This window comes from Vitis riparia, unplaced genomic scaffold (assembly GCF_004353265.1).
Source record: "Vitis riparia cultivar Riparia Gloire de Montpellier isolate 1030 unplaced genomic scaffold, EGFV_Vit.rip_1.0 scaffold701_pilon_pilon, whole genome shotgun sequence".
Lineage (NCBI taxonomy): Eukaryota > Viridiplantae > Streptophyta > Magnoliopsida > Vitales > Vitaceae > Vitis > Vitis riparia.
In genome coordinates, this window is record NW_023269739.1 from 1 (window position 1) to 72,089 (window position 72,089).

At 36.3% G+C, this 72,089-nt stretch overlaps 2 protein-coding genes and 1 long non-coding RNA gene across 10 annotated transcripts; 2 read left to right on the top strand and 1 right to left on the bottom strand.

Moving 5' to 3' along the window:
* Positions 1-1,803: 1,803 nt before the first annotated feature.
* On the top strand, positions 1,804-6,269 carry LOC117910300. The gene is made up of 2 exons (XR_004650611.1): positions 1,804-1,891; positions 5,624-6,269. It is a non-coding gene; the product is annotated as an uncharacterized LOC117910300 (long non-coding RNA).
* Positions 6,270-7,462: 1,193 nt separating this feature from the next.
* Positions 7,463-13,805, top strand: LOC117910299 (cinnamoyl-CoA reductase 1-like). The gene is made up of 10 exons (XM_034824388.1): positions 7,463-7,591; positions 8,200-8,362; positions 9,707-9,890; positions 11,090-11,177; positions 12,098-12,215; positions 12,304-12,473; positions 12,550-12,739; positions 12,778-12,942; positions 13,209-13,395; positions 13,589-13,805. The coding sequence occupies exons 1-10, from the start codon at positions 7,562-7,564 to the stop codon at positions 13,731-13,733; spliced, it is 1,440 nt and encodes a 479-aa protein (XP_034680279.1). The 5' UTR covers positions 7,463-7,561; the 3' UTR covers positions 13,734-13,805.
* LOC117910298 (putative disease resistance RPP13-like protein 1) lies at positions 13,787-20,460 on the bottom strand. 8 transcript variants are annotated; one of them, XM_034824387.1, is made up of 7 exons: positions 20,085-20,176; positions 16,082-19,969; positions 15,593-15,731; positions 14,733-14,818; positions 14,546-14,607; positions 14,249-14,449; positions 13,787-14,080 (listed from the first exon to the last, which is right to left on the bottom strand). In XM_034824387.1, exon 2 carries the CDS (start codon positions 19,821-19,823, stop codon positions 16,179-16,181), a length of 3,645 nt encoding a protein of 1,214 aa, XP_034680278.1. In that variant the 5' UTR covers positions 19,824-19,969; positions 20,085-20,176; the 3' UTR covers positions 13,787-14,080; positions 14,249-14,449; positions 14,546-14,607; positions 14,733-14,818; positions 15,593-15,731; positions 16,082-16,178. The 8 variants fall into 8 exon arrangements, with proteins under 8 accessions (XP_034680278.1, XP_034680277.1, XP_034680271.1 ...); XM_034824386.1 differs by having other exon boundaries at positions 14,249-14,445; positions 14,546-14,604; positions 16,082-20,460; XM_034824380.1 differs by having other exon boundaries at positions 14,546-14,604; positions 16,082-20,460.
* Positions 20,461-72,089: the final 51,629 nt, after the last annotated feature.

The following is a 72,089-nucleotide window of genomic DNA, read 5'->3' on the forward strand; positions in this document are numbered from 1 at the left end:
TATCTTATATATAGTACTTTATTTTAATCGTTCTCTATTTAAAATAACTTTATAAAAACAAACGGAAATAATTAAAACATTTATTTTAAAACACTTTATTTTTTTATTTTATGAATAGAAAACTAATTTTTTTTGTCAAATATGTCTTCTTGTTTTTGTTTTTGTTTTGTTTTTCTAAAAAACAAAAAACTGCTTTAAAAAATAACTACCAACCATGCTTGAACCCAAAGCCCGAAGCTCCCGTGGGGCTGGTTTTGGGCCTTTTAGGTTTGGGAAAAACAGTCGGGCCTGGCTGAGCACAAATTCTTCTCTTTTAAGTCCAAAAAGACCGTCTGAAGCCCAAACTTTCGGGTTGGGCCGGGAAGCACCTGGATTAACACAAATTCTTCTCTTTTAAGTCCAAAAATCCAGTCTGAAGCCCAAAATTTTGGGTTGGTCCGGGAGGGCGGGCGGATAGGAAATATAAGAAAATAGAATATAATTATTATTACGACAGTGGAATCTGAGAAAGGGTTAGTGTACTACAATTTTGATTTTTGCAGCAGACTGAATGTAGACTACAAGAGAGTGAGAAATGGACGGGCAGGCAAGGTGGTGTGCGTGACCGGAGCTTCTGGGTACATAGCCTCATGGCTTGTGAAGCTCCTGCTCCAACGCGGCTACACCGTCAAAGCCACAGTTCGAGACCCAAGTCAGATCTCTTCCCAATTACAAACTTCCTCCAATCCACTTGCTATATCATTTCTTCTTTCTTTATTGTTTCAGTACTTTTCAAGCATAATGTTAGTTTTATGCATGTGGGTGGGCGTTATTTAGCAGTGTGAAGCTTAGATGAGTGGTATTTTGATGGGTCTTTATCCTTTTTCCTTTTTCAGAAGTTTAATCTATGATTGAAAGTCAATATTCAGTACTCGGGTCTTTGTGTTGTCCTAATTTCTTGGAATTATACTCTCTACATGGTTCTACAGGGCAAATTGATCGAGTTTATGCTATTAAAAATGATTTCAGATACTTTCAGAATCAATCCATCTCAGATTCTGCATGTGTTCCTTCTTAATTACTACTATCTTGTACAAATTTTTGCATTTAATTTACAAGACACTGGGGAGATCTAAAAAAGAAAAGCAAAGGGAAAGAAAGATTTTCCTTCAGCCATACCAAATTGTTTGGAACCAAAACTCTAAATATGGGCCTGTGTTCTTTTTGGAAACCTATTCTTGAAAATAATTTCAGAGAAACGAAGAAAATCAACAAATTTTTGTACAATTATTTGGCTTTATTGCAAGCTTTTGTTGTTCTACAAACAAGACAAGAGGACAGTTTAGGGCTTCATTTTGTTTCTTTACTGTTCTTCGGTTTCCTCTTGAATGCCTTTAGCTCTATTCTATTTTTAGTATTTCAACAAATTGTACATCACAACTGAAGTTCTTGCACTTTGAAAATCCAATCATCTTGCATAAATGATCCAAAAGCTTGCAATTGCAGTTGAGAAAATGACTACTCTACATGCCCCATCCATTTTAGTTCAATCCCCATTCTTCTAAGAAGAGCATAGTTGAACTTCTTAATATTCTAGTCATGCTTCCACTGTATACTCCTTATGTACTAGGGTTGTTTTTTTTCTATCACATAATATATGTTCTTACCAAAATAAAGTTTTTGTAAGCTTTCATTCTTCTTATTTCCATTTAACATGCAAGTTGTGCTTATATATGCCACAGATGATCCAAAGAAGACAGAACACTTGCTTGCACTTGAAGGTGCTAAAGAAAGGCTTCATTTGTTTGAAGCAAACTTACTTGAAGAAGGATCCTTTGATTCTGTGGTTGATGGATGTGATGGAGTATTTCATACAGCATCCCCAGTTGTGATGATAGTTGACGATCCCCAGGTTTATCCTATATTGGTTCCATTGGCATACTGTAAAATTTAGTATTGTCTATATTCTTTTCCAATCAGTTACTGATCTTGAAATTATAACGAATCATGAATTGTTAATTTGCATGATTCTTCTTTCTGTATGTGGTTTCTTCAACTGATCCAATGGTAGTGAATGCTGATTTCATTAAACCAATACAATGGTGGAAAAGAGAGAAATTGATATTGGATTTTTATATTCTGCTTATGTGCAAAAATATTGAAGATGTTGGATCTCGAGTTTGCTCTTATTTCTTTTTTTTTTCTTTCTTTCTTTCATTCTTCCCCCTAATCCTTCTTTTCTCCACTTGTTATGTTTGTTCAAAAGAAGATAAAGGCCCTTTGTCTTGCATCAATAAGAACCAAAAACCCTGTGAATATTTATTTAGGAATGTATAACTTCCTTGACAGCAGCATGGGAATGCTTACACCGTAACAAGGCTATTCCAATGGAAATTTATGGTGGCTGATCCAAACACTCCTTGTGCTTTTTTTTTTTTTTTTTGAATAGGCAAAAGAGCAAAAGACATGTTAAAAAGCGAAAAAAAGTCTACACCAAGTACATAGGAAGTACGCATGTGCACACCAAAGAAAAAACACAAAAACCCTCTTCTTAATGGCAACCTAACCAATCGATAAAATCAATCATACAAAAGGACTCTTGCCCTAGACCCCCTTTGGTCCATTCTAAAAAGTTACAAAGAAAAGAGAATTTTAGCTCATGATACGAAAGCTCACATTATCAAAAGCCCTTCTATTCCTCTCTTTTCAAATAGTCAAAACAAACAAAGAAGTGCAACATTCCACACCTTTTTTTTCCTCCTCCCAACGGATCGGCTATGCCAACTAAGAAGTGTTGCTTGGACTGAGGTATGCAACACCCAAACCACTGCAAACAAGGAGAAAACTAATTGCCATAACAAACTAGCCTTAGAACAATGAAGAAGGATGTGAATGCAAGATTCCTTCTCATCTTTACATAAAAAGCGTTTGTTTACCAAAGTCCAACCTCTCTTCAAATTGTCCATAGTTAGAATCCCCTTCCAAGTTGCTTCCCAAAACAAAAAAAAAAAAACTCACTTTTATTGGAGCCTAAGAATTCCAAATAAGTGTTGTCGGAAAAGAATTTGAACCCCTTTGAACCATCCCATCATAGAAAGATTTAACTAAAAATTGGCCTCCCTTTGTAGCCATCCACACCACCTTGTCATCCATCTCCCTTCTCATTGATTTGCCATGCAAACACAAAAGGAGTGCTTCAACATAACCTAACTCTTAATCTTGAAATTCCTTACAAAACAAGGGTTCCAACACCCCTCAAAATCAATATGCTTCCAAACATCACATACCCAAGCCTCATTTGAAGCGGCTATAGCAAACAAAGAGGGGAAAGAGGTACTCAAAGGGGTGCCCCCACACCAAATGTCCTTCCAAAACCTTACCCTTCTTCCATTGCCCAAATAAAAAATCTTGTTTCTGAAAGAATCCCATCATTTACTTATAGCCTTCCACAATCCTACGCCATGACCCTTCCTTGTCTTCAAAGAGCACCAACCTGCTTCTTTTACCCCATTCTTACCAATGATTTCTTTCTTCCACAAGGTCTCCCCTTTGACATGAACCTTCAACTCCATTTTCCTAAGAGAGCTTGTTCAAAATAGAAAGATTTTGAATGCCTCGCCCTCCTCCTTTCGCTTTTGGCTTACAAACTTTGTCAACTCACTAAGTGAGGCTTATTTGCAAGAGAACCCCCTCCCCAAAGAAAGTCCTTTTGAAGTTTTTCCAATTTACAACAACCCTTCTTGAAATAACAAAATGGACATGAAATAAATGGGTAGGCTAGACAAGGTACTTTTGATGAGAGTTAAACACCCCACCCCTTGGACAAGCTTTGTTTCTTCCACCTTTTGAGCTTTCTTTCCATCCGCTCTGCCAAAGTCCCTCATTGTTGTCAATTTAAAGGTAGCACCCAAAGGAAGCCCAAGATACTTCGAAGGTAATGACCCCACTTTACACCCCAAAATATCCACCAACTCCTCCATTATTGGAACCCTTCCAACTAAGATTAGCTCACTTTTTTCAAGGTTGATCTTAAGCCAGAAATTGCTTCAAACCACATCAAGACCCAATGAAGATGCAATAGTTGGTCCTTAGAAGCCTCACAAAAAAATCAATGTGTCATCGCAAATAAAAGATGAGACACCACTCCTCACCTCTACTTCCCACCTTAAATCCTGAAATAAACAAACCCACCCCCCCCCAAACAAACAAAAACTCCTTGTGATTATCTTCAAGAGTGGAGAGTTATAGCATTTTAACTGACAACCACTGCCTCAAGGTGACTGAAGATGCATTCCACAAAATGTTAGACAAGTTGTTATGATTTTCTCCGGACCCTGAATGCTATAGGTATAAGAAATAGGTAAATGTGCTTACTAATAGTGGATGCATTCCACAAAATGCTAGAGAAGTGGTTGTTTCCTTCTCTCTGATCTCTTTCCTTACCTCTTCCTCACCTCCCTCACTTCCCAAATTCCCTTTTCCTTTATTTTCTCAAACAGCTCAGTTGCTCCACATGATTATTTTTTTAAAATAGGAATGCTTCACAAGATTCATATATTACCTCCTTGCTAATTTTAGTTAGTTAGGCACTGCCCCTTAAAAACTCAATTAAGTCTACATGATTATACCTTTGATGTAGTTATGAATACAAGGATCATCCATAACTCTCCAATTGCATGACATATTTGTTATTATTGATTCTAAACTGGCACTGTCATAACATGATCAGCAAAAAAATAAAAATGAAAATAAAAGTTACTTCTACAATTTGATGGATGAACCTTATGGCTATGTTTGGTTCCTAGAAAATTTGAGGCAAAATGCAAGGGAAAGAAAATAGAAAGGAAAAGTAGAAAGAAAGAAAAATTGAAGGAAAATTAAAAATAGATTTAAAGTCAAAAATTATTTTTATATGTTACTTCAAACTTATTTCACTTATTTTAACTATTGAATACAAAGATTAAATAATTTGAAAATTCATAAGTTTCTAATTAGTTTTAATTATATTGTCTTTCTTTGGTATTTTCTATAGAACATCAAACATGAAAAAATCATTTTCCTTAGTGTTTTTTTTTTAGTACTTTCCAAGAACCAAACATAATCTATTGAGTTTGTCTATGATGATTGGCATGGGTTATTTTGTTTAGGCTCATTCACCAACCAACTGGTTTGTGGTGTACGCTATACTTCTTTTCCAATTTTATTTTATTTTATTGGTTCATTTTAGGTTTAAAGAGATTTTATTTTATTTTATTTATTTATTTATTTTTATCATAATTCATGTGTAACCGCATTTCCTTTGTCACCATCACCATGTGACTCCATATAGTGGTTGGGAGAGTTAGATCTGGAACAGTTATGGAATAACTCCATCAATGTTGTGCATCTTTCTTTGAAATGTAGGAACGTGGATTTTTTATTTTTTATTTTTTAATATCTCCTTCTCATAAATAGGTATGGTATGCCCAACAACATTTTATTTTATCAAAATTCTTTGATAACATAGCTTATCAATATGATGAAATGATCATAATGTATCTCATCAACCTGATTTCATATTGCACAATGGAGCCTAGATTTTGAAGTCTCTCAGTTACGAATGGAAATCTTGTGTTGATGTAATGGCAGATATTGTTTTTTGTAGTTGGGATTCTTCAAGAGTTTGGGAGGTGGGAGGAGTCCTAGAGGGAGAGCACTGTGCAGAGAGACCAACTTAGCTGGCTAATGGATTATTCGGCTTCAGAGAAATGCTTGGATACATCAGAACATGAGAAAATCTTTCATTGACTTGTGTGCTAATGTCTATTATCCCACAACTCTTTGAATGCTTGTCACTGTAGAGTTCTTTAGGTTCCCTTAAATGTATATACATTCTTTTTTGGATCAGAGATCAATATGCCTTCCCGTCGAAGAGTGGTTTTGTGCTGGAGGAGGCACTGCCTGTGCTATTTCTAGACTCCTGACTGTGGCCAGTCCACTCTGCACTTTTTTCAGTTTCCGGACACAACATGTTATACAATTAACATACCAGCTTCTATGTGATCGAATTCAGCTCCACCTCAATCATTGGAATTAGCAGCATGCCAACAATCACAGTGTGGGCACCAGTTTTAGTTATTCACCTGCCTTGCTTTTCTGGTGAAGTCAGGCAGCATCTTTTCATTTCAGAATGTGGCATGCTGTTGTTTGTGACTTTTTGGCCATCAGAGCAATTGTGGATGGCCCTTCAATAGACAAAACTTTATAGGTGTGTGTTTGTGCCAAATCAAGGGTCAAGTTATGAATGAAAATATGAAAATGAAAAGAGAAACAGAGCAAAACTCATTTTACCATGTCTCTGTTCTTTCCATGAGGGATTAGGCTTGTACCTCTTTGAAGACTCAGAATCTCCTTTCGGTTTTTCAGTGGCTCCTTTCTCCTATGACCCGTTAAGAATGCTACTTTATTGTGGACCTTCTATGCCTTTATTGAAAAAGAAAAAGTGATAAGATATTTCAACTAGTTGAAAATAGAGGACCCTAAGGCCTGAGATAGACTGATGCTAGATAGAAAATGCATATGTACGGATATTCAAACTTATCTAGAAGAAATAGAAGCAAATGATACATGATAAGTTAGTGTCAAAAGGTGAACTAAGTCTTCCACTAGATAGTCTACTTAGATGTCAAAAATGTAGTGGGCTCTTTAGCCTCATGGTAGCCTAAAGCTCAAGTTTGGTTGATGTTACCTAGCAAACTCGAGACAGATGGAAATTTCCAGCCTTTTACAGTTCCATAGATGTGTGATTATTAGGGCTTTTTAATGTCATTTGTGATGGGGTTTGCTATTGATGTGATGCAGTGGTCCTGAAACTATTAGAAGGGATGTAAATCTGGTGAAAGAGTTGGGTGTTTATGATCTTACGGGGAAGGAGAATTGAGCAATGGTTCTCTCTTGCATGTCACTGGGTCAAAGAGGGTCAGGGAGATAAAACTACTACTTGTGGAGGATAGTGGATATTTTTAGAGACATTGGCTGATCATTTCTTGAAAGTCTAGATCAGGAAATCAAGAAGATGAGAGGCTGATTTAGAGAGAAGTCATGTCCTATGCCAACTTTGTTTGAGTGAGCCATATCATATACTTCTACCTGGGGTTAATCTTTAAGGCTGGAGGGTTCATTGTCTCTTCATTTTTTTCCCTTTATTTTTTCCCCCTATTGAATCATGTTCTTGTACATCTACTTGTTTGAAGGATTTCTCATCCTTCCTTGTAAATAACTGTTTGCATAATATTATCACACAAAAACATAGATCATAGACAAGCTAAGAATTTCTTTAGGATCCATAATGTGATCTTATGTTTGCTTCTATACATAATTATTAGCTTTTAATCAGCTTATCTTCATTGGACTACTTATGTGGAGATTTGTTTTATCTGTTTCTCCGTGTTTCAGGCACAGCTAATTGACCCAGCACTAAAAGGAACAATGAACATTCTAAGATCTTGTGCAAAAGTTCCATCTGTCAAAAGAGTAGTTGTAACATCATCTATGGCTTCAGTTGTATTCAATGGGAAACCTCTAGCTCCTGATGTGCTAGTTGATGAGAGTTGGTTTTCAGATCCAGTTTTCTGTGAGAAATCAAAGCTAGGTTGCTTAAATGAGATGATTTCCCATCACATGCTATCTCTTTTGCATGTTCTTGTTTGTGGCTTTACAAAATGTTTTCTTTTCATGGCTCTTCACTTCTTTTACCCTGCAGAAGTAGCTGCCAATTTGTCATGCCCTCTTGTTTTTACACTTCTGCTAGCCAGCTTAGGGTTAAATAACACGATGGGAATGAGAGGATTATCCCTTTATTTTGCTAAGCCTGCCATTAGATTAAATAATCCTTCCATGTATGTCTAATATTTCACTAATACGGTGTTGGTAGCTGTCTGATCCATAAAGTCGCATTCCTCAAACAAGAAATTAAATGAGAACTCTAATTTGGATATTATATGAATGAAATGGATGTTAATCTCTGATTGTCTTACTGTCCATTAAACATGATGGGCTCAGAAACATGGGTTGACAAAACAGTTGTGACATATCTAATTAGTTTTAATGTGAGTGTGTATGCCTGCACAGCCTCCTATTGATTTTGCTTGGGTTCATAAGTTCATTGCTTGTTCTCTATGTTCCATTATCTACTAGAAATGCTTCTCACTATATATTTTCAAACATGTTGGTTTGTACTAGCTATGGTATATGCTTTCAAAGACATTAGCTGAGGAGGCTGCTTGGAAGTTTGCAAAAGAGAATGGGATTGACATGGTTACAATAAATCCAGGGTGGGTGATTGGCCCTCTCTTACAGCCTACTCTTAATCTAAGTGTGGAGGAAGTTCTGAAGCTACTAAAAGGTACTCTTCTACAATTGATGAGAATCTCTTTTTTATGTTTATCTTTCTACTCCAGTAGCAATACATGCTTCACTTCAATATTGAGTCAACTCTATCCAACAGCCCTGCAAATGGAAACTCAGAAGTTTAAATCAAAACTTATCAATAAACCGTCACAAGACTTCCACAGTTCCACATAAAAGGACTACATATGCATTTTGATATATGCTGACTAATCTTCTAACATTAAAAAATTGTTCTTTCCTCTGGTCATTATAGTTGTATCACCAAGATACTCATTTGGGAGATTTGCATATGAGATTAGATGAAGATATGTTTCGTTTTGGCCTCCTAAGTCAGACTGGTTTGGAAGGACCCCTGGACTGTGAAAGGACTGAAAGCATGCGTGTGCAATTACTATCCTGAACTTGAGGTATATTTGCATGCAAGTTCAAGCCAAGGGCAAGAACTTCTTAAATAACCCATTAATCCTTTTGATCTACCCCATCTAAATATTACTGCAGCTCAACATAATTAGCATAAAGTGGGGGTTCCCGCATCCAACTCCATTGCAAATGAGTTGTTCATGTGCGACTCACTTGATCAGTATTTTTAAAAACTTCTACTAACTTTTTTGGACTATTTTACAGATCTTAACATTCTTTATAAACATTTAGAATCATTTCTAGTGGCTTTATAGGGCAATATCATGTTACTTTATTGACAACTCTTACAATAATCAATACTACCTTAACTGTATAGCCAATATGGTTTGTTTCCTTACTAGCCAACCTCTTCTGCCTCCAACTAACCTCCCCTGTATCTTGCTTCAATTATGAGGCGTTGCCATAGGTTGAGCATTGGACATATGATAAACCTGTGCCTTGATGGTTGTACTCTGATTCATGGATCCAGGCCGTAGTAATTGGGATTAGACTTGTTGGTAGTTGCTTTAGTTCAATGCTTGCAATAACCAAAGTAATTTGTCGTGCTGCTTTAGAACCATTCGATCTTTCGTATGAAATAAGAAAGGTATTTTGTACAAAATAATGTTTTCACTTGTAATTTCCAACATTACATAAAGTGATAAATATAAGTGTATTTGCTAAGTGTGATTGCATCATTTTCTAAGCATTTCCGTTTGAGAGTAAGACGAAAATGTGTGCTTCAAAAATTTCTAGCTGTAATACTTTTGAGATTGTGCCAAAAGATCAGTTGACAATGACTATAAATAAATAAATGGAAAAACATCATATTATCATTGAGCAGATTGCATGCTAAACTTAAATAGGCAAAAGAAACTGATACTTTCAGTACACTTACGTAATACTTGTGATGTAAGCTTCTGAGATTTGTTTGCGGCAGGAGATACATTTCCCAATAAAACACATCGATGGGTTGATGTTAGAGATGTTGCCATGGCACATATTCAAGCATATGAGCTTCCAACGGCTAGAGGCAGATACTGTTTAGTAGGGAGCATTTTACACTGTTCTGAGACAATGAAGATTTTACGCAAGCTCTACCCTGCTTTAAACCTACCTGAGAAGTAAGGTTTTATTATTTGCAGGGCGTTATTTCTAGTTTGCATTAGTGCCCTTTGAAATCAATATTGCAGCTTAGGCAATGCTACTTCTTTTTGTTTATTTTGGGTTTTTTCTTTTATTTCTTGATAGGCTAATATATACATATTCTGTAAAGAAGTACCTAGAAAAAGGGGCACAACTCTGGTGCAAGTAGTAGTATGAAAGTAGCACTAAAATGTAGAAATTAAAAACAAAAGGAAACAACTACATCAGGAAGGCAACAGACACAATAAAACAAGTAACCTGCAAGTAACCTGCATTGGATGAATATGTGATACATTGATTCCATCATTTGGTTGCACAGACAACACCAATTGACAATAGACTAAACTAAGAAACAGTTGTTCTAATAAGACTGAAACAACACCATCAACAAATTATTGAGATTTTCACGAAAGGCATTGCCTTGAGAATCAAACTTTGGAGAGGTGAATCCTCTCCATCTGAATGAGCTGGGAAGCTGCAAATTAGCCTACCTTGTCGGTCTGTGTTATCCTCTATGATGTGCCTTTGAATCCAGTAGGTTGTAGCTTGCATTTACTTGGGCCATGGCTGGACCACTGTGTCTTACTTTAAATACTATTGTATGTTTGAAATATTCACATGTATGCGTAGCCTTTCTCCATTCACGGTGGTCATAATGGCATGTCTACGCTATTTCAACATATCGCCTTCTTATGAATTGCATCCAATTCTTAATATGTTATCGAAGTGCTAAAGGTCTAAAAGTGCTTCAGTGATCGGGCTCAGGAATTTTCTGATTTATATTATTTATTCTGTTTTGGCTGATCATATCCACAAATGTGTTTTCCTGTTGAATGAAGTTGTTAGTGAGCTATAAGAACCTTTCCTTGTTTCAAACTTTTCCTTGTTTCAAACTTCTATCATCAATATTGACCTTGGTGGAGTTTCTTCAGATTCACTGAATACTTTTTGCCATTTAGGTCTAGTTAAACCCATATTTCATTCTTCTAGTACAAAAGAACTAATCCCCATTGCTTGGGATCTTCTCAATTACCCAAAGAGATGTGTTTTATGCTCTTTAACTTTTCATTGCATATAGGATTAAGCTTCAGGTCCATGTCCTGAGAGTTTCTTTTCTTCAGTACCAGTCGTTTCACTGATTGATAAAGAAAATGTGTTTCTGTTTCATTTGTGGCAGATGTGCAGACGACAAGCCTTATGAACCAACCTATATGGTGTCCCAGGAGAAAACTAAAAGTTTGGGCATCGACTTCACTCCTCTGGAGGTGACCCTAAAGGACACTGTGGAAAGCTTGAGGGAGAAGAACTTTGTCAGTTTCTGACACGTGGTATAGCCATGCAAATGAATCATAAACAAAAAATGGTGTCTTCTTGGTAACTTCATTGTTAAGTGTGTTGGAGTCATGTATCTTCTAATATGTTCATGGTAAGCAATTCCCAAGACATGCTACAAGTTCTCCAAAAGAAAGCCAACAGCATATAAAAAGCAGCAACTTCTATTTCTGCTTTTGCTCAACAACAAAAGCTATCAACTATCCTAAATAGGCACCAAGGAGATTCGAAGACCTTAGGCCCCTGCCAAACTAGATTTTTTGTTTGGGAAGTAACTGAGGAAGATTTTCACTTGTCATTAACTTATGCAGAGGTTGGTAGGTAACAAACTATGTAAGGGCAATGTTCTTGATTATACCATATGAAAGGACACAGTGAGCTCTGCCTTTGGAAATGTAGGCAGTGAGGTGGCATGGTCCATTAACTTCATTCTGTGATTGGCTGCTCAACCATTCCAAAGCAAGGGAAAATTAAGCTTACTGAAGTTTCACTATCTCTGCTCATTTTGTTTCTTAAGAGTACTGAAATGATTGGAGACAATAAGATTGAAACCCCAAATTTTTATTAATTACTGTTGAATATAAATATGTTTTATAAAAAATAATTCTCACTAATAAACCCCGGTAGAAAATTATGCAGAAATGCGTAAGTTTCAAATTTTATGCCTTAAGCTTGAATAATGCTGATATAAGACTCGATGGTAGTGAAGTAGTTTTCAAACCACAAATGTAGAAACAAAATTATCAACAAAATTATCAATCAAACCAAAATTATCAAGCAAAATTATCTCTATATACACGAAGTGTACAAGTGGGTAACATAGATTTAAAGGTTTCGTAAGACGTCAAGGGAGATGAGTGGAGAAGGAAAGGTGGTTTCCGTGACCGGAGCTTCTGGGTTTATAGCTTCATGGCTGGTGAAGCTCCTGCTCCAACACCGTTACACTGTCAAAGCAACCGTTCAAGACCCAAGTCAGTTCTCTATCTCAACCTCCGTACTTATATATGCTTCCATTTAACTCACTGGTTGTGCTTACATTTATATGTATATATGCCACAGATGATCCAAAGAAGACACAGCACTTGCTTTCACTCGATGGAGCTCAGGAAAGGCTTCATTTATTCAAAGCAGACTTATTGGAAGAAGGGTCTTTTGATTCTGTAGTTGATGGATGTGATGGTGTTTTTCATACTGCATCCCCTGTTGCATTGGAAGCCATTAACCCCCAGGTTCAACCTACACCACTTCCATTTCTATACTTACATTGAGCTAACTTCTATTTCTCTTTTCTTTTTTCGTGTTCAGGCAGAATTGATTGACCCTGCATTGAAGGGAACCATCAATGTCCTAAGGTCCTGTTCAAAAGTTCCGTCTGTCAAAAGAGTGGTTGTAACATCGTCTTTGGCTTCAGTTTTATTCACTGGAGAACCTCTGACTCCTGAGGTGCTAATTGATGAGAGTTGGTTTTCAGATCCAGTTTTATGCAAGGAATCAAACCATTTCTAATCAAATGTCATTATTTGAGTTTTTGATAGCAATGGTATGTGCTTTCAAAGACCTTAGCTGAGGAGGCTGCTTGGAACTTTTCAAAGGAGAATGGGATTGACATGGTCACGTTAAATCCAGGATGGGTGATTGGTCCTCTCTTACAGCCCACTCTTAATCTAAGTGCAGAGCAAGTTTTGAACCTCATAAATGGTACTCTTCAGCAAAATGTGTTCTAAGTTTTGTTTCTTGTTTCTCTACTTGAATATAAGTACATGTTCTGTTTCTTCTTGCGCTGACTAACAGTACTCCTTGTTTGGACGAGTTTAAACTGCATAACCAATGTGATTAGTTTAATCACTTGACAATATCCAAGAAAATGAATGACAAAACATCAAAATATCCACAAGCACATTGCGGACTTTATATCAAGATACTGAATTCTTCAAATGCAAGCATTTGAAATTTGTTTGTTGCAGGAGCTCAAACATTTCCCAATATATCATCCTGGTGGGTTGATGTTAGAGATGTTGCCAATGCACACATTCAAGCATATGAGATCCCAGAAGCTAGTGGAAGATACTGCTTAGTAGAGAGGGATTTACACAATTCTGAGATACTGAAGATTTTGCGCAAGCTCTACCCTGGATTACCTCTACCTGAAAAGTAAGTTTCTATTTTTTATTGCTAGTGCTCGTTAGTGCCATCATTAGAAGAGAGTGAGATCAACACGATATTACTTCTTACTGTTCCATTGGATGCATTGAAGAGTACTTGCCATCTTGTTTCCCCTTAAATATTTATGCCTTGGTATCATGCAAAAAATTCTTAGATGGGATCCACATGTGTTTGGTTGCAGATGCGCAGATGACAAACCTTATGCACCATCCTCCCGGGTATCCCAAGAGAAAGCAAAGAGTTTAGGCATTCACTTCACTCCTCTAGAGGTGAGCCTGAAGGATACAGTTGAAAGCTTGAAGGAGAAGAACTTTGTCAGTTTCTGACTCATGGTGCTTTCCTGCTAATTTTATTGTTATGAACCTCATTGAACATCAGATTAATGAGATGAACAAGGTTTTGAAACATTAAAATTTTACAAATTTGTTGAAGTGTGCCCAAACTACCTCTCATAGGAACAACAGTAGAATGGCATAAAGAAAACTAGGACTGTTTCACAAAATCGAAGGAATATCTTTGTGGGAAGAGAATAAAGAGAACAAAGAGGATGCACATATTCAAAATTTGTGGCTGTGCTATTTAAACCTTTCATTGATACTGGTTGAGCTTCTCTCTGTATTCGTAGGGTGCGCCCCCTCCTCTTTTGGCACTCTTTACTGCATGTTCTTGTTGTCTATCAAAGAAAAAAATACTGGTTGAGCTTCTTGAGATTGACATAACAGTTTTTCTCCATTCTTAATTTATAATCAAAAGATTGGCTGAGCTATTTCTTTGTTCTTATTGAGTTTTGAGATGAACCCACATGTGTTTGTCACTCATGGCAGGTGTGCAGATGACAAACCTTATGTGCCAGCCTTCCAGGTGTCCTAGGAGAAATCCAAAAGCTTGGGTATTCACTTCACTGTGCTGGAGGTGCCTTGTACCTCTGAGTTTCTTATTCTTCTTGAACAGAGCAATGAGCATCAAGTGTTGAGCACCCAGGAATCTCCCTTCCTCCACAGGCAAAGTCTGAACAATCTATCCTTTCTTCATATTCCACTTCCTTGCAAAAGTCAAAACATGAAGAAAATATCATCAAAATTGAGACAAAAATAAGTGCATCCACTATCTCAAGAAGAGACTTATGCCTACTGCTTACCTTTTGAAGAAGTCCACTTGGTTAGAGCACATTTTACTTGGACGCCCAATCACTGCAAGCTGCTGAACCAAAGGAGAGTTCAATCATCTAAAAAATTTGACGAACTCAAGTATCATAAAATACTTCATATGAATTCTAAATGATCTCATATCTAAAAAAACATTGGCATAAAATTATTGTTGTTTACCTTACATGTTTCTTCCATGGTCATAATCGAAACTTTGTTTATCATAAGAAATCTTTTATACTCATCTTGATTACTTACAATGAACACTGAAATGAAAAGAAAAAAAACACAAAAAAATGATGATTAGTTTGGTTTGATAAATTTAGCACACATAATTTCCTTTTTCTTGCATGAGAAAGGAAAGAGTAAAATATATATATATATATGAATTTAATAATTTTTTAAAATTAGCAATTATAAAACTATTTTGGTTCTCAAAAAATTTATGGGAAAGCAGGGAAAAAAAATTATAAACTTTTTCTCTTGTTTGATTATTTATCGGAAAATTGAGGGAAAAACAAAAATCTATGAGAAATTTATTTAACACTTCTGAGGAACCAAAAATGTTTTAAATGTTGTCAAATCGATAATTTAAACGTGTTTAATTCCAATTAAATGAGTTTAATCAAACACATGAAATTGTGAATAAAATTATTTAAAAGCATTGAAATTCAAGTCATTAAAGTTGTCCATAAAATTTGGTATATTGAAGCAAGAAAAAAACAAAGCAATTTGAATGACTTGCTAATAAAGCAGCTAACTAGAATATGCCCTAGAGTTGTTCAGTGCCCTCTATATAAGAAATGAACAGAGAACACAAAAAGAAAAAAAAACCCAGAACAAAAAACAGAGAACACTTCTTACATTATCTTTTCTTAATTTTTCAACAGTTATAAATGGTTCATTTAATTTTTGCAAATTGCCAAATCAAAATAGAGCATGAAAATGTGTTCAATATTTGTTTCAGGCTCGAAGCTTCAAGAAAAAGAAAATCTTAAATCAAATAAACAGAAAGAAAAGTTTAAACGCAAAAGAATTACCTGACTGTGTATTGGCGGAGTGGCCCTTTGATTAAAATAGCACTTCATTGATCACTATTTTAGGAATGAGATCTATATAACACCATTCTTCCCCTTTCTCAAATTGACACCGTTTTTCCAGTAAATGACCTCATTATAACTACAAGAAGTGAAGTGATAATGTCATCTAATTAGTAAACCAAACCAAGTCAATAAACTAGAACTTCCTCTAGTATAAAGGTCTTGATACATTAGATATTGAATTTGTTGGATTAAAATCTCATTTATTGCACCTGGAAAGGTAGAAGTAGTAATGCTCATTTTTTATTGTGACAGATTATAGAGAAAATTAGACACTGGGAAAATACCAAGCCAGGAGCCATGCCAAGAGCTGCTTTCTTGTTAAAAATTAAGTCCAATTAGAAAATTACAGTAGCGCGTAAGAGAAATTGAAAGTGGTGTTGAGAAGAGAAAGAGGAAGAATGATGTGTTGGGAATGAGATGTAATACCTTCTTTATTACTCAGATGGATTAGTCTTTATCTCCACACAGGGGATGTGGGCAATCTTGGGCCAATCATCTCCTTCCTCCTTCGAGTACCTTTGTGTTAGATGTGGGCAACGCCACACATACAGTTGTGAAAGGGTGTCAGGCAATAGTCCTTCCCTTGGCAAAATCGACCGGAGCTTAGGGCAACTTTCGATTCTAGCCGTTCAAGAGAGGTGAGGGTTTGGAGAGACAGGGAGGCTAGGGATTCCAGATTCTGGAATTCTGAAAGGGTAAGGAAGGTGAGAGTTGTAGGAAAAAGAATCGAGTGGGGGTCATCCGAAAAGGAAGTTGCATCTGGAAAAATGCCACTAATCCGGAGGTCTTTAAGAGAGGTGAGTCTGGAAAGGCCCCATTGGGATAGGGGGGTCTTGATATTCTTGCAGTTAGAGATCTCGAGCCGTGTAAGACGGGTGAGCTCTTTTATCTGAGGAAGCAACAATTCCAGATTTTCAAAATCTTCAATCCTTAGATTTGTGAGGGTGTTGAGGCAATCTGGTAGGGTTTTGAGATTAGGATACCTCCTGAGGATTAAAGATTGAAGTGAACTATTAGTAGAGTGAAACATCTCCTCTGAAATTGACTCGAGGTGTTCACAATCCTCAATGTGAAGTCGCTCAAGGGTGGATGGAAACTTGCCTCTTGGGAAGGATGTGAGAGATGGACATTCACGGATTACCAAGGCTTGGAGAGCAGCAGCATTGGTGGAATGTTGGTGCATTATTCCCTCTGGTAGAGACTCTAGCCTTTCACAATTCCTTATGTAGAGTTTCTTGAGAGTGGCGGGTAACCCACCTTTCGGTAATCCAATAAGAGACGGACACTCCCCTATATAAAAGTCTTCAAGGGCACACATGCCCATCATTTCTTCTGGAAGAGACTTGAGATTTTTACACCCCCCTATGCATAGACTCTTAAGGGTGGTGGGTAATTGCCCTTTTGGAAAGCAAATGAGAGATGGACAGTCAACTATAACCAAGTATTCAAGGAGACACAAGTTGTTGCTGTCAGTACTGTCGTTCCTCATCTTCAACATCATGCCATCAGGTAGACTCTTTAGACCTTCACAATCATCAAGAGTAAGATTTCTCAGCATTGGTGGGAAACCTACATCTGGAAATGACACCAGCTTTGGACAATTCCTGATTGTCAATTCTTCAAGGCATGCTAGACTCTGCCATCCATTTGGAAGCCTCTCTAGTTTTTCACATTTAATTACTTTCAAAGACTGAAGATTGCATCCCAAGGATACAAGTTGGTCACAATCTCTAATCTCAAGAGAAAGAGAGTTTTCCGATCCAAAACCATCCTCCCACAAATATACGAGTTCTTCACATTCCGATACTTTCAAAACCCGAAGCCCTTGCAAAAATTGCACAAATCCTTCATGCAATTTGATAAGCCCTGAAATCCCAGAAATTGTTAACTTGATGAGTGAGGTGAGGTCATTTCCAGTGCTCAAGACCGCCTCATTACATTGTCTTACTTGTAATTCCTTCAGCAGTGGAAGTCTTGAAAGTGGAGACTCCAATTTTCGACAGAAGTGTACAGAGAGCTTTGTAAGAGAAGGTAGGTAAGTGGGTAGTTTCATAATCAATTTGGGGCAATCCTCAATTGTAAGCTTATGGAGACAAGGGAATAATGACTCTGTTGAGGAAGACCAGTCCTCCCAGTGCTCCCATTCTGACATGCTATTAAAATGTAGAGACTCTAGTGATGGGAAAAACTTACCTGCAGAAACACGAGTCTCTCCATAAAACTCTGCACCCACTTTTTTTACTCCATCCATTCCTTGGATCCTCAACTGTTTGAGCGATGGCAACTGCCCCAAGCATGGTAAAGACGTGCACTTTCTGCAATCTATGAGACTTAGATCCACCATCTTAGAGAACAAGGCATCCCCTATCCAACGTGGGAATTCTGGACCACCATACAACTGAATGCAGAGTTTGTTCAGATTCAAACAAGGTTGTAGAGAGTCAAGGACATCCATTTGATTCCTTTCATTCCCTGAACCATCCAGCTCAGAACTCCACTGCATTATCAAGCTTTCAAGGTTACGCTTCAATTTTAAATCGGCATCCCTTGCATCTTGAATATTCACCACATTTTCCAACTTCGAAATGCAAAGTTCTCTTCGCAGATGTGACATGTCCTTCAACGCCTTGATTGTCAAACCGTTGTTTTTGTCCACAATGAAATTAGACAATATTCGCAAATCTTTTAGTTTGCCAATTTGTATAGGTATTTCTTGTAATCTTATTGCACCAGCAACATCAAGATGTCGAAGATTGATTAGGTTTCCGATGCTAATAGGCAACCTGATAAGCTTTTCACAGCATGATAATTTCAATGTCTGAAGATAAAAAAGATTACCAATTGAATCGGGTAACCATTTTATACTGGTGTAGGACAAATTAAGGTATCTCAAATGTTTCAACTTACCAAATGAATCTGGTATCTCACTTATCATGTAATCAGTCAATGAGAGCACCCTTAAGTGCCCTAACCTTGGTATCAATTCTTCAATCACCTTATTACTTATGAAGGAAGGAAGTCCGCTAGTTGATTCATCAATCGGCAAAGCTATGAATGTGCGCAAGCGCTCTTTCTTATGAAACCTTTCAAAATTTTTAAAGATATCATAAGAATGACGGATGAATGATGAATGACGAGTATTTTCAGAAATGGGGCATTGCAAATCATTCCACAACTCATCATCCAAATGCAAGCATGTGTCTCCAGCAATAGAATTAGCTAAATCGTTAATAAGATCATGCATAACGAATCGTGATTTATTGCTGCTCGACGATTGGAAAAATGACCTTGACAACAGTTCACAAAAATAATCATCACCAAGATCTTCCATTTTCTCATCCTCATTTGATTGTTGAATTAACCCCTCCGCCATCCACAAGAGGATTAGCTCTTCCTTCTTAAACTCATAATCTTGGGGAAATATTGCGCAATAAGTGAAACACCTTTTTAAATGTGAAGGGAGATGATTGTAGCTCAGTCTCAACGCAGGAAGAATACCACATTTATCACTAGGCAAATTCCATACTTTGCTAGTTAGTATACTCTTCCACTTATCTTCTCTTTGTTCAGGGCGCAAAAGACCACCGAGCGCTTTTGCTGCCAAGGGTAGGCCTCCACATTTCTGTACAATTTCCCTTCCAATCAATGCCAAGTTCGGATGCTCATTGATATTTATGTTTTCAAAAGCATGTTTTTGAAACACCAACCAACAATCATCATCAGACAAATGTTTTAGCTCATAAAAGTTTTTATCTCCTCCCATCATAGTTGCAACATTTTTATTACGAGTGGTGACGAGGATCTTGCTTCCCGGTGCTCCCTCCAAGAGAGGGGAGCGTAGGCTGTCCCATTGATCATATTTCTCATTCCACAAATCGTCAAGAACAATCAAAAATCTTTTTCCCTTGGTTTCGTCCCTCAGTTTGCGTTGAATTTGATGAAAGTCCGACGAATCATTGTTGCCTGAAGCAATGCCCCGTAAAACTGCCCTGGTTATGGTCTCCACATGAAATTGATCAGACACACAAACCCAAGCTTTTAAAGCAAAATGTTTGGATGTCTCCTCATCATCGTACACTAGACCTGCCAGCGTAGTTTTTCCCATCCCACCCATGGCCACGATCGAGACTACAGACAGATTGCCCCCGAGGGATTCATCATCAAGCATGGCTTGTATCTTGGTTTTATCTTCATCCCTGCCGTATACCCCAGGTTTGAATACCAAAGGTGTTGAAGGGGTTGGGCTTTGAGTAGCTGCTCTGGCGCCTTCGATCTGCACTTTGAGCTTTTCCAAACCAAGCTCCGCCTTCTGAGCTGAAATTTCTTCTAATCGGTGAGTGATGTCCTCTATCTTGGACCCCAGCTTAACATTCCGCATAGCCTGAATTGGAGTGAAAGTAGTACAACAAGTAGGGATGAATTTGCGTACCTTGCTTGTGCTGGCGGCATCACCCTCCGCCACCAACTTTCTTCTCATCACTTGGTAGCCAAACTCGTCCAAGACGTCCTCCACATCATAAGCCAAATCCCTGAGATCTGCAAGCCATGCTTTCACTGACTGCACGGTGATCTGCTTGTCCTCGGCATCCTCGAGCACTTCACGAATCTCCAACAGTTTTTTCTTCCATTTCTTGAGCTCAGTGTGGACTTGCTCTTGGTGTGCGTACTTCCACAAATCAGAGGAGGCCAGTTTGCTGAACAAGAGTTCAAGGGACACAGAAAGAACAACCTCTCCAACAACTTCCATGGTGATCAGTTTGCAGAGAGAGTGACTAGTGAGAGAGAAAAAGGGAAGAGGAAGATGAAAATGGAAGCCTGAGGGCAGGCTTAGTAAGCCATGTGCACCACACAAAATAAACAAATCAAAATCTCCACTATATTATTTTGCAGACAGCTGTCACATATTTTAATAGATTTATTAAATTATTGGAAGGTGCATGCACGTGAAACGTGAGTCATGACCATTGTTATAATTATATTTTTTTAAAAGAAAAAACAAATCATTAGAAATTTTCAATAATTTTAATAATTTTTATTATAAATTTTGACATTTTTGAAATAGAAAAAGTATACGCCTTTAAAATTAATTCGATTGTTTTATAACTTAATTTCATTTATTTATGCCTTAATCTCATTTTCTTTTTAATATATAATTTTGTTATAAAAATGAAAATTTTACTGAAAAAACAAAAGTTGTGAAGAAAGAAAAAAAAAATTAGTCTTTGAAGAAATATTTTTAAAATTTTTTAGGGTGAAAACTTTATATATCATTAATATTTTTAGTAGTATAAAACCATGACACAAATAAATGATATTTAAGTATAAATAAATACATATAAATTAAATTTAGATTAATATTATGTGGTTTTTAGTGGACCACCAATTATTTTAATATTCCATAGAAAAATTATTTTCAACACCATAGAATCACCCTAATTTCAAATTGAGATATACTATCTTAAATTTTAAATTTTTTTAAAAATAATTTTTAAAATTGATATTAAATCTCATTAGGTGATCATAGGAATTCCTTTACATAAAGATAAGTATTAAATATATCTTACTTTTTCAAAAAGTTTATGGTCCTTAGTGAATACAATCTTTAGAGTGGGATGAATGCATTTTCAATTGAGTGATATTGTACACATATTATTAGAATTTTCTAATACGATGCCAAGGACACTTATGATAAGTGTTTTTTTTATTTGATTTAGGCAAATACATCTTGATATGACTTGAATTCAACTTTTCTTTTTAGGGATTTGAATTAATTATAATCATTTTTAAATCAAATTTGCATCAATCTACTACATATCTAGTTTTAAGTCAATGTATATAACACACATTTAATTTGAACCGACTTGTTTAATAATGGTACTGATAAACCTAATGATAATTTTAACTTATTTAACTCATATTTTATATATTTAATTTTTTTAATAAGTATGTCATAATTGAGTCATAAGCATATTCGGTTAGGACAAGAACCACATATTATGTTATTCAACATTTAACCCGATTTGATTATTAAACAACATCTAATTATTAAATAGGTTATAATATATTATCCGATTGATAATTACATTGTGTTTGAGTTTATGTTTTTAACCTTGATTGTTATTCACGTTATATTTAGATTGAGATATTTAGTTGAGCATTTAAACTTTAATGTGACATAAGTACAATCCACCTATTGAGATATTAGAAGAGTAATTTTGATAAAAGTTAATATTTAATGACTTAAATTAATTTTAAATTAAATTATATCAAGTTATTAACTTGATTTATTAAAATTATTGTTGATTTTATATTATAATATTAAATTATTTTATCAAAGATACTGAATATTCTTAAGAAATTAATTTAGTCATTAAATTTGATTTATCAACATCCTCTAATGTCTTCTCAATTTTTAATATTTATTTGATACACATTTAATAAGAAACAAGTCAAAATGTGTTAGCTCAAAATTTCAATACAAGCAAGAGTTGAAAGAAAGCGGAATGAAGAGCCTCTCCAATAGCTTCCATGAGAGAGAGAGAGAGATGGCATGCAGCAACTTTAAACTGGTATTATGATTTTAATATTATTTTTATCATAATATTATTTTTAAAATATTCTTTATCAAAAATATTCTTTAAAGTTTAAAAATAATATAAAAAATAATGTTTTTTAATTCATGCGATAAAATACATAAAATAAATAAATATTTTATTTATCATAAATATATAAAATTTTATGGGAATGCATATAGGTGAAATTATTTTCTCAAAATTTCAAGGAAAATATGAAGAAAAAAAAAGATAAAACAAAAAAAATATAATTTTAAAACAACCGTAAAGAAAAAATTTGTTAAGGATAATTTGCTAAAAAAATAATTTTAAATTGATAATGGAAAATTGTAAAAAAATTTCCCTAATTCGAAATGAACTTTGGAATTCTACGTATATTTTTAAGAAAATTTGGTACATTATTAATCACTTCCTAAAGATCCTTATAAGAATAAAAAGACTATGGGTAATAAAATAGGGGTCTTGATAGCTTAAAGATTGAATGCACTAATTTTTTTTTAAGGAAGTACCAAATTTTTTCAAAGATGTATTTAGGGTTCCAAAGTTCGTTTCGAAGTAGGGAATGATCTCCAATCACTTTCCAAAGATCCCTAAAGAAATAAAAACACCACGGGTAATAAGATAGGGGTCCTAATAATTTAAGGATTGAATGTACCAAATTTTTTTAAGGATATACCTAATTTTGTAAATGATGTGCCAAATTTTATAAAGAATGTACCAAAGTTGCCAAAGTTGGTTTCGAGGTGGAAAATTACCTCTAATCACTTCCCGAGAGTCTCCAAAGAAAGAAATAGACCATGGGAAGGGAGACAGGTGTCCCGTTAACTCAAAGATTGGATGTATCAAATTTTCTTAAGAATGTACCTAGGGTTCCAAAGTCTATTTCGGAGTAGGGAACGACCTCCAATCACTTTCTAAAGATCTTTAAAGGAATAAAAAAATCATGGATAATAAGATAGGAGTCTTAGTAATTCAAGGATTGGATGTATCAAAATTTTTTAAGAATGTACCAAATTTTGTGAAAAATGTAGGATGTATCAAATTCTGTAAAGGATGTACCAAGGGAGCCAAAATTAGTTCTGAAGTGGGGAATGACCTCCAATCATTTCCTAAGGTTGTCCAAATGAATAAATAAACCATAGAAAGGAAGATAAGTGTCTCATTAGCTCAATGATTAGATGTATCAAATTTTCTTTATGATGTACATAGGATTCCAAAGTTCATTTTGGAATAGGAAACAACCTCTAATTACTTCTTAAAGATCCCTAAAAAAATAAACAAACCATGGGTAATAATATAGAAATCTCGGTAGCTTATGGATTTGATGTACCAAATTGTTTTAAGGATGTACCAAATTTTGTGAAAAATGTACCAAATTTTGTAAATGATGTACCAAATTATCTTGAGGATGTACCTTAGGTTCCAATGTCGGTTTTCGGGTGGGGAACAAATTCTAATTCCTTCTCGAGGGTCTCCAAAGGAATATATGAACCATGATAGTGAAGATAGGGGTCTTGGTTCCTCTAAGAATGAATATACCTATGATTTCAAAGTTTGTTTTGGGGTGAGTGAGGACCTCTAATTACTTATTGAGGGTCCCAAAGGAATATATACACCATGACAAGTATGATAGTGGTTCTGATTCCCTTAAGTGTGAATTTACCTATTTTTTAAGTATGTGTTTTTTTTTTATGAAATTAATATAAAAGGTTAAATATATTTTTTTAATGAAAAATATATTTTATTTTAATTAAAAATTAAAGATTTTAATCAAACAAAAAATTAGATCCATAATCAATTTGAAAACACTATTGGAATACATGAATATGTAATATTTTTTTTCCTCATTTAAAAAGTAAAATTCTAAAATCTCATATCTAATTATGTAACGATTTGAAAATACTATTGGAATACATGAATGAATAATATTTTTTCTCATTTTACATTAAAATTGAGAAGAAAAAAATAAAATTCTAAAATTGAGAAAATTATTGTTGTGGGATGGCATGCAACTCTTTAAAGTGTAGCAGTTTACAGTGTAGCAGTTATTCAACTTTGTCAGTGAGGGGGAGAGATAATTATTGCTGCGAGGTGGCATGCAACAACTTTAAAGTGTAGCAATTATTGAATTTTGACCGAGAAAGAGAGAAAATTATTGTCGTGGGATGGCATGCAACATCTTTAAAGTGTAGCAGTTTACAGTGTAGCAATTATTCAATTTTGACAGTGAGGGAGAGAGAGAGAGAGAGAGAATTTTGTTGTGAGATGGCATGCAACAACTTTAAAGTTAGCAGTTATTGAATTTTGACCAATCATATCCTCATCCAAAGTTCCCAACCCATCTTGGTTACTTCAACAAATTTTTATTCCGTTTCAAACCTGTACTAGAGTAGAACGGGGTCGGAATTTTTTTAGAAGTTATAGTCATCCTATCTTATTTAATATTTTCTGTTATTTTTATTATTTTTAATTTTTATTTTTATTAAAATAAATGTAATTTATGAGTAAATAAATTATTTTTCATAAATTTTACATCTTGATAAAAAGTAAATTTGCAGCTTCAATTTAAATACATTTAAAGAGGAAAAATAGAAAAAGAAATTAAATTATTTTTACTTAATTTTATTTATAAATGAGATGGATTGAGATAATACTTAGAGTTTGTTTGATAATTATTTTAAAAAATATTTAAAAATAAATAAATTAAGGGTATGTTTGGTAACTATTTTTAAAAATAGTTTTTGAGAAAACTTTTGTAGAATAAAAGTTTATTTGAAAACCTAAGATATTTTTTACTAATTTTTAATATTTTTAAATATATTTTAAAAATAATTTTTATATCTAATATTTTATTTTTAATCATTCTACATCTTTATATAATTATTTTTAAAAACAACCCTTAGAAAATAAATTTAAAAAATAAAAAATAACTAAAAGATGTTATTTAAAAGTATCCTATTTTTTGTTCTTAATAATAGAAAACGAAAAACAATTTTTTATTATCAAATGTGTTTTCTTGATTTTTTGTTCTGGAGAACGAAAAACTATTCTCGAAAATAGTTACTAAACAAGCATTAGGTGTTAGACAAAATTTTAAAATAAACTTCTAAAAATCTAAAAAATCATTTATACTATTTTTTTAGAAAATCGTTTATAGTGTTTTCTAAAAAATTACTTGATAGATAATTTTCTTAAAAACACTTCAAGTAAAAATACCATCAAACACATTATTAATATTATTTAATCTAACCTTGGAGTTAAAAAATGATTTATCAAATCCAACCTCAGTCGATTTAAACTCTCCGTAAACCATTCCCATTCGTAATATATGGTTTTGGAAAAATAAAAATAAAAATAAAAACATAATTATGGACCCCGCATTTCGTGCTCAATGCGTTTCCCACTCGAACGGCGAAACGCACTTTTGATTTTTGAAAAATTGATTTTGTTTATTAAAAACAAAATGACTTGGAGTCGCCACTTATTTTTGTTTTATTTTTTAAAAGGGTAAACAAAATAAGAAAGAAAAACCCTAAGTGTGACTCCTTATTTGGAAAAGGTGATCTGCGAAAAATCGGATCGGGTTCGGGGTCAGGTTACTTATCGGGAAGGTACGGTAAAGACCGTAGCACCCCTCTAAGTCCCTAAAATGGGTCTCTACTAATAAAATGAAGCAATCATGGCATCTAATAAGGAAATCAATGGGTACCCGAATCTGTCATGCATGTATGAGTATCAAAATATGCATAGAGGATAACCAAAGTGGAAGCGGATGCGTACCTGAGCAACGAACTATCATGCGCTATCAAGAAGTGAGGTTAGTGCACAGTTAAGGAATAATCGCATGTATGTTAGAGAGTAGGATAAATAAATCATGTATGACAACCAAGTCAGTCAAACAGATCAATCAATCGATCATAAGATCATGTATGTGGGGCCCCCACCAAAGCCCAGTTCATTTTTGCATGGACCAAATCCATAAATTCCATTATTCAGAATTACAAAATTTGATTCTTTGCTTATTTCAAAACATTTTAAAAACAGAGGAAGTATGAAAATTGCTTGCCAGAAATGAAAGTGGCAGCAAAGCTTTATTAAGAATGTGATTTTTAGGACCTAAAACCCTAAGGATGAGAATTTAAAATATGAGACATCTGGAGAAGGGAATGGCGGCGGGGCAGGAATCCGGATGTGGGACATTCGGATGGAATGGCGGCGGAGGAATTCCGGATGCGATATGTCCGGATGGAATGAACGTGGTTATGAGTAGCATGAAGGATAGGTATGGGCTGTATGGATATGGGGGCTTGGGTGAGTGGCTTTAATAGGTATATGAAGGAGTGAAGGATGGCATGCACCCGTGAGACTCCATGTAAGCGAGAGAGTGGGATGGAGAATGAACGAGAGGAAGATGGGTGTGGTGGAGGATGCTTGATTCCTACAAGCTGGAGTGAGGAATGGGTATGACGACCCAGAGAGAGAGAGGGATAGATGAACGATGGGTATGGGGATGCTGATGAGGTGAGATTTGCTGCCATGGCAACTACTCCAGATTTTCTAGGATCTCTTTCGAGCAGGGATGAGCAAATGGGTGCGTACCATGGACGGATATCAAGAAACAAGGGAAGTAGAGAAACAGAGCGTGGAAGGAGATGAATAAATAAAGAAAAATCTCAGAAAATCCATTTCATGAATCTTCTGAGCAAGTGGGTAAACTATATCAAATGCAACCGCTCTTATGATTCCCAAGCATTTCATAATCACAACAGGATCAGAGCAAGTTAAGATGGACAATGGCAAACACAAATGCGGGGTCATACTTCAACAAGCCGATTGGCGGCCTTCATTATCCACCCCAAACAGATCAATGAGTATTCCAATGTCAATAAAAGATATAGAGGATTGATAAACATACCTGGAAGCCTCTTCTCCAACTGAGCGTTATCTCCCCCAAAACCCTTCTTTTCTTTTCCCCCCTCTCTTTTTCTCTTAGCTTTTCTCTCGTTCCCTGTTCACTGGTCAACAAGCATGGCTTCCCCCCAACCACTCTGCTGCAGCCACCTTTTTCTCTGCACCGCCCCTTCTGCAGCCACCTTTTCTTCTGCAGCCCCCTTTCCTGTCCAATCCTTCTACAGCTTCAAAAAGCGAGGTTGATTCCTTATGGCCACTAAGGATGTGACACGTGGCCCGTTGGGATAGTGACACCTGGCCAAAAATGTGATCTGCAAAAACAAATAGAGAAAAAGTGACCCATGCCTAAATGGGGGTCTACAATAATATAAAAAGTAGGAGGAATGTCAAATATAAAAGAGGGTTAAAAATGTTTTGTAATGGTTGGAAGTGTTTTTCCTACAAATAATGATGCATTTTGAAATTTTTTTAAAATTAAGAGAATCACTTTGAACTTACATTCAATACACACTTTATCTAAAACCATTTTTAAAATCATATTTCTTATGATAAAAACATTTTTAAGACACTTCTTTTGATTTGTATCTAAATGCTAACCTACATTTTTTAAAAATGTCAAGATCAATTTTTTTTAAAAAAAAAATATTTTAATTTATTGTACTTTATTATTACATTTTATTTTTTGTTTGATGCTTTAAATAATTTTTATTAAATAAAATTATAATTATATTGGTGGAGGGCTAATTAACTTTACTTTTAAGTGAGAAAGATAGAGACAAGGTTGAGGTGGGTCTAAAAAACTGAAATAAAAGAATGAAAAGAAGAAAAAAAAAAAAAAGAAGAAGATAGAGATAAGATTGAGGTGCATCCGTAATTAAAAAAAAGAAAAGAAAAAGAAATGAAGAGTTGGAGACCCTATACAAAGTAAAAACAAAGGCTAATGACATCATGTGATCAAATCCTATACAAGACCCTACTTGAATATTTCTATTATTTGTTTATTAAACTAGTCTTATACAAGGACTAAGTTAAAAATATATTTTTTTAAATATTATTTAAGAAATTATTTTCTAGTCTACATAATTGCTACATCTTTTCGACTCGATTTTAGTTCAATTTCATTAAAATGAAATCATTTATTTGAGCCCAAAAATCCAAATCCAAATCCAACTCATTTATCTATATACTTTATTGACATGGAATGAGAAAAGTTATAAAGTGAAAGAAAATTCTATCATATGATAGAGATTTTTTCCAAAGTTGGAGCCAATTCAATGCCCAGTGGGTATAACAAAAAAATAAAAATAAAAAAAGAAAAAAAAGAAAGAAAGATATGGAAATTAAAGTGGAACAACCAAATTTTTGAGGTTTGAGGGATGTCACTACACCTTCCAAATAACTGTCTAAGAATGTGAGATGTCATTGCATTGAAAATTGATATTAAATCTCATCAAGTAACTATAAGAATTGCTTTACTTAAAGACAAGTAATAAATATATCTTGCTTTTTCATAAAGTTTATGACCCTAATTGAATAAATTTTTTAGAGTGGGATGAATGCATTTCACGTGAGTCATGTCCTAGATATATTTTTAGAATTTTCTAGCAAGATAAAACTTTATGGTGAGTGTCTTCTTTCTAGTTAAGGTGGGTACACTTTGATGTCATTCATAAACATAATTCAAACGCAATATATTTTTTAGGGATATGAATTAAATAGATTTATATTTAATTTAAATTCATGTGAATATATATAAGTCATTTAATAAATAAATTATTTTTAAATTAACTCAAATAACCCACATTTTACTCGAATTAACTTATTTAATAATGATATTGATTAATCTAATAATAACTTTATTTTATTGAACTCGTATTTAACTCATTTAAGATTTGTTTTTCAATAAGTATGCCATGATTGGGTCATCATATAATATTATAACATTAAGCATATTATTTCATTCAACATTTAACTTGATTTGATTATTAAACAATATTTTATTATTAAATTGGTTAAACAGGTTATGATGTATCACCTAGTTAATAATTATAGAGTGTTTGAGTTAATGTTTTTAATTTTGATTATTATTCATGTCATGTTTGAGTTGAGTTGTTTCGTAGAGTATCTAACCTTTGATACAACACAAACACATTCCACCAACATATTAATAAAAAATTATGAGATATTAGGAGAGTAATTTTGGTAAAAGTTAATATTTAATGATTTAAGATGATTTTAAATTAAATTATATTTAAATGGTTAAGTCATATCAAATCACTAACTTAATTTATCAAAATCATTTTTTATTTTATATTATAGTATTAAGTTATTTTATCGATCATACTTAATATACTTAAGAACTTAAATTTAGTGTTATCAACATTCTCTAAGGTCTTCTCAATTTTTAATATTTATTTGATACATATTTAAAAATAAACAAGTCAAAATATATTATCTCAACATTTCTAATTCATACTCCTACAAGATTTTAAAATTCATTAATTAATTTGAAAGAAATTTGTTTTGGAACATACAAGTGATGGACATATCACATATCTTAAATTTCTAACTAAAAAACCTCGTAACAAAATAATTTGATGAATGTTTTTCATTTTAAAAAACTTAGAACCATTTCACAATGATTTTGGGAAGTTAGAAATGTTTCCAAATGCTTGAAAATGTTTTAATAACGAAAATTAAACATTTGATAAAAATTAAAGTTCACATTCTAAGTAAATGATACTGCTTCTTATAATTTTTTTTTTCTTCTTTTCATTATATATATATATATATTAGACATCAAAAAGGTTTCACCAATTAAATGGTGTCACATATACATTTTTATATAACATGAATTGAAAAGGTTTCATCAATTAGGTGGTGTCACACATATATTTTTAAGTCTCATAGTTTATACCATTGTACCTCGGCCACATTTGTTTATTCATTTGTTTAACAATTTAGATCTCACTACATATATTTAATGGTTCAGATCTAGACTTCGATAGGTACCACTATAGAACCTTAGTATTATATATACATATACATCATACTAACTACTTTTTTTATCAAAACACTTACAATAAAAATGCTACAAATTAGAAGTGTTTTTATCAAAATAATTTCCAAACCAACCATAATATCTGCATTAGCTTTAACATATAATATCTTTTATTTTAGTTGTTGATATAGCTACATATAAGACCAACCATTCATATGATAATTATTATGAATCTTATTTTAATTTGATAAAAATATCTACCCAAGCATTACGCAAATAGGGATGACAATGGGGTGAAATATGGACAAGTCGTGCCTATCCCAATCTCACCCCATTTATTTAAAATAATTCTTATTCCCGTCTCATTGAAGAAATTAAATGGAATGGGGTAGGTATGAGAATTTCTTGTACCCACCCTACCTACCCCTTTTAATTTCTTTTTGAAAATTTTTAATTTTTAAAAAAAAAATTTAAAATTTTTTTAAATACATTAAAATAAATATATTTTATAAATAATTTAAATTTAAAATTTTTTTATAACTTATTTATTATTATGAAAATTGCTTAGGGTTTAATATACTTTTAATATTTACTCTTTACATAAAAGAAAAAAGTCACATAAATTTTTATGAACTTATGGAAAATATTAAACTTAAGTTTAATTTTCTGTTTTTCTTGGTTTTTCTTTCCTTCCATAATTTTCCTTCATGATCTTTCCCACTTTATTCAAACATTTCATGGTCTAAACTTTATACATGTTTTCTCTTCTTTTTAATTAAAAAGTCTTAAATTTTCCTATTCAAATTCCAAGATAGGCTAATAAAAACATAAAATTAATATTACATTTTAGACAAATTGGGTCAATTTGGTAGCCGATTCGAATCAAACCTGAATTCAACCTTAACCCAATCAAATTTAGCCTCTAACGTGATGTATTTGACTCATAGTAATTTTAGTTGAGTTGATTAAGTTGTATGATAAAAACTAGGTTTGGTAAAGTTGAATTAGTCTGAACCTATTCATAATGTTTTTTTTTAAAACTTCTTTTATACCATAATTTAAATGGTGCATAGGATAAATTATAAACATAATAAAAAATAAATAAATTTATGTGTCCGTCTAACAAAAATGTATAATGAAAATTTAACATTTTTCTTTCAAAACTAAAAAAAAAACCAAACTAAGTATTATTATATAAAATAATATAAATTATAAACATATAAAATTAGGTTTGCGCTAGCTTGGGTTATCCAAATCTTGGCCTAAGTAGTTTCACGAAAGTTTTTGGTAATTTTAAAAAGAAATGAAATATTTTAAAAAACATTAAATACGTAATTAAAATTATGCTAATGAAACAAAGGGAAGCAAACAAGACCAAAATTATTCTTTCAAAAGGTGTAGTGTAATGACTTCAAATTTTTAGTTTTGATGTTCAATCTACCTTCAATTATAGGGACAAGAAGCTAGTAGGGAATAAAAATTATACAGCAAGTGGTCATATATAGATATAACAAAAAATATAATATATATATATATATATATATATATATATATATTATATCCATCCCACTTTTGTCACGAGCAAACCCACTAGTAAACCTTTATCATCTTATTATAAAACAAGTGGGTATAACTAGATATAATAAAAATAGGTCCTATAAATTAGCATTTAACAAAGTGGTACAAATGATGGTAAAAATAGTAGTATAGTCAATATTTTCCTATAAAAAAAGGTTACCTAATATAAAGAATATTATAATTGATGTGTGATTTTTTATTTTATCAAGAAGCAATTTTAGAGATAATTTTTTTATCAAGAAACAATCTTCAATGTTTTTTTGTCTATATTTTATCATCATTATCTCTAATATTGTACCATTGAATGCAATTGCAAAACATCTATGTAATTGTTAGTAGTTTTTTTTTCATGCTCATTATACAATATTTTTTTTAATTTTCAAGTTGCAATTATATAGTCTAAAGGTTGAGGTTCCTAGATGGTTATTGTTTTGATGAGAAGTCTAATCATCTTGTTATTCATGTCACTTTAATTAGACGATATTTAAGAATCCTTTTTTAATATCTATCTAACTTCTTATATACAATTTGAAAAGGGGGTGGAGAGAGGATGGTTGTTCTCCATAATCCATTAATAAATAAATAAAATAATTATATTTAGATGGAAAATAAAAAATTATTGAGATCATTAACAAGTAATTTTGGTAAAACTTGATATTTAACTAGGTAAGATTATTTTAAGTTAAATTAATTGTATTTAAGTCATTAAGTCTTAATTATTAAGATGATTTCTCAAAATCATTTTTAAATTTATTATTTTATCAATCACACTTAAATATTTAATAACTTAAATTAAGTCATTAAATTGACTTATCATCACCTTCTAAAGTCTTTTCAATGTTGTACATCTATTTAATATATATTTAATCATAAACAATAAAAAAGTGCCTGTAGACCCCTTTAAAAACAGGGGAGAGGGGGGCCTTTTTCTTTTTTTTGTTTTAAAAAACACCCGGCAAGTTGTTTCTTGGGTTTTGTTTCTTTTTTTCATTCCTTTTGAAAACGGGGGGACCGCTTCCCACTGAAGCGGAGATGCGTGGACAGGTGGCTGTGGAGTTGGCTCACCATGGTGGTGGGTGGATGCTGATGACCTGCTCCAAGGACGCACAGTGGAGCAGGTCCATGGCTTGTGGGGGAAGACAAAACAGAGGAGTGACATGGACGGGGGGGAGAGGATTCGGGAAGGAGTTTTAGCGGGAGAGTCGGAGATCGAGTGAGGGGCTGGGCTTGGGGAGAGATAACTGGTCCGAGAGAGGAAGGAACGCACCGAGGGGTTGCATTGGAAGGAGCAGATATAGGTATTTGTTTACAAAAGCTTTCGGTTCTTCCAGGTTCATGCCATTTTTGTTGAATTTCTTTTCTGAGTATCATGTGATTTTACTTTGGATGTTCGGATATGTTCACTGGGATCTCTCGTTCATTTATATCGAATTCAAGCTCGCTATCACCACTCATATTTGATCTCTTACCTGATGATCCATCCATCCAACCCATTTTCATTATTTTCCCTTTCCATTCTCCATATGCATGAAGTTTCACGTATGCATGGGACCCATGCAAACTATTCCATTCCCTTATCCATCTCCACTATTCCCATATCACTGATCACATACCCATAACCCATACCCTCACATACAAACCCATTTCACCATACTCCCACGCCTATTTCTCTCTCTAGCATCCCCCAAACCCACTTCGGCTCATCATGCCACCTCTTTTTTTTTTTTTTTTTTTTTTTTTTTTTTTTTTTATGCCTGTTTCTGCACATGTGTGACCACCTCAAGTTCATCCTATGCTCTCCATCTCAATGTCTAACCCTCATATCCATTGCATCCTTCACGCCCGTACCCATTATCCGCCATTCTTTCCCGCTTCTCATATACACCACATGCACCTTCACTCACATACCCCAAACCCGGAAGTCCGACAACTCCAAGTAAGAAGAACAAAACGACGCCATGGCAGGCAAAGCCACCAATGCACCTCACGTTTCAGCCGGCAGTGGCTGGCGTAGTTCGCGCCGTGCCATTCTTGTTGGTCCACAAAAACAGAACCTACCAAATTCTAACCCCCGAGAATATCGTCGTGTAGGACCTTTGTCGCGCCGTCAACGTCCTCCATCGCCAGCCCGCCACTACCAGTCTTCAACCTAGAAATAAAAATAAAACAGGTTGAAACCATCCTTGATCTTCAAAGCGAATATCCTGAGCAATGGATTATGTTTGTGGGCCTGAGTTAGTCCATGTGGGCCTTAAGCCCTATCTCTTGAGTTTAGGCTAAATCAGTTCATATTCAAGTTGGGCTTATGATGGAGGTGGAGCCCAAAGCCCATTTGATTCCTATTATTATTATTAGGATTGCTAATGGGCTTGAGGGTGATTTTTACTAAGTGGGCTTGGGCTTATGATGGAGATGGAGCCCAAAGCCCCAAAGCCCTTTTGATTATTATTATTATTATTATTAACGGATATTATTATCATTATTATTATTATTATTATCATTATTATTAACGAATATTATTATTATTATTATTATTATTATTATTATTATTATCATCATCATTATTAATAGATATTATTATTATTATTATTATTATTCTTCTTATTATTATTATTATTATTATTACCCTAGGCCCAATTCGTGTATCCCTTGTCCTGAGCCCATTTCCAATGTCCTAAGCCCATTTCCATAGCCTTTCTCACCATAGGCCCTTCTAATTCCAAAGCCCTTTTAATCTCTCCAATTTCCAAAGCCTTTTTAATCCCTTTTGTTTGTCCATATTATTATTATTATTATTATTGTTATTATCGTTGTTATTATTATTATTATTATTATTATTATTATTATTAAAAATCTATACTCTCAGTTTAATTCCCTAATATTATTATCATTATTATTATTATTATTATTATTATTAAAAATCTATATTCTCACAGTATTATTATTATTATTATTATTATTATTATTATTAGAAATCTATATTCTCGCAGTTCAATTTCCTGAAGTTGATTTCTTATTATCATTATTATTATATTTATTATTATTATTAATTCAACTTTCTAAATCTATATTCTCACAGTTTAATTTTCTAAAGTTCATTTCTTATTATTATATTATTATTATTATTATTAAAAATCTATATCCTCGCAACTTAATTTCCTAAAGTTCATTTCTTATTATTATTATTATTATTATCATTATCAAAAATCTATATTCTAACAGTTTAATTTCCTGAAGTTCATTTCTTATTATTATTATTATTATTATTATTATTATTATTATTATTATTAAAAATCTATATTCTCACAGTTCAATTTCCTAAAGTTCGTTTTCTTAGTATTATTATTATTATTATTAATTCAACTTTCGAAATCTATATTTTTGCAGTTTAATTTCCTAAAGTTCATTCCTTATTATTATTATTATTACAAATTCAACTTTCAAAATCTATATCCTTGCAGTTTAATTCCCTAAAGTTCATTTATCATTTTCTTTGGCAAATTTCATTTTAATTACCAAAGCTCTAATCTTTTAAATTTAATTCTCAAGACTCCAATTTTCCAATAAACTCCAAGAATCCAGTTTTCACTCAAATAGTTTTAATTCAATTTCGGTTCTTAAATAATCTTTTGATTTTCTTGATTCTATGTAAGCAAACACGAATTCTTCATAATTGTAAAACACGAAATTTGTAAGACTAATTCATGCACAATAAATTGAGCTTTGGTGGGGGCCCGATGTTTGATCTCTTTTGATTGTCAACTGTTGTACTTAATGTATTTCGTTTGATCTTCGTTCTGCACTTCGATATGCATGAGCCATGTTCCTTATTCATTAATTGTGCTCTAATCCCGTTTCTTGATAGCGCATTGTGGCCCGTGGCCCAAGTATGCATACACTTTCTTTCTGATCATTCTCTATGCATGTTCCGATTCACCTATTGTGGATGTTTGAGGCGAGTATCCATTGACTTTCTCGTTGATTGCCATGTCAGCTTCATTGTATTAGTAGAGACTCGACTTTAGGGACTTAGAGGGGTGCTGCAGTTTATACCGTACCTTCTTGATAAGTAACCAGACCCTCGAGCCCGATCCGGTTTTTCACATACCGCCTTTTCTAAAATAAGGAGTCACACTTAGGGTTTTCTTTCTTATTTTGTTTACCCTTTAAAAAATAAAACGAAAATAAGTGGCGACTCAAAGTCAGTTTTTAATGAATAAAAATCATTTTCAAAATAGAAATCGAGCTCGCCATTCGAATGGGAAACGCATGAGCCGAAATTCGGGGTCCACAAAATGGCGACTCCACTAGGGACCATTTAGAGGGTCAAGCTTGAACTTAGAGTGAAGCAAACGTGGCATTCGATTGGTCGATCAGTGGATGCTCATCTCTTGATTGCACATTGAGGATATTTGACGCATGCTCGGATATTATATCCACTCGGGACTTTTGACATGTTGATTATGATGATTGATTTATCTTGATTGAGGATTCCGATGCCATGATTTATTATGTGCTTCATTGATGTATTCGTTTGAGAGATTGACATGTTGGATTATTGATGATTGATCTTATTGCATTGCTTAGCGTATTGACTCTGATTTTGCCATGTTTGTTCTGATCACTTCACATGCATACACTCACCACTGTGTATCACTCGGTTTGACGTGTTGATTCATTTGTTTGTATATTATCTTGATTCATCCTTGAACATGCTGTTTTTATCACTATTCATCTTATTGTCATAGCTTGTATGTGTACTTGAGTGATATATCCTGCTCTGCCTGATTGCATGTCGCATGACTGCCCTCCTCTACATGATTGCATGTCGCTTGTCTATGTGGGTAGCACATTTATCCCCTTACTTCCCACCCTCTGGTTTCGGTTATTTCCTTCATTTCGGTTCTCACTTTTGCAAATGTGAGGCCTTGTGTGTGCTTATACTCTGACTGAGTCAGAGGTTAGGAGTAGGGTCTAGCGATGGGCTATACCGATGTTTGGGAGTATTCTGGAGGAGAGCAGCACATTGTTGTCGATTGGAGTCCGATCATTGAAGACTTGTACAGCCCCGAGCTAGGTTTCATAGATATTTGTGCAACCAGTGTGTTTCCCTTTATATTTTAGCACCACTAGGGTTTCGGATGCACCCACACCACTCACTATGCACTTTAGTCGACCATTGAGCATTGAGAGTTTTGAGAGGTTTCACCATAAGAAACCCCCTAGGATGTCGAGGTAGTGCATGTGTGGAGGTGATGACCACCTTGCATGGAAGCGCTTCGTCTCTTCGGAGGCGTGTAGAGGATTGCATACCGTTGGAGGGTATGATCGCTTCTGCTAGGGATCTTTTTAAAGTCCACCCTTATCCTCTTAGAGCCACCTTGACCCTGTAGGTTGAGCCGCAGATCCTTCGATTAGGATTTCCTCCCTATGCGTGGGTGCATCTGAGGGCCTTCAAAGCCTCTATGGTCATAGTTTGGATCCGATACTCCCTCTTTTTAGTCTCCAATTAAGAGTGCATTGAGATTAGGACGAGTTTGAGTACGGTCGGACCGTTCATCTTCACTTGGATGCCTTGTTTGTTTCTGTTCAGATTATCGTTTCCCCGGGACATGTCCTTATTTCGTTCTTCATGCTTACAGGATCGGGTCTTGGTTCTCAGTCTGGATTTACCTTCTTGGGTCAGAGTAGAGGGGAGATTAGTCCGATTTTCAGAGAGATTAGACATAGATCAGCAGGTTGTCACAGTCGATCAGTTTACAGCCGCCATGGCTTCTATTTAGGAGGCCTTGGCCGGTCTCAGGCAGGAGATAGGTAGTTAGCAGAGTAGACCGGCCGTGGTTTAGGATGAGACACCACATGACTCGTTGCCACCTCCACCGCCACCACTTATTCCTTCGGTGCCTCAGGCTTCACCCTATGTGCTACACGGTCATTCTGAGGTTGCTCCGCCCGCAGTCGTCCAGGCCACTGTCATTGATGACGCACATGCGCGTATGGATCGTATTGAGCAGCGCATGAGGTAGATGAGTGTATCTGATGGCTCCGCTGTTTGGGATGATCTTGAGGGTATGCCGGTAGCCAGTTTGCCGGCTAAGTTTAGGATGCTAGATATCGAGAAGTACACTAGTATTGGTTGTCCACGCATCCACCTCCGATTATACAGCATGGTAATGAGGGATCATGGGTTGGACGAGCCTCAGATGATCACTCTATTCCCTCTATCTCTGAGTGGGGCGGCTCAGCGTTGGTTTGCGTCTTTGGAGTCCTTGAGACGCTGTACATGGGATGACTTAGCCCAGGAGTTTCTACAACAGTTTTCGTTTAACACTGTTGTAGATGTATCGAGGAGAGAGCTTGAGGCTCTGAGACAGAGGGCAGAGGAGTTGTGGACCCGCATTTTTCACGTGCGTCCCCACTCGATCGGCGAGACTCGCTTTTTATTTGTGAAAAATAATTTTTGGAAAAGTTGGAGTCGCCACTTATTTTATTTTTATTTTAAAGGGAAAATAAAACAAGAAAGAAAAACCCTAAAATGTGACTCCATAATTTTGGGAAAAAATGCATGTCTTTGAAAAACCCGAGTCTTGGTCCGGGGATCAGGTTACTTATTGGGAAGGTACCTCTAGGAGGTAGCACCCCTCTAAACCCTAAAAAGGTCTCTACTAACAAAGTTAAGGGAAGTGTGGCCATTAATCAGTTAATTATGGATACTTGAGTAGGCTAGGTGATTTCAAATATTGCGTGCCTAACAAGAAAACAAACCATAAGAGAGAATCGAAGTGCGTACCTGAACGACTTCTTCAAGCGCTATCATAAAACATAAGAGTTAGTGTAAAAATCTATCACACAACATATGTCTTATCCGGGCAAATCTAATATATATTTAAACACCCAAGAATCACATCATGCATGGATGTAGTCACCAATAGCATACGTGTCCCTAGAATTCTCGAAAAAAGATGAGAAGGAGCGTACCTAGATAGCAAGCTAAAGCGCCTTTATGGGAAGCAAGTTTAGCCCAATAACAAATATAAAACAAATTCAAGCATATCTCCAAGAGGAATCAAAATCAATTAAATACCAAACAATCATCTTTAAAATCAATATTAGTGAAGATATCAAGAATGTAGGACCCCCCACCAAAGTCCATATTACTTTTGCACGAATTGATTCAATGAATTTCATTGTTTGGAATTATGAAGTTTGTTCATGCTTGTTGAAAATCAAGAAAATCACGAAAATAGTTAAAAATCAAAGAAGATAGTGCATGCCCAAAGGAAAGTGGCAGCAAATAGCATGTTAAAATTTGGATTTCATACCTAGAAGCTCCTAAGGAATTTTGAAGAAAACCAAAGTTATTTTGATGGAAAAAGATTTTGAAATTCATATTTAAGATGTATAAAATCACAAAATAAAGGAAAAGAAACATTAGGAGTATGATATGTGGCAAGGTGGCAATTATGTGGGTGGAGCCTGGAGGTATGATTGAGGCTGTGACATTGGCATTGAATCCCAAAAACGCATTCTGCCATCTTCTGGCATTTTCCGAGGCTGATCAAAATTCGTATACTGGATTATAGGGTTTATGGTCAGAAGAAGAGAAATTCCAAGATCATCAAAGACTTCGCTCCAAGTTCTAGCGGTAAGCTTTTGCCAGAGTGTTTTGTTGTAGCATGTTTGAGATACTTTGAGCAAGCTTCTTTATGCACTCTGAGCTTTCTAAACGCAACAGCAGCAGGGAACATCTCCAAGACTTGTCAGATGACGGATTATTAATTCAGCTGCACTCCATGTTCAGGATTGCCTGTAAGCAAGGATGCCTATCCATAGGCAATTGGGTGACTCAAGATTTTCACCAATAAATATAGCTGGAAGTGGGGCAGCTTCTGGTCCTGAGAAACATCTCCAAGAGGAGTTCAGATTCTTATAATCGCTTACTCCTCTCACAAGCTGTTAAATAAGTGCCCCCAGTTTTCTGTAAATCTGTAGGTTTCATGGAGAACTCCATCCTTTCCGAAATATACGAATTGGAGTGGAGAGCAAGTCAAATTCTTTCAAACTTCATCTTTGTCATTAATAATTGTGACTGCATTCTGAATCGTATGCAAGATAATTCCTAAATCCTCCATTCTGAAATATAATGTCTACTTCATAATACTTTTCTGATCAAGCAACTCCTTCAATAGGCTTTCAAATCTTTAGAGTGGTTGGATAAGCTTCGTCTAACATAGTGGCTTTGGCTTCGAAGATTTCGGCTCCAAAATTTACCGTGTCCAATACCCCCATGTATATCACTGCACCAAGTCCTAAAAGAATTAAGGACCTCAACAATCTGGTCTACAGAATCATCAATAGAAAGTATGGCTTCATCAAAGCTGTTGAGTCCAAATTTTGTAGAAGATGAAGAGAACGTGTTCCTGTGAGCATTAGACTCTGAATTGTATGAAAACTGGATTGGATCTTTCTTTAATTGTGCAGACGATGTGACTAAAGTATCCTCCCTATTCCATTGAAATCCTTAGTTAGTTGAAACTTTTGAGAGTGTCCTTCAAAAATAATTTGACAATTGAACCTGGGTACTGGTCTAATTGCTGCTGCTTTGAAATTTTGGTTGTCACCTCCATGGGCTAAATGCAGAGATTTGCTTGAAGAATTCGAATGAAATCCGACACTGCAGATGACTATAATGGTAAGCGAAATCAAACAGGAGGAGAACTTTTGACGAGTGGTCTTGATGGGATTCCGAGTCTTAGTGATGAAATTATTCTCTCAGCATGAACCTTGGCGAAGATCCATGCTTCCATCTCATGTGCCAGGGATCCATCAACAGAATTTGTATCCTTAAACTTGGTATTGTCCAATCTAATTGTATCAGAAGATGTAGAAGGAATAATAACTGGATGCAAATGTAGCTTATAAAGAATAGACATAGAAATTAAATTCGTGTTGGCTTGGATCTCGAGTTCCTTGTATTTATGTGAATGAACCAAACATGACAAAGCCAAATCCTTTGACCAAGAACATATGCGGCTGCTGGTCAATCAGTGGGAGGAGATTCCCGACACTTATCCAATGCATGCCGAAGAGGAAGGGATACATCAGCAGGCAGTGAATCCAGCTGTTGAAGTCCAAATTCTTCCCCAACCATTGCCAAGGCTGTCAACTCCTCAGAACTGGAAGATGCTCTTGTAGCAAGGTTACCATAAACACCAGATGAAAGTTTTCTTCCCACTGGTTCACACCAGACAACAGACTTTGGAAGGAAACTATCTCTTGGGCCCAGATAACTGAATGGCCATCTTTATGAATTAGAGGTGAAAGGTCATTTATATTAGCAGAATTACATCCTCACTGCAAGCAGTGTTCAAGCCATCTGAATAGACAAGGAGGAGTTGTCTGGGAAAGACAGTCTTTACACATCTCAAGTTTCATCAGAGACCCTATTCCAATATCTCTAATCTGAAATTTCTAAGTGCTCATGCTTTAGAACTTGTGACTGTGCTTCTTAATCTCTGTTTATGCGCGGACAACTGAATCTTTCCTATAATTTTCTCTTCTGTTTTTCGAGATTCTCTGTGTTGAAGGAGACCTCATGATGAGTTAGAATTGTCCTCTTTGGAAAGGACTCTCTTAAAAGAAACGGGAAGAAGATTTGTATCTCCATTGAAAGCTCTACTAATCCCATAACAGTTTCAGAATTCTGAAGCAATTGGTCTCTTGGTTGGACAGGAAAACAAGATTTACATGTGATTCTAATTTACGCATCAAGAATGAGCTGGTGATTCCCTCAGTGACAAATGACAACTTGATTTGACATTTTTCTTATTTGCTCGTTCCATGTGACTGCATCTTTCATACATTAAGTAGTTGCTAATATCAGGTGCAGAAGGTAGATTCACCCACCTATTTCAATTTTTGGAGACCCATTCCAGATCCAAAGATAGAGCTTTCTATCCCTCTTACAATTGAGAGTGCAAATTCTGCAGATTCCCGGGAGTCATCTCAGCTTGGACAGATAGCAGGTGTTTATTCCGTACATGGATTTAAAATCGCTCCAATTCCTCATGGATTTCAGAAGCTCAGTGAGCTCCAATTCTAGCTTTTCAAGAGAGCTCATTGGCACCCGGGTTGAAAATCTACGAGAAGCTTTCGAGTATGGGGTGGTCATGGAAATACCTACAGTTGTTCCCGTGCTTACAGAATCCCTTATTTGAAGTAATGGCAGACCTTGAGCGGAAATTCAGGCAAGCTGGGAGACCTTCATCTGATTCTAGTATTTAATGCTTCTTCAGCGTAGTAGTAACTCCCCGATATTTCTGAACCAACCGAATTCTCTAACTGGTCCTCCATGGCCAAGAAGCGGATTTGGCTCTAGAGGCGAAAATCATCTAGAACAGAATATGAGTACCTTTGAGGGATAAAATCCCTTAACTTATGAACTTGCTGCTAATCACCGTTGACTTGGGGATCCAAGTAGGAATTTCCAGGCGGGGATGATGGAAATGGCCAAGCTGAAGCAGGCGAGAATGGTGTGAATTGTAAGGGAAGATCCGAAACAGGTGAAGGGTTCACATGAGGAGGTGAAATTGGACTAGAAACAGCAGGCTTTAATGATAGCCCGAGCTTGGTCTTGGCCTCATTGATCAAATACTGTATCACATTATCAGGACTGAAGGCCAGCCAGATCATCCCACGCTCACCATGGTCTCACAAACCATGAAGATAAACTCAAATGTGTTAGAATACTGATCCTTCCCGAAACCTTTTTCAATCAATTTTGTAACTTCCTCATCAATCTTCATTGATGATACTTGTGGTAGGCTCATGGTTTATAGATGATTGAAAGAGTATCTGGTGGACAGACTAGGACAACATTTATCACTCGGTCCTTCTAATAAGAAGGATTCAATGTTCTTCATTCTGCTTAGAATCATACAAGAGCTTTTCACTTGAACCCTACAAGAGGAACAATCTATCTTTCCCATCCTATTGTATAGCTTCCACACCTTCAAAGTATTATCATAGCCACACCTCGTGTCTCAATTAGTGGGTTTAAAAGTGGGTAAATAAAAATAGATATATAAATAAAATAGGGTAAAACATAATAGAAAGAATGAAAATCACTAAGAGATTAAATCTGCTTTTAAACACCAACAGAAAAACGACAAATTGGGAACTATAAAGAAATCCATGGAGCACCCAAAATCAACAGCAACATGTGGTCCTTGATTGGCCGTTCTAATCATCTAAACGAATATCAATAATTGCAAATGGAATAAAAATAGAGAGGAACATGGATTTTTAAAATGAAGAACTTATCTTAGGAAGACGTAGGCTGGCGAATATCCTCTCAAGAATCCCAGAACCAGTGAGGTCTTCCCTTCCCATGCATGCTGAAAATCCCCATCTTTCCCTCAAAATCTGCAGTCGTATTGATGTCCAGAATCCTTTGTGACTCCCTTCAATGGCTGTGTGATGGTGAGCCTTAATGAATCAAAACTCCCTCTTCTTTTAGATGTTGGCCATGTCTATCTGCCATGCTCATCCTACGATTGCCACCCTTTTTTTTGGAATCCAATCTCTCCTACTCCCCTTGAAAAACCTCTTTTTTTTTTATGTTTCCTCCAATCCTCCAATGCGTGCTCCTTCTCTATGCGTGTTATTTCTCCCCTTTTTCCTTTTTTTCACCCACCTCTTTTCCTTTATATATGGCAGCCCCTTTTTGCAGAATATTTTGTTTCCTTATTTTTTTTAGTCTTCTCCTTCAAAAGCAAATCTTCCCAATTTCGAATTCCCCTCCAAAACCTTCCAAGGGGAGTCCCACTTTCTTTAAACTCCAATGGTAAGTTTCCTTGCAAAAGCATGAAATTTTTGAAAGAAAATAATTGAATGAGTAACTAAATAAGTAAACAAACTAGAGGACAATAATAATAAAATAAATAAATAAATAAATAAAATATAATGAATAATCAAGTTAAGAAAAATAATATAAAGAGGAAGAAAACAAATAAAAATAAGAGTGGTTGATAATCATAAAACTAAAACTAAGAAATAAAAATAAACAAATTAACAAAAACTGGGCCTCCCGAGTCATGCAACCGTGCAAGTCATACAAGTCACGCTAAAAATGTTCAAATGGGCCAAGTGTGCCTAAACGGGCCTATGATGAGACTAAGTGGGCCTAGGGTGGTGCCTAATGGGCCAAGTGTATCTAAAAGCTATCCTAAAAAAGAAACAAGAAAAGTCTAAGTCTAAATTAGGGCTGCCAAGGGTCACAATAAGGGATCAAATAATCCCTCAACCAAAATCTCCGAGGTGACTCAGAAAAAGGTAAGAGGTATGAGTAGCCATGGGCCACCAAGGAACTATTGTGGAGCATTGAAAACGAATTTTAAAGACATTTGCTAAAGGGACAAAATTGAGGGTCTACAGGAGTCTATTTCATCGTTCATCTCCCGCTGGCGCGGGAAGATTATTGAAATAGTGGATAGACCATCAAAGCGAGATCAAATACAGATGGTTTTGAGGAGCCTACAACCGAGGATCGCCAGGCATGTGGTTGGGGTACCTTTTATTGATTTTAGGTTTCTGGTTCTGGCTTTATACGATGTCGAGGACGACATCTCAAGAGGTTTATGGGCAGATTCTTCCCCTAGTGATGCTAAGGGGAAGAAACCCTTCGGAGGACAGAGATCAGTGGATGTGGGAGCCATCGGTTCTTCTAGTTAGAGGCCTCCTAGGCGTCATCAGCCGATCCCACAGCTTCCCGAGGCTCGTCCATCTTACACGCCTCAGCAGTACAGGCCACGGGCACCTCGCCCGACTTATGATCAGGCATACCAGCCTCAGGCATTGGCTTTGCCTTATTATGCTACTCAGAGCATCGAGAGACCTCTCGTTTCATACACGGCCACTGGACAGCCATGTTACGCTGATCAGTTCACCGTGAGACCCGCACCTTCATACCCCAGGCCTAGAGCTCAGCAGACCTCTACTCCATTTGCTTTGAGGACATAGAGACAATTCTCCCAGATAGGCATGCCATTGAGTCAGGCTCTTCGGAAGCTCATAGAGGCCGGATTATTGGTTGCTCTTACCCCGAGGCCACCACCTCAGCCTCTTCCTCCTTAATTCAGGATGGATTTACATTGTGCCTATCATCAGGGGCTTGGACATGAGACTGATCGATGCACAGCTCTGAGGCATGCCATTCAGGATTTGATTGATCAGGGTTTGGTTCATTTGGGTCAGCCAAGTGTAACCATAAACCCCCCACCGGCTCACACTACACACGCGGTTCCCCCTCCGACTGATAGCATGCACTCTATCGACTTCGCCAAGCTTGACGATCACATCCACATGCTAAGTTAGGACGAGTCAGAGCTAGAGCCTATAGTGTCAGACGAGATTCATGAGATAGGCAGAGTGGTTTTGGGCCCTCGGATGCCCACACCATTCAGGCTGACCCCTGAGACGGCATCGGTACAGACGACCACTGTTGAGCCATTGACTTTCCCACATTACAGTGTTCGGACTCCCTTTGTTTTGATTCCGGATGGTGATGAGATTTGGACCTCGAGTGTTGATGTTCCTCGGACTCCATATGTTGAAGATGTTCATGTTTTAGATGTGCAGTATGTCATCCGCGGAGGTAGGGTGGTATGACAGTAGCCTCCCGTAGCCGCTAGACCCTTGGAGGGTACGTCATCCCAGGAGGAGGTCAGGAGAGAGGATGATGAGATTTTGTGGCAGTTGCAGAGCACTCAGGCTCGTATTTCCATCTGGAGTTTGCTAGCATCTTCCAGTACTCATCGAGATGCTTTGACTCGAGCTCTGAGCTAGATCAGAGTCGATACTACCACCACTCCTGAGGGATTGATTCATATGGTGACGGCTGGCAGAGCCTCATGCATTGTATTCTCTGATGATGACTTGCCACCGGAGGGCTCGGACCACACGCGTCCTCTTTTCATATCTGCTGGTTGTTTAGGTCGTCGAGTCCCATCTGTTCTTCTGGACAATGGCTCGGCCCTAAACGTCTGTCCTTTGGCCACCGCCATCGCCCTCGGCTACGTACGTTCTGATTTTGGTTCCTCCACTCAGACTGTTTGAGCTTATGACAGCATGCGGAGGGAGATTATGGGCACACTTAAGATTGAGCTTCTGATAGGTCTGGCCACGTTCGTCACCGTATTTCAGGTTTTGAGGATTCCTACATCCTTTAACCTGCTTTTGGGCCGACCTTGGATCCATCGAGCCGGAGCCATTCCTTCTTCACTTCATCAGAAAGTGAAGTTCATTCACGAGGGCCAGGTCGTCACAATACAGTCTGCAGGAGACATGTTCATTTCTGCTGAGCCAGTGCTCCAGATTAGCTACGACGATGATGACTTACTTTTGATAGGATTCACCTTCGACGAGGTACAAACCTTAGAGATTGAGGACTTCTGCCGAGATTTTGTAGCCATGTCATTCGACTAGCATGGTAGCATAGTGGTACTCGACATGATGAGGAACATGTCCTATCTTCCCAGCATGGGGTTGGGTCGGCGTCAGCACGGACCCAGAGAGTTCATGACTATTCCTGATCACGATGTACTGTTCGGGCTCAGGTTCATCCCCACTGAGGTCGATTATAGATACATGGCGCGACTGCGCAAGGAGCGAGTGAGGGCTCGATTGACTCACACACCGTTCGACTATCCTGTTCGCCCATACACCATGAGCTTATCAGATTACTTCATGAGAGCATCGGAGCCACCGACCCAGTCGGACGTGATCATTGGTGAACTTAGTACCACTCAGGAGGTTGATCTACAGCGCCTCGTCCGCCAGTTACGTTTGAGCAACAGAGCCCCTGACACGTCGACAGCTGCATTGACTGCTCCTTCATCTCCCGATCGCATGAGCCTCATGACGCTCTATTTCCCAGACGAGCTCGACGAGCATGGGACATTCGTTGAGGTCGGGAACATAGTGGACGGAGTCGCCCCACACGACGAGTACATCAATGAGATGCTCGGACTGAGATTGAGCCAGATCGAGGAGATTGTTCAGCCCGAGCTCGCTTCACCATTTGATCTTTTTGGGGTGTCCACCATCCAGCTTGTCGAGGAGAGCCTGATTGTCCTTGCTCCAGAGCCTACTGAGGACGTCATAGCTGGTGATGTTTTGTTTGATAGCCATGTTGGCGTTGTCGAGGGAGCGTCCGACTTTGTGGACCCACCTATTTCATTTGACATTTTATCGGGGTTTGTTTCCCGTTCTGACATTGTTTCCGATCATTCATCTATGGATTTCAGCACTTTTGAGTATTTGCCTGTGTCTCGTGATATTGCTTTATCTACACCATCTTCACCCACATCACAGATATTAGACATAGCTGATGAGACTACACAGCATGATTCAGATGATGATTCGTCATCCGCTTCTGATTCGGACCTCATTGATCAGAGAGTTTCACCTGCTGTAGGAGATACAGAGATTGTTGATTTCGGCATAGCAGATCAGCCTAGGGAGTTGAGGATCAGATCAAATTTGTCTACAGATGAGAGAGATGGCCTCATCCAGCTGCTCAGATCCTACTTGGATGTTTTCGCATGGTCCTATGAGGACATGCCAGGCCTTGATCCGTCTATTGTCCAACATCGTTTGCCACTTTTGCCCCATACCAGACCGGTTAAGCAGAAGTTGAAACGATTGCACCCTCGTTGGAGTTTGCAGGTAAAAGAGGAGATTCAAAAGCAGCTCAGTGTGGGATTTCTATCAGTGGTTGAGTACCCAGAGTGGTTGGCCAATGTCGTTCTTGTTCCCAAAAAGGACGGTAAGGTGAGAGTCTGTGTTGATTTCTGAGATCTCAACAAGGCCAGTCCTAAGGATGATTTTCCTCTCCCACACATCGACATGCTAGTTGATAGTATAGCAGGTCACTCGATGTTGTCCTTTATGGACGGGTTTTCCGGGTACAGTCAGATCTTGATGGCTCCGGAAGACATGGAGAAGATGTCCTTCATTACCGAGTGGGGCACTTATTGCTATAGAGTCATGCCATTCGGATTGAAGAACGCATGAGCCACTTATCAGAGAGCAGCGACCACACTCTTCCATGACATGATGCATCGGGATGTCGAGGTTTATGTAGACGACATGATAGTGAAATCCCGAGATAGATCAGATCATCTAGCAGCTCTGGAGAGATTCTTTGAGGGGATCAGACAGTTCAGATTGAGACTGAATCCCAAGAAGTGCACTTTTGGAGTGACTTCTGGGAAACTCTTGGGATATATGGTCAGCGAGAGAGGCATAGAGGTAGATTCGGACAAGATTAGAGCCATCCTTGACATGCCTGCACCGAGGACAGAGAGAGAGGTCAAAGGCTTCCTGGGTAGACTTCAGTACATCAGCAGATTCATCGCCAGATTGATAGACGTCTGTGAGCCTATTTTTCGACTCTTGAGGAAGAGTCAGCCTATTGTTTGGGATGATAAGTGTCAGCGCACGTTTGAGAGGATTAGAAAGTACTTGTTGTCACCCCTAGTCTTGGCGCCTCCTACACCAGGCCGTCCTCTATTCCTATACCTATCAGTCTCAGACGTGGCTTTGGGTTGCATGTTAGCTTAGCTCGATGATTCGGGCAAGGATTGAGTCATTTATTATCTGAGTAAGAGGATGCTAAACTATGAGACGAGATATGTCATGATTGAGCATTATTGCTTGGCATTGGTTTGGGCCACTCGCCGATTGAGACATTACATGACTGAGTATTTAGTGCATTTGATATCCCGTCTAGATCCTCTGAGATATTTGTTTGACAGACCCGCTCTGGTTGGTCGTCTCATGAGATGGTTGGTACTTTTGACTGAGTTTGATATTCATTATGTCACTCAGAAGTCCATCAGAGGGAGCATTGTCGCAGATCACTTAGCCTCTTTACCAGTTTATGATGCTAGAGCTATTGACGATGATTTTCCAGAAAAAGGATGTCGCAGCTGTGACTAGTCTGTCGGGTTGGCGCATGTACTTTGATGGTGCAGCCAACCATTCTGGATACGGGATAAGCGTTTTGTTGATATCCCCTCATGGTGATCACATTCCCAGATCTGTTCGTTTGGCATTCTCGGATCGACATCCGGCCACGAACAACATTGTTGAGTATGAGGCTTGTATCTTGGGATTAGAGACGGCCCTTGAGCTTGGGATTAGACAGATGGAGGTGTATGGTGACTTAAATCTGGTATTGAGACAGATTCAGGGCGAGTGAAAGACTAGAGATGCAAAACTCAAGCTTTATCACGCATATTTGGAGCTACTGGTCGCGAGATTTGATGATTTGAGATACGCACATCTGCCTAGAGCGCAGAACCAGTTTGCTGATGCCTTAGCTACTCTAGCTTCCATGATCGATATTCCTGCCGATGCCACTGTTCGCCTTTTGTTGATCGAGTCGAGATCTGCTCCTGCTTATTGTTGCTTGATTGATGATACAAAGCTAGATGATGGTTTGTCGTGGTACCATGACATATATGACTTCCTGAGACTTGGCGTATATCCTGAGGCCATCACGACCAAGGATAAGAGAGCATTGAGACAGTTGGCCGCTCGTTTCATGATTTATGGCGAGACCTTGTATAGATGATCACCCGATGGGATGCTGTTATTATGTTTGGGCCGCGCCTCTGCCGATCGAGCAATGAGAGAGGTTCATGCAGGAGTTTGCGGACCACATATGGGAGGGCATATGTTGGCCCGTAAGATTATGAGGACTGGATACTTCTGGCTTACCATGGAGACAGATTGTTGTCAGTTTGTTCAGAGATGTCCCGAGTATCAGATACACGGAGATCTCATTCACGTACCGCCCTCAGAGTTGCACGCATTGACGTCGCCATGGCCGTTTTCAGTATGGGCCAACGACATCATCGGGAAGATTTCGCCGAAATCTTCCAGTGGTCATGAGTTCATCCTTTTTGCCATTGATTACTTCACCAAGTAGGTGGAGGCCGCTTCATATGCGAGATTGACATCAGCCGGAGTTGCCAGTTTCATCAGATCGCACATTATTTGTCGCTATGGAGTCCCTCACGAGCTGATCTCGGACAGAGGGGTGCATTTTAGAGCAGAAGTTGACACCTTAGTACAAAGATATGGCATCCGACATCATAGGTCGTTTGCGTACAAACCGTAGACGAATGGGGCAGTAGAGGCCGCGAACAAGAATATCAAGAGGATTTTGCGAAAGATAGTTGAGACTTCTCGGGATTGGTCAGAGAAGCTCCCTTTTCGCATTGTGGGCTTATCGGACTTCTTTTCGCACCTCTACAGGGGCCACACCCTATTCATTGGTGTATGGTATGGAGGCAATGCTACCAGTTGAGATTGAGATGGGTTCATTGAGAGTAGCATCAGAGTAGCAGATCCCCAAGGCAGATTGGGCTCAGGCTCGATTTGATCAGCTCAATCTCCTTGATGAGAGGAGATTGAGGGCAGTAGATCAAGTTCGCGCATATCAGAGGAAGATGGCCCATGCTTTCAAGAAGCGGGTCAAGCCTAGACCATTACACATAGGTGACTTGGTTCTAAAGGTCATCAGGGGATTGATCAGAGATCCTAGAGGGAAGTTTAGACCCAATTGGAGCGGACCTTACTTCATTAGGGAGTTGACCCTAGAAGGCACTGCATGGTTGATGGATCTAGATGGAAACCGATTCTCGGAGCCTACCAACGTGGACCAGCTAAAGAGGTACTATGTTTGAGACCATGGTCGCAGGATGGATGGCCATCATTTCGGTTAGCTATATACCTTGTTATTCCCTTTTTAACGTATAGATCGTTGCTAGCCCATTGAGCCTCGCATGTGCATTATAGCATTTCTATCTTATCGCCTTGCTCGTATTTTTACATCGGGATTGGGGCCCTTTAATGTATGCATGCATTGTTTAGAAGTCTCATGAGTCTTGGACCTACAGGTGCATCTTTCTCTCATTATTCTTTCCTACCACCGCGTTGCTGCATTCCTCCATATCTCATTAGTTGTATTTTTCATCTCTCATTCTTTATTCTATCTACTTGTTTTGCTTCATGTTCTCTCCACCCCGAGTGGTGATCCTCCTCAGTTCAATACATGGGGGATAGTCACATCATTTCCACTGTTTATCATACGGACACTGATTTAGAGATCCTTAGTTTGAGAAGGTCATCTTGTCAGAGAGAGTTTTTTGTTACCTTAGCACTTGGGAGTGTGTCTATTCATTATTGATATCGTCTTTGGGGTTCATTTGTTTATGTTCAAGGTATGTGCCTTTGTGTATATGTAAAAAAAAAATAATAAAATAAAATAAAATAAAATAAAATAAAAAATAAAAAATGAAAATGATAAAAAAATGAAAAAAAAATGAATGAAAAGAAAAGAAAAATAAACACATGTGTGTATGTGCATAGTATTCTCCATTGTCAGGCGTGTATGTTGATGTTCGAGGGTCACTGTATCGAGTATGTTTATTGATGGGAGTTCGTATGTGAGCTTCTCGAGACCCTTCACTCTTTGCATTCATTTTTGTCGTATGTTTTGAGAGCGAGATGAGTGGCCTTCTCCTAGGGAATCCGGGTCATTGTCCTATCCATCATTACGTTCATTGTTGATGTGACTTCACTCCATGTCTGGTTTGAGTTGATCACTACTCCCCCTTGTATTACTCCTTTCATCATCATTCTCGTCTTCGCTTTTGATTCATCGTCCTCATCTCACCCCTTGCCATTTTTTCTTACCATACCCTTTTATTCCTAGTTTGACACTTCACGTGCATCGTTCTTACACATCCCGCTATCAGATCATTTTTCTTCATCCCCTCGTTATTGATATTACATTCACATTGCGCACATTCAGGTCTATGGCTCATGAGCTTTTCTATACATATTGCATTTTATACATGAGGGCATGAGTTTTGATCATTGGGTATTTGGGCCTAGTTTCCTTTCATTTCTATTACCTTATCACCCTAGCCTACGTTACGTCCCATGTCTTAAGACCACCCTGAGGCCATGGGATCAGATGTCGTCTTCGACAGCCTCTGCTTAGACAGATGTTTGAGATTTGGTTGCCATTTAGATATTGTCATGCTTCTTCTTCTAGGAGACGCCTTTCCGATGGTTAGATTCGTTTCAGTTGTGTTGGGATTACCGGGATCATGCATTTGATGAGGGGTGATTTGATGACACTTGACATTTTCTGATCTGTCGTGCATTCGATGTCATACTGGGGCATATTTCCGTTCTGGATGAGATTTGTCGATCTTCACGGAGTTGCGCGTTTATCCCCACTTGCGGGGTATGCGTTGAGATGATGACGTTTTCGCTATTTTTATGATGATCCCTTAGTGGAGCCCCAGTGGAGCCATTCATCTACGTCCGCATTTCTCGGTGTCGGGTTGTTTTCATGTTTTTTATTCCGAGAGGCGTTCCCTAGATGTTTGGATTTGATTTGGATTATGGAGATCGCACATTTGATGATGGATGATTTCATGTCACCCGATTTCCGACCTATCACTCATTTGATGCCATACTGGGGCATATTTCCATTTCGGATGAGGTTTACTGATTTTCATGGAGTTTCATGATCATTCCCACTTATGGGATACTCGTCGAGATGATTGTCTATTCACTATTTTTACGATGATTCCTCGGTGGAGCCTCTTGGGAGTCATCCAATTAGGCACGCACTTCTCGGCATTCAGATGTCATCATACCCTCATTCCGGGAGATGCCTCTTGGATCATTGGGTATGATTCAGTTATGGATTTGGATGACTAGGATTACATATCTGTCGATGCATGATTTGATGTCATTTTTTTTTCTCGGCTTGTCACACATTCGACGCCATACTAGGGCATATTTCCGCTCTCGATCGAGATTTGCAGATTCTCACTTTTGCATGATCGCCCTCAGTTATGATTCAGTTTCATTCTATCATGACTCTCAGATGGACTTACCTTTGAGTCGCTTCATCAGGCTCACACTTTCCGATGTTAGTGTGGTTTTTGGCTAGAGTCGTTTCAGGCTCATGGATTCTCGCATCATCATTTTTTCGGAGTACGTATCGAATCTTCTATGCATCCCCATCGAGTTACTCATGAGTCATCAGGACAGATCGGGTACATCTAATGCCATACTAGGGCATATTCCCTCGTCTAGCTATAGAGACGATCATTCTCTCACAGATCTGTTATAGTTTTCATGCTTTCTTTCCGAGAGATATTGTATTTGCTTTATTAGTCACTATTTCGATGTTTTTCATCGAGATGAGCTTTCAGTGGAGCATGGCGTTCAAATCGTGACAGTTACCCTAGCAGATTATTCTCTTGAGATTCCCTAGTGGATCACCCATTCGAGGTGATGACGGATTCCTCTAGTAGAGCCCTTTTGAGTTAGAGGAGTTCGACTTATCTTGGCATTTTGAGTCACAGGAGTTCGACTTATCTTGACACATCGCCAGGCCGTGTGATCTAGTCAGGTGGTTTGCGAGACTATGTTCGTAGTCGATTTGATCACCCCGACTTGCTAGCAGAGCACCTTTCGAGACTTATGGAGTCTCTTCTAGACCCTTCCGATGGATTGAGAGTTGTGATGACATGCTACACTGGGGCGTATTTCCCCCCATCATTCCCTTGCAATTTGGCGTTCAGAGCCTCCGTGTCTTCCTAGTTACGACGTTCAGAGTCGTCATTCTCAGCTTGACGTTCATGGTTATTCAGTTTAGTTTGGCTTAGAGCCATTGTTTCGTTTTGGCGTTCAGAGCCATCGTCGTTTCTCAGTTTGGCGTTTAGAGCCATCATTCATTTTCCATTCGGCGTTCAGATTCGTTGCTTGTTCCCAGTTTGGCATTCCGAGCCATCACTCACATTTTCAATTTGGCATTCAGAGCCATCATTCGTCTTCAGTTTTGGCGTTCAGAGCCGTGCTTTCAGTTTTAGCATACAGAGCCATCGTCGTTTCTCAATTTGGCGTTCAGAGCCATCGTTCATTTCCCATTTGGCGTTCAGAGCCACGTCCTCATTTTGACGTTCAGAGCCATTGTTCATTTTTCGTTTGGCGCTCAGAGCCATCGTTCATTTCATATTTGGCATTCAGAGCCACGTTTTCATTTTGGCGTTCAGAGCCATTGTTCATTTTCTGTTTAGCGTTCAGAGCCATTGTTCATTTCCATTTTGGCGTTTAGAGCCACGTTTTCATTTTGACGTTCAGAGTCATCATCACTCCTTAGTTTCGGCGTTCAGACCATCATCACTTCTCAGTTTCGGCGTTCAGAGCCATCATTATTTCTTAGTTTCGGCATTCAGAGCCATCGTCATTTCTCAATCTTGACGTTCGGAGCCATCAGCATCTTCCATTTGGTGTTTAGAGCCATCATCGTCTCTCAGCTTTGACGTTCAGAACCATCAGCACCTTCAGTCTCGGCGTTTAGAGCCATTTTTATTACTCATTTATGCATTCGATGCCAACATTTTTCTTTAGTTTGGTGTTTAGAGCCATTGTACATATCCGTTTAGGCACCTTGAGTCACCATCTTTCAGTGTTATTGACGTACAGAGTCACTTCTCCTCAGTTGTATCATTCAAAGTCATGGTCTTCGACATTCATATTCACTGGCATTGCGCGTTTTACCTTCATGGGTTTGCATTTATCCTCGTTTTCCTCACTTTTTGCCCAGTGCTTACCACCTATTCGTCATCATTCTTCTAGATTTCCCGCTTCACTGCTCATGACGATGTCCTTTGAGTTCGCGATACGTATTTCTGTCATGTTATTGAGCACCCTACACTTGTCACTTTCATATAGTTCACTCAGGATAGTCTCCTTCTGGCACATTCTTTCCCGTACTTCAGAGTGGTTCGACCGTTACTCATCCTTGGTATGATTTTTCGAGTCACTTCTGGAGACGTTCTTAGAGGGAGCCTGGGTCCTCAATGTGGCTTCCGAGACATTTTGAGACATTATTTTCTCTCAGGTTTAGAGCCTTCGTGTTTGTCTGTTTAGTTTGAAAGAGTTCGTGTTTCACTAGTGTCGTTGTGGGGGTCTCCTTGGTTCTTCGGTAGAGTTCACTTCATTCTACTCACTATTCACACTTTTTTTTTTTTTACTTTAGTGTTCATGTTCCTTACATTTGTGAATTTTACCGAAGAGGGGCATATTTGTAGACCCCTTTAAAAACAAGGGAGAGGGAGGCCTTTTTCTTTTTTTGTTTTAAAAAACATCCGGGAAGTTGTTTCTTGGGTTTTGTTTCCTTTTTGCATTCCTTTTGAAAAAGGGGGGACCCCTTCCCACTGAAGCGGAGATGCGTGGACAGGTGGCTGTGGAACTGGCTCGCCATGGTGGTGGGTGGATGCTGATGACCTGCTCCAAGGACGCACAGTGGAGCAAGTCCATGGCTTGTGGGGGAAGACAAAACAGAGGAGTGACAGGGATGGGGGGAGAAGATTCGAGAAGGAGTTTTAGCGAGAGAGCCGGAGATCGAGTGAGGGGCTGGGCTTGGGGAGAGATAACTGGTCCGAGAGAGGAAGGAACGCACCGAGGGGTCACATTGGAAGGAGCAGATACAAGTATTTGTTTACAAAAGCTTTTGGTTCTTCCAGGTTCATGCCATTTTTGTTGAATTTCTTTTTTGAGTATCATGTGATTTTACTTTGGATGTCCGGATATGTTCACTGGGACCTCTCGTTCATTTATATCGAATTCAAGCTCGCTATCACCACTCATATTTGATCTCTTACCTGATGATCCATCCATCCAACCCATTTTCATTACTTTCCCTTTCCATTCTCCATATGCATGAAGTTTCACATATGCATGGGACCCATGCAAACTATTCCATTCCCTTATCCATCTCCACTATTCCCATATCACTGATCACATACCCATAACCCATACCCTCACATACAAACCCATTTCACCATACTCCCAAGCCCATTTCTCTCTCTAGCATCCCCCAAACCCACTTTGGCTCATCATGCCACCTTTCCTTTTTTTTTATGCCCGTTTCTACACATGTGTGACCACCTCAAGTCCATCCTATGCTCTCCATCTCAATGTCTAACCCTCGTATCCATTGCATCCTTCACGCCCGTACCCATTATCCGCCATTCTTTCCCGCTTCTCATATACACCACATGCACTTTCACTCACATACCCCAAACCCGAAAGTCCGACAGCTCCAAGGGAGAAGAACAAAACGACGCCATGGCAGGCAACGCCACCAATGCACCTCACGTTTCAGCCGGCGGTGGCTGGCGTGGTTCACGTCGTGCCATTCTTATTGGTCCACAAAAACAGAACCTACCAGATTCTAACCCTCGAGGATATCGTCGCGTAGGACCTTTGCCACGCCGTCAACGTCCTCCATCGCCAGCCCACCACCACCAGTCTTCAACCCAGAAATAAAAATAAAACAGGTTGAAACCATCCTTGATCTTCAGAGTGAATATCCTGAGCAATGGATTATGTTTGTGGGCCTGAGTTAGTCCATGTGGGCCTTAAGCCCTATCTCTTGAGTTTAGGCTAACTCAGTTCATATTTAAGTTGGGCTTATGATGGAGGTGGAGCCCAAAGCCCATTTGATTCCTATTATTATTATTAGGATTGCTAATGGGCTTGAGGGTGATTTTTACTAAGTGGGCTTGGGCTTATGATGGAGATGGAGCCCAAAGCCCTTTTGATTATTATTATTATTATTAATTTTAATTATTATTATTATTAACGGATATTATTATTATTATTATTATTATTAACTGATATTATTATCATTATTATTATTATTATCATTATTATTAACGGATATTATTATTATTATTATTAATTTTAATTATTATTATTATTATTATTATCATTATTAACAAATATTATTATTATTATTATTAACGGATATTATTATTATTATTATTATTGTTATTATTATTATTATTCTTATTCTTATTCTTATTATTATCATTATCATCATCATTATTATTATTATTATTATTATTATCCTAGGCCCAATTCGTGTATCCCTTGTCCTGAGCCCATTTCCAATGTCCTAAGCCCATTTCCATAGCCTTTCTCACCATAGGCCCTTCTAATTCCAAAGCCCTTTTAATCTCTCCAATTTCCAAAGCCTTTTTAATCCCTTTTGTTTGTCCATATTATTATTATTATTATTGTTATTATCGTTGTTGTTGTTGTTATTATTATTATTATTATTATTATTATTATTAAAAATCTATATTCTCGCAGTTCAATTTCCTGAAGTTTATTTCTTATTATCATTATTATTATATTTATTATTATTATTAATTTAACTTTCTAAATCTATATTCTCACAGTTTAATTTCCTAAAGTTCATTTCTTATTATATTATTATTATTATTATTATTATTAAAAATCTATATCCTCGCAAATTAATTTCCTAAAGTTCATTTCTTATTATTATTATTATTATCATTATCAAAAATCTATATTCTAATAGTTTAATTTCCTGAAGTTTATTTCTTATTATTATTATTATTATTATTATTATTATTATTATTAAAAATCTATATTCTCACAATTCAATTTCCTAAAGTTCGTTTTCTTAGTATTATTATTATTATTATTATTATTAATTCAACTTTCGAAATCTATATTTTCGCAGTTTAATTTCCTAAAGTTCATTCCTTATTATTATTATTATTACAAATTCAACTTTCAAAACCTATATCCTTGCAGTTTAATTCCCTAAAGTTCATTTCTCATTTTCTTTGGCAAATTTCATTTTAATTACCGAAGCTCTAATATTTTAAATTTAATTCCCAAGACTCCAATTTTCCAATAAACTCCAAGAATCCAGTTTTCACTCAAATAGTTTTAATTCAATTTCGGTTCTTAAATAATCTTATGATTTTCTTGATTCTATGTAAGCAAAAACGAATTCTTCATAATTGTAAAACACGAAATTTGTAAGACTAATTCATGCACAATAAATTGGGCTTTGGTGGGGGCCCGATGTTTGATCCCTTTTGATTGTCAACTGTTGTACTTAATGTATTTCGTTTGATCTTTGTTCTGCACTCCGATATGCATGAGCCATGTTCCGTATTCATTAATTGTGTGCTAATCCCATTTCTTGATAGCGCATTGTGGCCCGTGGCCCAGGTATGCATACACTTTCTTTCTGATCATTCTCTATGCATGTTCCGATTCACCTATTGTGCATGTTTGAGGCGAGTATCCATTGACTTTCTTGTTGATTGCCACGTCAGCTTCATTGTATTAGTAGAGACCCGACTTAAGGGACTTAGAGGGGTGCTGCGGTTTATACCGTACCTTCTTGATAAGTAACCAGACCCCTGAGCCCGATCCGGTTTTTCACAGACCGCCTTTTCTAAAATAAGAAGTCACACTTAGAGTTTTCTTTCTTATTTTGTTTACCCTTTAAGAATATGGACTCGAAATATTCGATAATGCTTAAAAATATTTTTGTTACAAAAATTAATTATTTGGTAAAGTTAAAATTCATTTTCTAGGTAATTGGTGGTGCCTATGATTTTTTTTTTATATACAAATTTATTAGTGTGAGATGATATGCAACAACTTTGAAGTATAGCAATTATTGAAGTTTGGACCAACCATATATGTTAAAGGTGCTTCACTCCTCATTTTGGATTATCTTGTGTCCTAAAAGATTTGAAATGAGTCTTATTTATAAGCATTATAAATAATGTATATAAATATTTGTTTGATTCCTTAAAGATATTATTTTTTTAATTAATCAAACCTATTATTTAGGGAGATTTGAAAATTCATATTTTGATAGTCTTTAATCATTTTAAATATTATTCTTTAATTAAAAATAATATTTAAAAAGATTTAGAAGATTATATTTAATTTATTTCTTTACAGGACTTGATAATTACTTTTTTTTTTTTTTTTATAGTTATTGAATTTATCATTTTTTGTTTTTTCCAAGCATTGAGTGTGTGATTCATGTTATACGGATTTTTTGTTTAAATATTATTAAAAAAAAAGGTAACTTACAAAATATTAAGGGTTCTACCATAAAATTGCCAAGTGAAAATAGTATTTTTAACAGATGAACTCAATATAAAAAAATAAATTTACATTTTATATTAAACTCATTTTTTAAGAAACGAACTTAATATATAAATACTAAACTCATCTTTCAAAAAGATAAGTTCGTTAAAAGATACTAGACTTGTATTTTCATAAAACAAACTCCATGTAAAAATGCTTAACTTGTTTTTTCAAAAGGCGAGGTTTATATGGAAAGATAAATATATTTTATTTATTTATTTAACTTATTGTTTTTAAAAGGTGAGTTCAGTGTTGTTGTTTTAATTTTTTTTTTTTACCTACTATACTCGTGTAAAAGGCCCCACACTATACATGACATTATAGATTTTATTGACAAGAGATATGTACTAAGTGACAATGTTCAACTTATCATAATTAAATTTAAATATTGATATTTAATTTCTTATTAGTTCCATGAATCATTAACTTATTTTGAATATACAATGGTCTCATTCGGAATAACTTTCTATGGACCCCGCATTTCGTGCTCATGCGTTTCCCACTCGATGGCGAGCTCGCTTTTGATTTAAAAAATGATTTTATTTGATTAAGAAAATTGACTTGGAGTCGCCACTTATTTTTGTTTTATTTTTAAAGGGTAAACAAAATAAGAAAGAAAAACCCTAAGTGTGACTCCTTATTTTGGAAAAGGTGGTCTGCGAAAAGCCGGGTCGGGTTCGGGGGTCAGGTTACTTATCGGGAAGGTACAGTACGGACCGTAGCACACCTCTAAGTCCCTAAAGTGGGTCTTTACTAATAAAATGAAGCTGACGTGGCAATTGACGAGAAAATCAATGAATACTCGATTCGATCATGCACATATGACTATCTAAACATGCATACAGAAAATGACCCAAGCGGATATGGATGCGTACTTGGGTAGTGATCCATAAAGCGCTATCAAGAAGTGAGGTTAGTGCACAATTAAGGAATAATTTCGAGCATGTCATAGAGCATAATAAAATCAATCACGCATGGCAATTAAATCAAACAAACAATCAATCAATCATAAGGAAAACACATATGTTGGGCCCCTACCAAAGCCCGATTGATCTTGCACGAATTAATCTCACAAATTCCATTATTCTGAAATTATGAAAATGACATTCATGCTTATATAAAATTAAGAGAAGAAGAAGATTATTTGAAAACCAAAGAGAATTAAAATTGTTAGAGAGAAGATCGGACTTTTGAAATTTATTTGAAAATTGGAGTATTGGGAAGGGATATGGGATGAAATGGGATGATTCCGGATGTGAGATATCCGAAGAAGGGGGAACGTCGACGGACAGATTCCGGATGTAATGTCGGCGGAGAAGGATTCCGGATGTGAGACATCCGGATGGAATGTTGGCGAAGAAGGATTTTGGATGTGAGACATCCAGATGGAATGTCGGTGGAGAAGAATTCCGGATGTGAGATATCCGGATGGAATGTTGGCGGAGAAGAATTCCGGATGTGAGATATCCGGGTGGAATGTCGGCGGAGAAGGATTCCGGATATGAGACATCTGGATGGAATGTTGGCGGAGAAGAATTCCGGATGTGAGACATCCGGATGGAATGTTGGCCAGACATAAGTCCGGATGTGATACGTCCGGGTGGAATGAGTGAGAATTTCCGTCCAGGTGGAATGAGTGATGCCATGTGTCGCAAGGGGCTGTCCGCGTGTCCAAGGGAGAGGGAGCCACGCAACAATTTTTAGGGAGGATCCCTCATACACATGGGTATTGATGATGAGTTAAACGGGCATGAAATGTGAGAATAGTGTGGAAATCTAGAGAGAGAAATGGGTATATGCATGGTGGTGTAAAGAGGAAGATATGGGCAGGCATGTGTGAAGGGTGATTTGCATGGGATTGGTGGCATGGTGGAGAGAGAAAATGATACGGGTATGAAGAGATATGGGGGTAGGAGAGGTGGACCATCGGCATGCTAGCGTCGCCAACTTCAAAATACCCCACAGCACACTAGGAGATGGAGTAGGACTCTACTGACCCTGTACCCACGCAGAATCCTTCACCAGAAGCCACATACCGCAACCATGCCCATCAACTCAAACCATAACTCACCATGTTCACGATTCATTCCGTTAAAACAGAGAAAAAAAGTGAAAAAGAGCATTTACAAAACAGAGTTCAAAGACAAGAGAAGCCATGATTGGAGACCCATTTCCTCGTTTCGTCTATGGGCTTGCAAGGGGGTGGAGAGATCCAGGGGTTTACACAAAAACAAGGGAGCAAGCATTGAGATATCTCAAGCTGGAGCTAAAGCAGATCCTAGGTCTTTTCAAGAAGAAAAACGTGATATAGCAATGACAACAAAACCGTAATCATCCTAAAGATCAGTAAAAGCTAATCTTATGGCCTGAGATTCATGCATAAATCAAACAAAGATATCCCATAACAAGATAGTGAAAATAATGAGCAAAATCCATACCTGAAAAGCTTATTTACAAGCAAACCGAAAAAAAACTGCTCCCAGGAAGCCCTTCGTCTCCTTGTAGCAGGTGTCTTCCCTTTTTTCCTGTCTCAAGATTCCCTCTCCATTTTTTCCATCTCTGCCGCAGCCCCCCTTTTTTTCTGCCACACCCTTTTTGCAGCCACTCTTCTGCCCTCCTATTCTCCGGTCAGCAAGCATGGCTTGCCCAACCACTCTCCCTGCTGCTGCACGCCTGCTGCAGCCGACATCAAGCCCTCAGTTTCCTGGCTGCCCGTCCCATCTGGCCGGGATTCATGGTCAGAGAGGGGGGGTCCCCCTCACACCTCAAAAGAATAACCAAACTCCACTCTAACAACCCAAAAGCTCTTCTGAATCCCTTTTTCCAGGTGTCAATCTCTGATTGGTCCATCAATTCCACTATTTTGATCCCATATTGACTAATCCGGGAGTGACACGTGGCCATGTAAGATGATGACACTTGTCAAGCATCAGCTGCAAGAATGACTCCCAAAATGGGGGTCTACACTTTCTTTTTTTCACTTTAGCGGGAAGCTGAAGTTATAATTTCTAAATGATAATTTTGGGTAACATAAAAATTTTATTAATCAAGAAAGAACTTGTATTAGTCAAAATAAAGCTTTTATAAAAAGTAAAACAACTTAGCTTCCATATCTTCATTTTAAACCACAAGCTCCCGGTTGAAAATTTATCAAAGAGACATAGAAGTCCTTAAGCTTATGAAAGAGTTTTTGACTTCTCAAAAATCAATCCAAGTAGGACTAATAAATTGTAGATGGTTATAATATAATATTACACAATATAAATGTTATTTTCACTTCTATATTTTCCATGGAAATATTTATTTATTTGAATAAAGGTTTTTCCTTCGTTATTTTTTTATCTTTAAAAAATAAAAAATATTTTAAATCTTAGGCACGGTAATGCTTAAGTATTTAATAATTTTAATTAGATAATTAACTTTTATTTTATATATAAAATAATTAATTATAATTTATATTATTTTATTTAATTAGTGATTTAAATTTTAATTGGTTTTAAAATTTAATTAATACTTAAATAATTATATTTATTTATGTTTAAATTGAATTAACAATAAATTCAATGCAACCAAAAAAAGGTAGCTTATATTTATTATTTGAAAGTGGATTTTGATTTTAAATTATTGCAAGCGGATTTGCTTAACTAACTAATTAGTTGAGGTTCACTTAGCTAATCTTTTAATTTAATCTTGATGTTGACAAGAACCATGCTGACAATAATTATAAAAAGAGAAATGCATCAAGTTAAAGCTAATTTTATTAACTCGAGTTTAATAAATTTCAGGTGTGTGCCCTTACCTAATCTTTAAAATTAATCTTCATATTGATCATAAGAACCAAACCTTTGCCCTTACCTAATCTTTAAAATTAATCTTCATGTTGATCATAAGAAGTAAGCTTACCATAATTATAAAAACAAAAAAACGACAAGCTAATTCCATTAACTAATTTTATTCTCTCAAATTTAATAAATTGTAAGTAAGTTCTCTTATCTAATGTTTTAAATTAATCTTGATATGGATTAAGAACCTTGCCAATCATAATTATAAAAAGAGAAAAATGACAAACTAATTTAATTGGCTAATTTTAAATAACTCAAGCTTAATAAATTGTAAGTAGGTTAATCTCTTACCTAGCCTTTTAAATTTAATTTTGAGATCAATAAGAATCATATAGGCCATAATTATAAAGAGAGGAAAAGCCCAAGCTAAAGGAATACAATCACAACCCTTTGTATATTCAGATAGTGATTACCTTTCAAATCTTCACAAGGTTAGATCTCGAACATGATATGTAGTTACATGTGGTAATATTGCAATATCATAACGATGATATAAAACAAACAATGGTAGTAATTTTTTCAAATCATTAAAAAATACTTGTAATTCATAAAACAAATTGTAATACAATATATTTGAATATATATATATATATATATATATATATATAATGTTGCATGTATTGCACATATTAAAAAAAAGACATATTAAGGGTGATAGAAGAAAGCATATATCATTCAAGTTCTTTTATATTCATAAACTTCGAAAGAGTAGTAAGATCAATATTCAGAAAGTAAGATCAAATGATAATTTAGCAAACTTATTCACAAAAGCATTGTCAACTTCAACACTCAAAAAGTTTATAGATAATATTGGAATGTGAAAACTCAAAGATCTTCAAATTGGGTTACTATGAATATAATCATGTCAACATGAGGGGAGTAGATAAATAAGAATGTTTGTAACATCTAGGGGCAACCTTGTCAATTTCACATATCCATAAAAATAATGAAATCACAATCACATACAAGACAATCAATTTTACGTGGAAAACTCTCATGCTAATTATGGAAATAAAAAACTATAGGGTCTAAAATCTTTAATCTAATAATCCATTATATTAGATCAAAGTACATAGATTTATCTGATAGCTTTACCCTAAAAACTCACTCCTACCTATAACTTGATTCACATCTCAATGCTCTAGTGGATTCACCTCAGCCTTTAAGAAGATGCAAGTCCTTGAAACAAACCAAAATTCGATAAGTGAATTCTTTTGTTGAGAGTTTGTGAATGATAGAGCAAGTCGGGGTTGATTCTATCAAAGCATCCAACCCCAAAACATATTTAGGTAAAGTATATATAGGCCTAAGAGCCTAGATGGTTGGAAATAAAATTTTCTTAAAAAAATAAAATATCAACTTTCCAAAAATTAATTAAGAAAATAATTTTTGTTTAAAATATAAAATATCAACTTTCTATATATTAATTAAGAAATTCTTTTTAAAAAATCAAAATTGTCAAAAATTAATTAAAATATTTTAACTCAATTTTAAAACTTCAGATCCAACTCTACCTTAATAAAAAACTAACTTGCCTTTAATAAATATTTTTACACTTATCTGTAACAATATGGTTAAATGAATAATAACATCGAATCTTTAATGGAAAGTAAGTTATTTCATATACTAAAAAAAAATTCATACCGGAAATAAAATCAAATTGACAACATCTAACAATTATTACATACTTCAATATATTTTTTGAAGTTATTTTTAAAATTATTTTATAAATATATTCTATTAAGTAAAAGAACCCAATAATTGCCACCTACCCGAGCCATCCCTTAGCAATAATTGCATACAAGGGCTCCACTTTCGGACACCTAGCTACCCTACATCCCATGTTTTTTACTTTTTTATTTCCCATGAAAGAAATGGATAGAATTATGGTTATATTTTATTCTATGGCATGTACCAAAAGATGGAAAGAGATTATCAGGAAATTGACTTTCCTTTAATATTATAGAAAATGTGAGAGCAAAATTTTTTATTTGGCATGTCTCAAATGTATCACATGTGCACGCTCAAATCTCATTTGTTTACATTAAAGTCTCATTTATTTGTCTTTTTATTTCTTGATCCAATTTATTTATATTTTTATTCAATAATCTAATTTTATCACTTGATGGCTTACTATTTTCCTTCTCTATTTAGAGGCTACAATATTTTCAATAACTCAACTTCCATTTTCTATTTCATTGTCCTATCTCAAGACCCATTTCAATTATATCTTTTTCTCTCGAAAAGAAAGTTAGTCAATCATTCATCAAATAATTTTAATTTTTTTTATAATAGATAAAAATATTATTAATAACACTTAATTGCAAAATATTTTAATAAGAAGTGAAAATGTTATATCTAATTTGTTTCTCCGCTTAAATTTAAATAGATCTTTATTGAATTTAAAAAAGAACTTAATCTCATTAAGATTAAATTGTTTATTTTTATTAATATTTAAATATTCGTAAACATTAAATTACTTGTTCTTATTAATGTGTTAATATTGTTATGTGTTAAACAAATATTTTTCTATCCTTAAAATAATTATTTGTATCTTCTTATTTTTTATAAAAAGATAAATCTAAGGTTATTATAATATTTTTATGTTATACATCTTTATGGAGAATTTTCAAAGTCTTTGACCTTTTTTGGATCCTTGTCATCTATTTACGCCTTCTTTGATCATTTTTCTCAGAAAAAATAGCGTTGATTCAGTGCTATATCCAGTATATGATTTGGAGCATTCAAATATATGTAAAATCTAGATTATCAAATAAGAATTTTAAATAAGGATAAAATAAAAATAGTTAGAACTAAGTACAATGTTGGTGGTAGGTTTTATAAAAAAAGGAAAGAATTTGAATATCTTATGGTACGTTTAAAAGAAAATAAAAAATGTGGACATTAAAGCAGAATGTAAACACAGTTTTAAAGTAAAGGGAGATGATGTTATAGCTCCTTAATTAATATGGACAAATCTTATGGTGTAAAAATTACAACTCTTTTATTTATTAAGTGAGAAGAAAGACACAATGGTGGTGGGCCTCCCACCAAAAACTAAAAAATGTCAAATTAAGCACATGATCTGCTTGGAAGTGGAGCACTTAACCTAAATTATTTGTTTACATCTTTGTAAGTTTCTCCCATATATTTGTAACTTATTTCTATATATTATTGAAGGAAAAGATTTTGGATCATGCATGTAATTGTTAGAAAGGGTTGTTGCATCCTTAATGTAAGAAGTTTAAAAACCTGGAACTAATCTAGGTCATTGGTTCTTAACAATATATATATATATATATATATATATATATATATATATATATATATATATATATATATATAAGATTTTAAAATTGTTTAGATAAGTATAATTATTTGTAAATAAGAGTTAAGTGTATAAAAAAACAAATGAGCAACTACTATGATTACTTTAATACAAATTTTCCACGCAATGACTTGTAACTTTCAAGATAATTAATTGAAGTTGTTGTAACATCACATCAAATCTTAATAATTGTGTTTATATTTTACTTTAATTTTCATTTTCATTTGGACCCATCACTAGCAAGGATGAAAATTTTTATATACATCGGCAAAATATCTTGGATATATTGTGTATCGGGGGTGTCAATACAAATTTTCACTGGCCCAATTTTTCCATTTTTATCATCAATATATCGATAATACACTGATACTTTTCACCAATATATCAAGTTGCTGCTACTAGGCCTCGGTCAAAAGCGGTAAAAAATCAAGTTGTTGCTGAGGGGATTTGAACCTGGCAATAACCACTAGAGCAAGTTGCTCTTTGATAAAAGTTACACACCAAATTGTATATATAAGAATATTAAAAATTATTTTATCAAATAAATTAATTTTAATTATTTTATTTTTGCATTTGATTTAATTTATTACCAAAAATATAAAAAATATAATTTTTATATTTTTTTATGTAATCTATATATTTATCAAATATAAATATTAAAAAAATTATACATATTTTATTATTTATTTGATATAATTGAATACATTTAAATTAAAATTGAACCTAATTTTAATATTTTGAAATTAAACATATTATCATATTATTGTTGTAAAATAATATTGTGCAACTTAATAATAAATGTATGCTTATAAAATATATTTTTTTTTATCGATGCATACAATATTATTATCAAATATGATAAATTATATATATATATATATTTTGAACAAAATAAATTTAAAATGTCTATTATACTTTTAAATTCATTTTTATGAAGTTTTTCTTATATTTTTAGGAGTTTTGATAATTTTAAGTCTACTAATATTTTTTTCTAAAATGTCTGTCGATATATCTCTGATATATTCATAAAATCAATATATTAATATATCCGTAATTACTGATATTTTCATAATTCATCAACAGCACGTTGGAATTGACTCAAACATTAGGATCCAAAAGTCACCATTGAGACATTGCATTGATACAACCTAGAGAAGCTTCCAAATGGACTGCACATGCTAACATGTCTTGGAGGGTTGAAAATCAATGGTTGTCCAAAGTTGGTGTCATTTCCAGAGTTGGGGTTCCTGCCCATGCTTAGACATCTTGTTATTGTTAGTTGTGAAGGTTTACGATGTCTACCCAATTAGATGATGGGGATGAAGGATGGTAGTATTAACAGTAGCAACATGCGTCTCTTTGAATACTTGGAGATAGATACGTGCCCATCTCTCATTGCTTTTCCAGACGTTGAGTTACCCACCACGCTTAAGGAAGTCAAGATATGGAGGTCTGAAAAATTGGAGTCTCTACCGAGGGGATGATGCACCATGATTCAAACACCACCACCACCACCAGTGGTGGTCTTCATGTCTTGGTCATTAGGGTATGCCCATCTCTCACATTCTTCCCCACATACAAGTTTCCCTCCACCCTCAAGAAACTTTATATTATGAATTGTGCACAACTGGAGTCAATTTCAGAGAAAATGTTATTACAAGGGAAAATGGAGAGAAAAATTGGCAGATTCTCTTTTCATTGATTGAAAAAATGAGCTGTATAGAGAGCACTAAAACAGAGTAGCAAAAATGCCTTTTATAATAGAAGTCATGCATAAGGAGCTGTAGAGCTCTGCAGAGAAAAAACAACCTAACCAACTATTGGTTATAACAGAAAAATAAAATAAAAATAAAAAACTAAAACTAATATGCTAAAATTCCCCCTCAAGATGGAGAATATAGATCATGAATTCCCATTTTGCCTAAGAGACCATGAAATTGACTGAGATGGAGAGCCTTAGTAAGAATGTCAGCAAGTTGATTTTAGGAGGTAACATGTAGAGTCTTGAGAATCCCAGCTTGAATCTTCTCTCGAATGATATGACAATCAATCTCAATATGTTTGGTGCGCTCATGGTAGACTGGGTTTGCTATAATGTGGAGAGCAGCTTGGTTGTCATAGTAAAGAACAGTTGGCCCATGATGGGCTATCTTCAATTCGTGAAGAAGAGACAAGAGCCACAGAATCTCACAAGTAGTGTTGGCCATGGATTAGTACTCAGCTTCAATAGATGAGCGAGAGACAATCGGTTATTTCTTGAACTTCCAAGAGATAAGGAAGGTCTCAAGAAACAGACAAAAACCAAAAATAGAACGACGAGTGTCAGGACAAGAGGCCCAATCAGAATATGTGAAGGCTTTGAGTTGCACTTTGGAATTTGATGAAAAGAAAAGTCCTTGGCTTGGGGTTCGCTTGATGTACTGTAAAAAATGCGAAAAACAGCCTGAAGATGTGGCTTGCGAGGGGCTACTAAGAATTGGCTGAGACGATTCACAGAATAGCTCAGGTCAAGACGAGTAATAGTAAGATATAACAGCTTACCAATGAGTTGCCTACAGCTGGTAGGATCTTCAATCAAGTCACCATCATCTTGAGATAGTTTCAAATTAGGATCCATGGGAATGGTGGTAGGTTTACAACCCAAATGTCCAGTGTCTGAGAGCAATTCCAACGCATACTTGCATTGACAAATAGAGATACCAGCAGTAGATTGAGCCACTTCCAAGCCTAGAAAATATCTTAGTGGCCCCAAGTTCTTCATTTTAAACTTGCAGTTGAGGGCATGCTTTAAAGTATCCACAACAATTTGATCATTACTAGTAATAATGATGTCATCAACGTAGATCAAAAGAGTTAAGAAAGAAGTATCTTGATGTTTTGTGAACAAGGTGTGATCACTGGTTGAATGAACAAAACCTTTTGGTAAAAGAGCATTGGAGAACTTATGGAACCATTGACGGGAGGCCTGCTTCAAGCCATAGATAGACTTATGCAGCTTGCACACAACATTAGGAGGCAAATGTTCCCCCTTATGGCAAGTGTATCCAAGGGGAAGACTCATGTAAACTTCCTCTATAAGGTCACCATGAAGGAATGCATTAGTGACATCAAGTTGAGTGAGAGACCAGCCATGAATTGCAGCTAAAGAAAACAACATTTTAATAGTAACTAGCTTGGAAATAAGAGAAAAGGTATCAAGATAATCAATACCTTCTTGTTGTGTAAATCCCTTAGCCACAAGGCATGCTTTGTATCTATCCACAGTGCCATCAACTCGAAACTTGACTTTGTACACCTATTTACAACCAACCACTTGTTTGCCAATGGGAAGAGAGCAAATGGACCAAGTGTCATTGCTTTCCAATGCTTGCAATTCAATATTCATAGCATCGTGCCACACTTGAGACTCAATGGCTTGAGAGAATGATGTTGGTTCAATTTGAGAACTAATGGCGAGAACAAATTCACGATATGGCCTGGAAAGCTTGTGGTAACTCAAGCAAGAGGAAATAGGATATAGAGAAGGCTTAGAAGAAACATGTTCAGTGAGGTAATAGTGATAATCAGACAAGTAAGCTGGTTTTGTGGTGACACGACATGGACGTAAGGTTGTTTGAATTGGGGCTGGTGAGAAAATGCACTCTGGACTATGGGAAGAAGACATGTTGGGCTGACTGTAAGAAGGCTCGGAGATGGACTGAATTGGCTTAGGAAGGACACGATCATTAAAAAAATCAATAACATCGTTGCTCACAGCAGAATGAGCAAATGGAAAGAGTGATTCATGAAAAATGACATTTCGAGAAATGTAGATCTTATTGCTTTCTAAGTCAAGTAATTTGTAACCCTTATAACCAAAAGGATAGCCAAGAAAAATAGAAGCTCAAGCATGAGGGGCAAACTTTGTACGTTGGTTAGAAAGCATGGAAGCATAACATAGACACCCAAAAATGCGAAGATGGTTGTAAGTGGGTTTGTTGTTATTCAACAGCTCAAATGGGGTTTTATTGGATAGTAATGGAGAGGGTGTATGATTGATTAAATAAACAGCTGTCAAAACACAATCACCCCAATAACAAAGAGGAACACAAGATTGAAACAATAACGCTCGTGCCACATTAAGTATGTGTTGATGTTTACGCTCTACAACTGAGTTTTGTTCAGGTGTAGCAACACAAGAATGATAAGGAATAACACCCTTGGTATAAAAAAAATAATGGAAAGCTAATTTAGGGGCATTATTGGAACGGATAGATTTAATTGCAGTGTTATATTGAGTAGAAATCAAATTGAAAAAATTAGGAAAGATAGTGAGAACATCAACTTTAGCACAAAGAAGATATACCCAAGTAGCATGTGTGGAGTCATCAACAATAGTGAGGAAATATGTGTCCAACTGGTGTACTAACATTAAATGGTCCCCAAATGTCAATGTGAACTAGATCAAAAGGATTAGTTGACATATTATTATGTGAAACAAAAGGTAAACGTTTTTGCTTGGCCATATGACAAATTTTACAGTGAGAAGACAAATGGGATAAAGAATTGGGAATGTGTAATTCATTGTGAAGAATTTGGATTTTTACATGAGATGGATGTCCAAGGCGAAAATGCCAAATATCACTTTTCGACATTACAGAATTTGTAAAAACAGAATTACAAAATTCATTCCCTGATTCTAGAAAATATAGCTTCTTTCGTCTTCTACATTTCCTAATCGTCAAGCCCTGAGTGAGGTCCTGAATGACACATGAATTTGAAAGGAAATTAACACTACAATTATGGCTAAGAGTAAGAGCACTAATGCTGAGAAGATTAAAAGTGAACATGGGGACAAACAAGACATTATCCAAGTTCAAATTATCAGACAACCTCACAAAACCTACACGATTGATTGCAATAGCATGACCATTAAGAAGAGTGACTGTGGTATTATGAACCAATCTGTAATGGGAAAACAGAGAAACATTACAACAGACATGGTGGGTGGCCCTTATGTTAATCACCTAAGCATCAGAAGGAACAAAAAGATGAGAAAAAAACTGAGTAGAACAATTGTTACCATAGATTTGAGAAATTGAAGGTTCTAATGTCGATGGAGACTCAAGTGGGTCGATAGTTTGCTGTTGAAGGTGTGTGCTAAGGTAGGCAATGAGTTGTTGAACTTGATCCGATGAGAGAGAGACTAGTAGTGGGGAAGATCCCACTATAGCAGCAGTAGCAAAAGGGAAATAATGAATGCTTTTCAATGGTTCAGTAAAGGAGCTTGGTGAAATAGATTGGGATTGAAGGGGGCTCGTCTAGGCCATTTATGTTTGGGCTTTCCCTTTGGGCTCATAACCTGGTGAAAATCCATGCAATTTATAACGCCTATCTACTGTATGCCATGTGAGCCCACAATGGGTGCAAATTGGGCGTTCATGTCTAGGCTTGTTGTAAGATGATGCAGTAGCTACAGAAGAAGCCAGAGAAGAGGCATTGAATGCCATGGAATCCGATGGAGCGGAGGACCTAGATCCAATAAATCATTGGCGTTCTTCTTGAACAACAAGATTGAATACTTTCGCCACAGGAGGGAGCAAATCAAGCATCAGAATTTGGCCTCTTGTGCTAGCATAAGATTCGTTCAAACCCATTAAAAATTGCATCACATACTCCTGTTATTGATAATCCATCCAATCTTTCATACCTCCACAATGGCAAATGGGAACTAGTTGATAGTTTTTGAGTTCATCCCAGAGAATCTTCAATAAAGTATAATAGGTATTAACATCGAGCGAGCCTTGTGAGAGACCATGTAGTTGTTGCTTGATTTGGAAAATCCATGGAGCATTGCTCTGATGGAAGCGTTCGTGCAGATCTGCCCAAATAGCGTGGACACTCTTGAGATAGAGAATAATATCAACTATCTCTTTTGAGACAGTGTTAAGGAGCCAAGATGTGACCATGCTATTGCATCAGGGCTAGATTCTGGCTGTAGGGTGGTCGGTCATGGGTTGTGAAAGAGTGCCATCCACGAATCCGAGCTTATTCTTTACATTGAGAGCCATCAGCATGGCCCAACTCCATGTATTATAGCTTGAACCAGTGAGGAGATGCGAAACGA

Coding starts and splice junctions, on each gene's coding strand:
- LOC117910299 (XM_034824388.1), top strand. CDS start 7,562: ATGAGAGTTGGTTTTCAGATCCAGTTTTCT. Junction 8,363..9,706: donor AGTTCTGAAGCTACTAAAAG/GTACTCTTCTAC, acceptor TGTTTGCGGCAG/GAGATACATTTCCCAATAAA. Junction 12,474..12,549: donor TGGAAGCCATTAACCCCCAG/GTTCAACCTACA, acceptor TTTCGTGTTCAG/GCAGAATTGATTGACCCTGC.
- LOC117910298 (XM_034824383.1), bottom strand. CDS start 20,402: ATGGAAGTTGTTGGAGAGGTTGTTCTTTCTGTGTCCCTTGAACTCTTG.